Genomic DNA, 72,089 nt, shown 5'->3' with positions numbered 1-72,089 from the left:
AGGTAAGCAATCGCGCTACTGAATTCATTGCCCTCTAAGAGGTATTATTAGTTTTCAAAAAGGTGGAGAGCAAAAAGAAAAGAGAAAGTGAGAAAAAGCAGAATGTGTGAGAAGTGAATAAAGTATATACTTTTTGCTTATTTGTTCTCTATCTACCCGAGTATCATTCTGGGGAACTTACTAGCAAACTATATTTAAAGGATGTTAGAAAAAAATAATATATATAAATCTACCTTATAACAGGCGAATTGGCTCCTCAGTTTTAATTCGGAGATATGTGGTTGTCTGAGTTTCACAGGGAATTTGCTTGACTCTGGCTGTTGCTGTAGGAAATAATAGTGATAAGCGTATCTTTTTGTGATTGATATATCATTGCTTAACCACCAAATAGTCCGATATGTCTTGATCAAACATACCTCATATTCATCTGAGTCACTCTAAAACTGTACAATTCAGCCGCAACTACGTCACGTAGTCGGTTTTCGTTATCTTGTAATTTAGGAGACTTTTGCCTTCAAGATGCCATTTTTCTCGGGGAACCTGTGTTGAATCATAGGGACTGAGAGTAATTATCTCTAAGATTTATCACAGTAGGGAATTACGTGGATTATGCCTATTATCATGAAAACATTGTTGCTCTATTTATAGAATGAAACGTACTTAGTAAGGGCTATTCTCAGTCTTATCCTTGCAGATGTTCTTGGTTGTAAACCTCTTTTTCCTTTTTTGTCTTGACGGCTATAACTTTCTTCATCAAAATTCAACGTCTATGTCTTGGTGCCTTAACCAAACGCTAGTAGGAAAAACGAAATGAGGAGAAAGAAAAATCAGCTACTTTGATTTTTGTACTCCACCAAGCTAATGAATGCACATGACTTCCTCAACTGTAATGTGCTCACATTTCCCGTTTCTTTGGCTGCGGCCTCCGGTATAGGCTATAACTCATGCTAATGAGGTTCTCCCTCTATCGCACACGTAATCCTCGTAAGAATGGGGTGTGTTCAATCCCCCCTCCGTATGATAATAACTCCCAAGCCCAAAAGCATGGTTTGTCTTTCTTTTAAATGGTATCATGTCGTCTCATTACAGACCAAAAGACTTATATCTTTTATTGTCTAAACAGTTTTTTCACGGGTAAGACCAAACCTACATTCTTTAAGATACTGGTAAGACCCCCAATGCGGACGAATTCGTATATGGGTTTCTCACCTGTCGCTTGCTTGTATATAGTGTTCTCCGGTGGATCCTGGCGTAGTTCTGCTCCGTATGAATCCAAAGCAAGAGTGTTGCCTTTTATATACTCACTGCCTAAAACTAATTGCAAGGTGATTGATTAATGCCAGACACCTGTTGCTCGCTATCGGCGAACTATACGTAAAATCACGATGTCTATCATCTACCTAGGGTATTGTTGACAACAATTCCTCCATCTTGGAATGGTTTACGGTGAATGGTACCTTGTTGCGGGTCAACTCGCTTTCATATAATCGATAGTCATGTGCCGCTGTAGAACCTATAATGCGGAAATATTCACTAAAATGTCTAGCAATAATGTCAGTTCTTATTATTCACTGCGGCCCCTACGAAAAACGTTATGTTGTTTGTATTGAAAAACGTGGGCGCCATGTTGGAATGGGTCAATACTGTGATCTATATTTCATCTAAAAATGACTATTTATATCGCGAACCTAGATCAACACGATAAGGGACGTAGATGCCAGAATTATGTAACTAGTCATGTAATAGTAGAATGTAATAGTTACTTATATCGTTCCAGGATATTACTCGTATTATAAATCCTGTTGACCGCTGTATGTCAATACTAGGATTGGTTTCTGTTCGTTGCGGTCCCTTGTCCAGAATGTGGAAATTGTGGTTTGTAGATGGGCCCAAATTAATAAAAATAATATATGTGGGCCTCATATCGGGTATATAGAGTATTTGTGGAATTATTTATTAGGTCATGTAAGTGAAATCAAATGCAAAACAATGGCGCCATTGTTTAGTGGAGGACTAGTCTCAATACCCCCACTTGAGGTAAACCATGGTCTAATGTGGCATTTAAATCTGACACTACAGAATTTGTTTTAACTGACGTGTTCTGAGTGTATACTACGGTTGTCAGCTGTAGATGTAGATAGTCTACCAAAACTTGTGTTGGTAGATCATGTGAGGTGACTACTACTTATTGTACCACCCCACTATTCGTCTCACGCAGTCCTTTCTGATTTTTTCTGCCTTAGAATAGAACGTGGAACAATATTTCTGATCGTGTGGCAGCTTATTGAATATAGAGGCAACAAAAAGTACATGGCATAGTCATCTTAAATAAAACCCGTAAAAATCCTTTAGGTAGTGTGCCACACTATTTCCTCGTTCAAACCATTTGCGACTGTATCTAGGGTGTAAATCCAATAGTTCTCACGTGTTTTCCTCACTTTTTGTGTCTCCTTGCCCGGGATGTTTTTTATCTTTTCCAAGATCAACCATCTTAGTTCACTTTCATTATGGCTCAGATCTATACAGTGTTGAACCATAGGGCTAAGTAGTTTTTTGGTTTTTATAGCGGATCTGTGCTCACTGTAGCGAGTTCTGAACTCACGTCCTGTTTCCCCTACATAGCCAAGGGCACAGGGACACAAAATAAGGTACACGAGGTTGTGACTTCTACAATTAGTGAAGTCACGCAGTTTGCCTGCCTTACCTTGATAGTTCCATGTCTCAGTAACTAACGCACTCTCACATGCAACGCATGAACCACACTTATGGTTGCCTAGGATCGGTGGTCCTACTAGCGTGGGTTGTAAATTGGCTTCTCTCTGTTTTGGCCTAGTATGAACCAGACTATCCTTGATGTTGCAGTTCCTGCGGTACGCAAGGATGGGCTTTTGGATGTTTTCTTGATTCTCATCTGCATTGAGAATATGCCAGTTTTTGTTCAGGACCTTTTTTAGTTTGAAGTTGAGAGTTGAATGATTTACAACGCAGACTAATTTGTCCTTGTTAGTACGTGGACTGCCTGCTAGCAGGGCATCTCGATCGTAATACCGTGCCCTCTTATAGGCGGATCTAATCAGACGTCTAGGGTAATCACGTGCAATCAGTCTCTTTTTCAAATCCTCCCCATGTTTATCATAATCTTTAATGTTGGAGCAGTTCCGTCGAATACGCAGAAACTCCCCAAAGGGGATAGAGTCTTTTTGGCTATTCGGATGGTAGCTGGTATGGGCCAGAATGGTGTTTTTAGAAGTTGGTTTTCTATAAAAATTGACAGAGATCTTGCCATCATCCGCTTGGATTAGTATGTCCAGAAACTCCACTGAAACTTTACTTCTATGGCTGGTAAATTTCAAATTTTTATCACTGGCATTTAACCATTCTATGAACGTGGTTAGAGTCTCATCTTCTCCTTGCCAGATGAAAAAAATATCGTCAATGAATCTGTGCCATCTTAAAACATTCTCATAAAATGGAGCAATTTCATTGAAGATATGTTTCAATTCGTACTCACCCATATATATATTAGCCACACTTGGGGCACAAGAGGCCCCCATGCTGGTCCCCTTAATCTGATGGTAGAGGTCCCCTCTAAAGTCAAAATAATTGTTTTTCAGCACTATTTCTAGACATTCCAATATGAAGTCATTTGGTCTTTCTCCCTGTGTTCTTTCTAGGAGAGTTTTGACTGCTTCCACAGCTTCTTGTTGTGGTATATTGGTATATAGCGCTTCGATGTCGAGCGTGACTAAGATCTCTTTATTGGGGTCAAAAGGTGCATGTTCAAGTTTATTGATGATGTCCCGTGTGTCCTTAATATAGGATTTGTACTGAGTTGTAAGTGGGCACAGAAATGTGTCCACATATTTTGATAGTGGTTCCGTTATGGAGTTGATGGAGGAGACTATTGGACGTAGTGGTGGGTCTAACACGTTTTTATGTGTTTTTGGCACACCATACAGTGCTGGAGTAATTGCATTAGTTTTATTGAGAAACAAATACTCCTTTTCACATATGGTGTCATCTGCATAGGCTTTGCTCATAGTACGGTCTACACGGTCTTTCAACTTTGTCAGAGCTCCTACTTTAATGGGCCTATAATGCTCAGCCACATTCAGCATTTGGTAGACTTTTTCCTCGTACTTACAGGTATCCATAAGAACAATCCCCCCGCCTTTATCACAAGGTTTAATCGTGAGTTCTGGCGCATTTTGTAAATTTAATAAGGCAGTTCTTTCTACAGTTGTAAGGTTGGGTTTACTCTGGTGGTTGTATTTCATAATCTTGTTAATGTCTTTTAGGACCAATTTTTCAAAAATAGCAACCTCAGGGCCCACCATTTCTAAAGTGGGTGTAAATGTAGATTTTAGTTTACAACCTGATACATTAGTGTCAGTATCCGTATCTTCCTTACCTAGAAAGAATTTTTTTAGGCGGACTTTCCTAAAAAAGGAAAAGATATCCTGCATAAGTTTGAACTTATTACAGTGTGTATTTGGTACGAAGGATAGTCCTCTACTCAGAATGGCTTCTTCCTCTGGTTTCAATATATGAGTGGAAATATTAAAGATGGGTATGGTGTCTGTTTTAGCTACAGTACTCAGTTCTTCCAATATTGTTGGTTGCGCGTCCTCATGTACATTTGAGGAGGTTGAGGGTCCATTTGTTGATAACCTCTCCTGTCTGACTTCGTGAATCTGTTCCTGTTGCGACCTCGGCCTCTCCCTAAAAAAGAAGGGGGAGCTTGATAGTAGGATTGGTGGTCTCCACCTCTACCTCTATATGGTCGTTGACCTTGATATGGGTCTTCATAATTGTTGGGCACATCTCCTTCAGATTCTGATGAATTAGTGTCTGAAAAAGTGACCACTTTTCTTTTGTTACTATTGGCATAGGGGTATGGCTCATTTTCATTTTGCCACTCCTGATAGTAATTGCTTCTGAGGTATGGATATACTTTTTCCTGAGTAAACCATTTTATATCCTTCCTCAGTTTGTCTGTTTTTTTCTTTATAATGTATTCTTCAAAGTCATGTAATTCACCTTTCAGACTATCCAATTTTTCCTTTGCCTCTTCCACAGCTGTGTTACTTTTTAATTTGTCTTCTAGTTCTAATATTTGTACATTGAGAGCTGCGACTAGTTCTTTAGCTGTTTCGATGATTAAGATCATCCAATCTCTTGAACACCTGTTACTGATGTGAGACCATCTTTCCAGAAATTTTCGTAATTCCACAAATAGCGTAGGGACATTCCGGACCCGCAGACCCGATGGGATGACTCCTGCCCTTAAATACTCAAGCATAAATGTGGCGTGGGATTCCATTCTCTTACATTTCTTCCTTAGGTTTAACAGTGTGTGCCATTCGTTATTGGCCACATTAACTGATGTGGTACTCTGATTACCGGTGCCAGTATTGCCAATAAGTGCTATGACATCCGCATCTGTAAAGCCAAACGTTTGTAAGGCCTCCATTGTCACAGTATACGTAATTCGCTAAGAAGTACTGCACTGATCCTTACCTCCACTAATGTAAAATCAATTGTACGTTTACTAACATGCAGTTATGAAGAAAAGGAACAAAAATTGTTGTAAATCAATATTTAAGACAATAAATATATCCATAAAGAGGGAGGAAGAGTGCTTTTGGAGAATTACGTGAGTGGCTATAATTCAGAAGGAAAGGACACCCATGGTGTGTGAATAGGATTAGATGTGTGAAAGTTAGAGAGCATCCAATTACTGAGCGCTTTTGCTTACCTTACCAGATGGGTGAGACTTTCGGAATGAAAACCTGTGATTAAAGAACCACAATTAGTCATGTAGAAAAAGGTAACCCCCTAATAAGTTAATTTGAGGTCAGGGAACAGGGGGAAAAAAACAAAATATCAACTGTGCTGGACAGTATCCCTCTCGACCTATCTTACTTTGCTTAAAGTGGGTACAAATGGGAATGGATATCACGACTATATTTCCATTTTTATAACTTTTTTATTCACAGTTATTTTTTCATCATGATTAATACTTTCTTCACATTATTTTCTCATACAATACAATTCATCTCTATTTTAGTAAATGGTTTTTTCTTTTTATACAAAAATATAAACTTTTTTTTGATTATCAAACCATGTGAGTTGCAACGATAATTCACAACAATTCGGAAGTAAAAATACCCCCACACTAATCACACCTCTCAGATATCTCCATACATATCGCAGTCCCTATGATTCAACACAGGTTCCCCGAGAAAAATGGCATCTTGAAGGCAAAAGTCTCCTAAATTACAAGATAACGAAAACCGACTACGTGACGTAGTTGCGGCTGAATTGTACAGTTTTAGAGTGACTCAGATGAATATGAGGTATGTTTGATCAAGACATATCGGACTATTTGGTGGTTAAGCAATGATATATCAATCACAAAAAGATACGCTTATCACTATTATTTCCTACAGCAACAGCCAGAGTCAAGCAAATTCCCTGTGAAACTCAGACAACCACATATCTCCGAATTAAAACTGAGGAGCCAATTCGCCTGTTATAAGGTAGATTTATATATATTATTTTTTTCTAACATCCTTTAAATATAGTTTGCTAGTAAGTTCCCCAGAATGATACTCGGGTAGATAGAGAACAAATAAGCAAAAAGTATATACTTTATTCACTTCTCACACATTCTGCTTTTTCTCACTTTCTCTTTTCTTTTTGCTCTCCACCTTTTTGAAAACTAATAATACCTCTTAGAGGGCAATGAATTCAGTAGCGCGATTGCTTACCTGACAGTGCTAAAGGGTTTTTTAATGAATGATGTGTGGGAGATAAATTGTAAATTCTCCTGTGGGATCGATATATGGTATTGGACATAAAACAAAATTATGCCAAGTAATGTTATCTTATTGATTTTTCAGACAATTCAGGCCCCCACCATTACCCGTGACTAATTTATGTAGCAACAGGTCCTGAAGAAGGTGGCATCTGAAGAATGTTAGGCCACCGAAACGTGCGTCGACCGGATAGTATGAGACACCCCAATGTTTAGTAATCTGTTAGAAGACTCAACGGCTTGCCCTGTCTTGGACGAGCCCCACTATTGTTGTTCTTCTCCTTTGGGGTGCTGTATGCAAGGTATTGTATGAATGCGATATGTATGGAGATATCTGAGAGGTGTGATTAGTGTGGGGGTATTTTTACTTCCGAATTGTTGTGAATTATCGTTGCAACTCACATGGTTTGATAATCAAAAAAAAGTTTATATTTTTGTATAAAAAGAAAAAACCATTTACTAAAATAGAGATGAATTGTATTGTATGAGAAAATAATGTGAAGAAAGTATTAATCATGATGAAAAAATAACTGTGAATAAAAAAGTTATAAAAATGGAAATATAGTCGTGATATCCATTCCCATTTGTACCCACTTTAAGCAAAGTAAGATAGGTCGAGAGGGATACTGTCCAGCACAGTTGATATTTTGAAGAAGGTTCTTCCACCTGTTCTGGCTTTGCGGATGCGTGGGGTTTCAGCGAGGGTGAGGTCGGCAGATTGGAGGATTCCCTTAGGTACATGGAAGGAGATTCTCTCGTTGAGGTATTGGGGTCCGATGTTGTGGAGGCATTTGTAGGTGTGTGTGAATATCTTGAAAGTGACTCTCTTCTCTACGGGGAGCTAGTGGAGGTGGTGCAGGTGTTGGGTGATGTATTCCTGTCGAGCAATGCCTAGGACGAGTCTAGCTGCGGTGTTCTCTATGGTTTGTAGTCTGTGGATGAGAGTCTTGTTGATCCCGGCATACAGGGCGTTTACGTAGTTCAGTCTGCTGGTTATGAGTGCATGGGTGATAGTCTTCCTTGATTCAGTCCACTTGAAGGTCTTTCGAAGGATGCAGAGGGTGTTGAAGCAGCTGGAGGTGACGGCGTTGACCTGTCGGGTCATGGAGAGGGAGGAGTCGAGTATGATGCAGAGGTTTTGGGCATGGTCCATGGGTGTGGTAGGGATGCCGAGGGCAGTGGGCCACCAGGTGTTGTCCGATGTGGAAGGGGAGGGTCTGACACCGCTAGACACAACTTTCGAGAAGGCATGGAAGCCGTCGCCAAATGGATGAAAAACAGCTGCCTACAAGTAAACACCAACAAAACGGAAGTACTCATCATGGGCTCAAACCCCAACGCTTGGAATGACACCTGGTGTCCCCCTGCCCTCAGAAGCCCACCCACCCCCACAGACCATGCACACAACCTGGTAATCATCCTGGACTCAGAGCTCCAAATTGACCGCCAGATCAACTCCGTCTTGTCCTCCTGCTTCCACAACTTCTGCCTCATACGTATGACCATCAAATAGATCCCCCTTGAACACAGAAAGACCGTCACTCACGCCCTGGACACCAGCAGACTCGACTACGGCAACGCACTCTAAGCCGGTATAAACAAAAACCTCACCCGCAAGCTACAGTACATCCAAAACGCCGCCGCAAGACTGGTCCTCAACCTGCCAAGACGCTGCCACATCTCCCAGCACCTGCACACACTCCACTGGCTCCCCATCGAAGCTAGAGTCACCTTCGAGATGCTCACCCACGCTCACAAGGCCCTCCATGACACCGGACCAGCATACCTGAACAGCTGATTCAAATTCCAAGCACCCCAAAGGATCCTACGATAAGCCCAGCTCTCCTACACCGCAGTACCCTGCACAAGAAAGAGCAGATCGGGAGGCCACTCCTTCTCCTTCCTCGTGGCCAGAGCCTGGAATGACGTTCCGCTCCACCTCAGACAGACAACATCGCTCCCCATCTTCGCAAGAAACCTCAAAACCTGGCTCTTTGACCGACCCTCTCCTTGATGGACTGGAACCTGCGACCCCCCCCCCAGCGTCTTGAGACCCTTATGGGTGAGTAGTCACGCTTAACAAACCCTTGATTGATTAATTGATTGATCGAGGAGGAGGACTTCTGTCTTTTCCGAGTTGAGCTTCAGGCAGCTGTTACTCATCCATGATGCAACGTCCTTCATCGCTTCCTCAAAATTGAGTCTGGTGGTGACGGGGTCCTTAGTGAGGGAGAGGATTAGCTGGGTGTCGTCGGCATAGGATACTATGCTGAGTCCATGGTGTCTGACGATGGCTGCAAGGGGGGGCCATGTAGAAGTTGAAGAGTGTGGGGCTGCGTGACGATCCTTGGGGTACTCTGCAGTTGACTTCTGTGGGTTCGGAGAGGAAGGGTGGCAGTCTGATTCTTTGGGTTCTGCCAGTGAGGAAGGAGCTGATCCATTTAAGGGCAGTTCCCTGTATGCCTGCGTCGTGGAGTCTGGCTGTGAGTATGCGGTGGGAGACGGTGTTGAACGCTGCAGAGAGGTCCAGTAGGATCAGGGCCACAGTCTGTCCTTGGTCAAGGAGGGTGCGGATGTCACCTGTGGCGGCGCGTAGGGCAGTCTCACTGCTGTGGTTGCGTCAAAATCCAGATTGGGAGGGGTTGAGGATGGAGTTTTTTTCGATGAATGTTAGCTGGGTATTGACGATCTTCTCTCTGACTTTGGCCGTGAAAGGAAGGAGGGAGATGGGTCGACAGTTCTTGAGGTCTGTGGGGTCTGCTGGTGGTTTCTTGAGCAGGGGTCTGACTTCCGCACATTTCCAGTCATCGGGGAAGTTGAAAGTGGTGTTGATGGTGTGTCGTAGTTCGGGAGCGATGGTGGTGGTGGCTCTGTGGTAGATGTGTGGTGAGCAGGGGTCCCTGGGGGCTCCTGACTGGATGCCTTTCATGTTTAGGTGGTGTCTTTGGTGGTGGCTGGGGTCCAGGAGGAGAAGGTAGGCCTGTTGGTATTGCTGGTGAGGGCAGTGGTTTCGATGTCAGGTGTTTGGTCTCTGAAGTGGTCATAGAGGCCCTTGATTTTCAGATGGAAGAAGGACTCGAGTTTTTCGCAGAGGTCCTGGGAGGGGGTAATGTCCATGGTTTCGCTTGGGGGTTTGGTGAATTCCTGGATGACGTTGAAAAGTTCCTTTGAGTTGCTGGAGTTGGTGATGATCTTGTTCCAGATGAAGGTCCTTTTGGTGGATCTAATGCGTTGGTGGTATTCTGTCATGGCCGTCTTGTAGGTGGTGTGATCTTCTGTGGTTTTGCTGTATCTGCAGTTCTTCTTGAGACTTCTGCAGGTGCGTCTGTGTTCTTGGAGGTCGGTGGTGAACCAGGTGGCCTTTCTGGGGCGCTGTCTGTTGGAGTTGCGTAGGGGTGAGAGTTCGTCTGCACAGTTGGAGATCCATGTGTGGAGTTCTTTGGCTGCAAGGTTGGTGTTGGTCGATGAGGTGGGGGCGTCGAGGTTGAGGGTGGAGTTGAGCTGCTCCTCGGTGACTTTGCTCCAGTTCTGTCGTGGGGGGCGTGTTGCAGATTTTTGCCCAGTGGGTTTGTCGACGTTGAAGTGTACACAGTAGTGGTCCATCCATGGGGGTTGCGTGGTGTGGCTGAAGTGTATGTTGTTACCTCCTGCGAAGATCGGGTCAAGGGTGTGTCCTGCCTTGTGGTTGGGCGTGGTGACGAGCTGTTTCAGGCCGATGATGGTGAGATTGTCCAGGAGGGTTGTGAAGTTGGGGTCGGTGGGGTTGTCGAGGTGGAAGTTCAGGTCTCTGATGAGTATGTAGTCCATGGAGGCAATGGCATGGGGTGCGATGAGGTCGTTGATGGTCGCTGTGTGTTTTGACACATTGATTACTGTGTTCACTTAAATTGTTTATCTCTGATTGTTTTCTGAAACTGAGTCCTCCCAAAGTTGAGTTTGTAATGTGTCTATTATGCTATGTTTGATTGGTAATTTTTTTTATTTTGATCTGTTCCTTCACGCATTGGTTGTGGAGGTCCCAGTTGCAGGGGGTTGCAAACCACGAGCCAAGTGTATTTTTGCTAAAAAAAACTTTTATGTAATGGGGAATATGTAGATCATATGCGGAAATGGATTGCTGAATTTTAAAATATTAATAGGGGATCTGCTAAAGAAACGGTGCTCTAGGACACTCTAAAGGCTGGCACCAGGGGAGAAACTTTAAGCTACATACTTTTATAAGGAAAAGAAAAAGCGTAGTGAGATTCGGGTTCTACTTAGAGATCTTTCACTATGTGAGGTACATCAAATCCATGTGATTTCACGTAGATTGAACAATAAGGACATTCAGAAGAAGATAGCACTTGTAAGATTTAAAGTTACGCAGTTTTTAGTAATGAAACCACAGCCACATTTTATAATTATCAGAGGGAGTGCTATGAATACGGTGAGAATGTGGGATGCTTGCTTGCAATCTGGAGGAGGGAAAAGGAAATGGTGACAAGGATAGAGACAAACGAGGACAATTATGAATTTAAACATGGCTTGCCAGGGCAAATAGTAAAGGTTTTTCAAGATTTCTATGATAAGTTGTATATAGAGGAAGATGGTGTTGCACAGGGTAGTCATAATGATGTGTTACGATAATTGATGGGGCTGGGCTGACCCCAGAGGACTGGGCTGTTTTGGACCAACCAATATCATCGGAGGAAACAGCAATAGCAATTAGATCATTAGCATCAGGGAAGGCAAAGGGGCCAGATAACATCACCCTTGAATTGTATAAAGCATTATATAATGAGGTGGCACAAGATAAGCTATTTATTTTCTTACGGGCACAAGGTGGGAGATCCCATCTTCATGGGGATCAACAAATAGCAAATCCAGGGTTCTATAGACCAATAACTTTGATTAACTACGATGCCAAAATTTACTATACATTTTGGCAAATAGTTTAGGTAATATTATCACTAAGTTAGTATCCCCCAGACAACACAGGTTTATTCCCGGTCATGGAACTGTTGATCACATAAAGAAAGTGATCACCGTGTTTGAAGTTGCTGAAGTAACTCAGAAAAAATTGGCTTGATTCTACTTGATGCCGAAAAGGTATTCGACCGAGTTTCATGGGCAGTCCTGGGGAAATATGGATTTATTTAAGCTATTAAATCACTGTATCATGTCTCCAGGGCCTGACGATGGATCATGAGGTTAGAACTGGAGTAAATCCAGCTATCCATGGGGACAAGACTAGGCTGCCCATGTTCACCATTACTGTTTGCCCTACATATAGATCCTTTTATTATAATGCTGGAAAGGAATCGGCTGATATGTCCAATGCCAGGAGGGCAAGCTGATTCTAAAGTGTTAGCAGATGCAGATGACGTAGCAGTTGTTTCAGTGAATCCTCAGCAGGCTTTGGGTCAGATTGAGAAACCAGCAAAGGTATTTGGGGCTGTCTAAAACTGTAAGGTGAATCAGGGGAAAACTCAAGTGGTGGGTACTAAGGATGTGGGTCTTTTTGACCCTTGAGTGGTGGAAGGGGCAAATTATTTGGGGATATGCATTTGTTCAGATGTTGGGAATATAGTGATCTAAACATGGCTCCTTTGGCATCTAACATAGAATAGGATCTTAGGAGAATGGACCATCTCCATTTGTCATTGGTTGGGAGCGGCAATGTCCTAAAAATGTCAACTTTACCTAAATTATTTTATCTGTTTGGGGCCCTCCCATTGGAGATGAATCGTTGTTGGCTGGGTAAAATCGAAAGTCTGTGTTATGGTTTTATGTGGGGATTTAAAAAAGCAATAAGAGCCTCTAAATTTATGACCATTTCAAGAAATGATGGAGGTTGGGCTGTACCCAATATAACTTTATATTATTGTGCATGTATGTTGCAAAACATGGGGATTTTAATCACGGGTAGAATGCAGATGCTCCAACCTCCTGAAGCTGCATCAATCTATGAGCTCACAGTGTGGGAGGAGGCCAAGGGATATTCATTGAAAAATATTGAACCAGGCTACAACAAGAAAACAAAATGTACGATCTTGCAAGGAGCATTTCTGCTGAGGCGTAAACTGAAAAAGAAGGCTGGCATTACCAAATATAATTTTTACACACCATATGGGGGTCACTGGCTCTACCATCTATATTTCATGATCTAAGTGCTAGATGGTGGCTGCGGAATGATATATCTCAGCTGTGGGATCTATTTGACTGTGAGCATGTAGGATCATTTGGTGATCTTCAGGAGAAATATCTCCAGATTCGGAAATTTGTTACCAAATGGCCTTAGAACTAATTGCCGGTCTGTTGCATACCTTTGATAGTGACAATTGAGTAGAGGGCCAAGATTGAGGCCCTATATGAACTTTTGGTTAATGAATCCCAAAAAAACTAAGTGGGAAACCAGGTTAGGAGTGGAGGGTCTAATATTGCAAGAATCACTTGTATAAATTAAAGCATAGCTGACAGCAGGACTGAAGAGCCAACCCTTTAAAACTATATTCGATCTCTATTACACCCCAGCAATATTATATAAATGGGGAAGGAGAGAGAATGACTGTTGCCACCGCTGTGAAGCTGTGCAAGCAGATATATTACATATGTACTTTTCATGCTCAGCTTTATGTCCCTTTTTTGGAGAGATTGGCCTGTTTTTAGAACATGTTGGGGGTCAGATTAAGATCAGTCCTTTACTGGCAGTATTAAGGGTGGTAAAGGATTTGGGGGACACCAGGCTAGCCAAAAAAGAAGGGTATATGGTTTTCATTGCCATGGCAGTAGCACAAATGTGTAGAGCCACAGACTGGCTGAATCCAGAACCCCCCACATTTTCGGAGTGGAGATCTAGATTTCTGGCAATTTACAATATGGATATTAAACAGTATGAGTGTAAAGGGTGAAAGTAGCAAAAATGGGGAGACCGGGTCTGACACTCAGTTAAAAGCTGGATAGGGAATATGTTATAAATCAGTAAAAAGGGGTTGTGTGCAGCTTTTGGCCCCTGTGTTTGTCATTTAAAAAAAAATCAGAAAATAAAAAAATAAAAAAACTGGTAAAATAGGCAATGAATAGCTTTATTGTTATCTCAACTCCTAAGTGATTTGAGGAAATATGAGGTACTTGTAATATATTATAAGTGGTATCAATTTATATTCTTTGATAAGAGGCACTGTATAGTTATTATACCATTTCCTAGTCTCTATCCAGTTTTGAATAATAAGTCTGCAATAATTTATGGTATTTACACAGTTGCTGTCTATTAGAACTAATATGTAAAGTACAGTATGTTACCTAGTGAATAATGGCATGGCTATTTATACCTTTTCCTATGTAGTACTGAAGTATATAACGGTATAGATAATGTATTTTATTTTTATAGTATGAGAAGCCTACTAATATTGATTGTGAAATGGACTTTGCTCCTTCCTTGGTTTTAAATGCATAAATAAATTAAAAAAATAAACAGGTTTCTTCACCATGTCATCTTTAGTTGTGACATTGGGATGGGATGATTCTGGGAAAGTGACATTGAAATGGGATGATTCTGGGAAAGACAGACACAGACTTGGGTGTACTAATCTTGTACCAAGGCTACTTGGACTGTGATTGAATGGAAGACTTGGAGATTACATTGGACTTGTTCTCTATCGTATTTTGGCACTAAGGCAATATGTGTGTCATCATTAGCTCAAACCACATGTGTTAGTGGAGCTAAACCATGCTAATCTCCCTTCACATTGGCAAAATTTCATTGTGTGTAAAGTGCATGTAGCTGTTGATGTGTCTCATCAATGTACAACATACTTCTTGTGGCACACCACTAAAACTTGGTTGTGACATTCCACCAGTTACTGGAACAGTGGATTGAAATGATCCTGTGTCTACAAAATGTAGTACTATGATGTTTTTGTCTATTGGTGGTATTGATTTGGGATCTGGTGCCAGCTGATTACATGAGTCAATGATACATTTTCTATTCACTCTGATTGTTTTAGATATATCCCCTTCTTCCATGTTGGCATGGTCTGAAACTAGACATGTGATAACTGGCCCTGAATATTAGTGACATGCATGGATTGTTATGGTAGCGAAAATGTTGATAGACAATTATTGGGCAAATACTATACACATAGATTTACTGGTATATATTGTTGGGAGTCATGGTTGGGAACATATGAAAAACATTTTCTACTTGCAAATTATCTATTTTTGCACATTCATTTGAGTTTTGGCATTGCAAAGTTATGATAGAAGAAAACAAATGCATTGATAGAATTGAGATTTACAACACCAGTCTATGAGTTTTTGAGTTGAGAATTAGTTGAGCTAAATGTGAAGAAATTAAACAGGGTGTAAATGAAAAAGCAAACCAAAGAGTGAAGAAGTCAGTCATGGTGAAGGACGCCATAGTTGGAGAGCCAAAATTGTTTGAAATCTAATGTCCATAATACGACTGGCATCAGAAAGGCAAATGTGTCCAGCCATCCTCACTTCCTGGTAATATGTATGGACGTCCCCTCCTGCGGGCGAGGGGGTCCACAGTTGCAGGGTCTGGGGTGGCTGCAGTTGGTTCTTCCTATGGCAGGGCCGCCCTTCCTGTGGCAGATGGAGATGGGTCAGATGTAGGACCACAGGAAAGGGTAGATGGTGCTGGTGACGCCCTCCACATTTGGGTGTAAATGTCCTGCAGCACCCCAGTCAGGCTGTCCATATTGGAGTTGTGAGCCTCCATCTGATAATTGAGCTCCCTCTTCAACTACTTCATCTCCCTGCGCTCGGTGAGTACCTGGCCCATCATATCTTGGGACTGATGATAGGCTCCCAAGACTTGGTTGATGGTGGCCTGGGTGAGAGTTACCCCAGTGGCCTCATTATGCTGGTCTACAAAATCCCTCCCACAACACGTACCCCCACTACCCTGTGCCCTTGGCCCAGTGTGCCTCATCTGACTGGGTCCTGGGGTTGCAGGCGCTGGTGGTACTATGGTCTTAACATTATCCAGGACTGGGGGGGCACACAAGCAGTGTTACAGTGATAGACACACAGGAATTGGAGGCTTCGGTTAACATGGGTGTTACAGCTGGAGTGGGAGGTGTCAGTGTGTGCCCAGTGAGACTCATTGAAGTGGTCTGCTCAGGCTAACCAGATGGACCAGGATCCTAATGTCATTCAGATTACCAGGAGTGTTGTCCTCACTGAAGGCTTGAACCTGGGCTGGAGGTCTCTTCAGTGGCAGATTCTTGGCCATATGCTCTGGAAGTTGGACCTATTGAGAAATAGAGAACATTTTTATTAGTAAATGTGTGTATTTTATATCAAAATCCTTTGAGACAAGCAATGTAGATACATAGAAGGGAAAAGGTAGAGATTATTATCAGTATAGCTATCAGTAGTATTGAACATATTACCCTAACATTTTACAATTTCAAACAGTAAAACATCAAATGAGATGTCCTGAAATTTTCATGATGTGATTAGGAAGTATAGCTCACATCTCCCAACCATTAAAACCAACACAGCAGAGAGGTGACATGTGTAATTGACAATTCCAAGGCCTAGTTGTCTTAAAAATAGACATTTACTCTTTTTGGATGGATGTTTGGCATTCCTCATCGTGTGAAGAGTGCAGAGTCAATTTTTGCAAGTACCGCTTATATTCATCATAGTCATTTTCATACTTTAACATTTTTGGGTCAACACAGTTTGATTACTGAAACTCATTACATAATTCAATTGGTTGGGAAGAACACGACAACATTCAGAAAACACCACAAACCATTTTCAGAGGAGAGCATTCAATAGGGATTGATCACTACAGGAAACTTTACCATATGTAGAAATCTGTTAGAGAAGAGAGAATGAGCAATATGACTTAGATTTTTAGGAGTATAGTATGCCATCCACCGTGACAAGAAGGACATCTTTTTAAAATTGGCAGCTCTTAATCCCTTGCTCCCTAACAGGGATATAGACTGCCACTCTTGGCTTGACAAAGTGCAATTTGTTTCCCGTGTTACTCTTTCTAAAAATGTCTCCACAAAGGAAGATTGATTGATTTTACTCAGTTGAGAGTACCGGCTGCCCACCCCTTTTAGTTTGGCTCGAAATAAGGCGATCACCTTCTTGGTTGGGGTGCCACTTGATGAAAGATTATATCTGTTTATAAAATTCACAATCTGTAGATACTCGAAAAAGCCAAGCTTGTTACGTTCACTGTATCTATTTTGAACCTCTTGCCAGGTAATTATTTTATTATTCATAAAAAAGTGTCCTAGTTCTTCTAAGCCACAGTCCCTCCTGTTTTCAAGATGACTAGAATGGATTTGAAGACCCAAACTTTTACATTCCGCTAACTTTAAATAGCGGAATCCGGAAGAGCCGCCTTGTTTAAAGAAGAATTGCAATCTAGAAGTGTAGTCCTGCAAAGTCTTGTATCTAGTCCTCTTTGGCAATTTCGATATTTTCAAAAATATCGGGATTTGCAAGCCAGATTCTTGTATCATTTTATCTAAAAAAGATTATCTAAAAATCCATTTGGTTCCAGTAAACACGCTGTAAGATCTAAAATTGCTACCTCATAATAAGTTCGAATTTTCGGTAGTGCTAACCCGCCCTGATTAATTTCTAGCTGTAATATTGCTAGCTTGACCATTGAAACCTTTTTACTCCAAACAAATTCCCTAAACATAGATTCTAAAATACTTGATATAATTTTTAAAGACACATTTATAGAAAACACACTAGTAGGGGAAGTATGGACATTTTTATTAGGGCTACGCAGCCTATTAATGTTAAGGGTAAGAAAGACCATTTATCGAGCAATACTTTGATTTTATTCCACATTGCTTGATAATTTAGATTAAAAGCTGATCAAATTGGTTGGAAACAAATACCCCCAGATAATATATTGGTTATGCTTTTAAAGCTTGGGGTTTGAGATTTAAGAGAAGAAAATCGCAATCAATGTTTAAAATCAAAATCTCGGTTTTCTTTTGATTTATTTTATAGCCCCTGATCAATTCAAATTGATTAAATTCTATTAATACCCGATCCAGATTCAGACATTCAGGACTTAAATATAAAGCAATGTCATCAGCGAACAATTTTAATTTCGCCATGCCCGGTATTGGCGCTCTAATTTCCAAGTTGCCGCAAACTTTTTGTGGCCGGGGGCTCGATAAAGAAGGTAAACAGCAAGGGGGACATCGGACACCCTTGTCTAGTTCCACAATTGATATTTACTGTCCCTACTTGATTAGCATTTATCACCACCTGAGCCTGGGCACCCTGATAGATGTTTCTCAACATATCAATAACCTGAACAGGTATACCAAATTTGCCCAAAACGAAAAAAAAGTGTGTCCCAATTAACCAGGTCGAACGCTTTTTCAGCGTCCACCATAATAAGTGTAGAAATATTATTTTTATTAAACAAGTCAAGGGCCTGAATTAAAAACCCGGTATTGGAGGACATCGATCTTCCATCTATAAACCCAAACTTTGTCCCTATAAATCAACTCCTGCGCTAGAGGAGTGAAGCGTTGGGCTCAGATTTTCATTAACATTTTATAATCTGCATTAAGAAGACTAATTGGACTGTAAGAATTAACATCCTTGGGATTTTTGCCCTTCTTCACAAAACTTACTATTATAGACTCCTTACACCTTGAGCGGACAGGACACCCCAACTTTATATTATTAAACAGCTTTATCAAGAAGGGGGTCAATTCCTGGGAAAATGCCTTATAAAATTCGGAAGCCCATCGTTCCCAAAGGCTTTCGCCCCAGCAATTGAATTCAGAGCTATTACAGTTTCTGGCTCTGATATATCAAGTTGGATATGCTCTACAAGCAGATCAGAAAAGTTTGGAGCCTTTACCCTTTCAAAGTATTCCTGGATCGGGTTCCTGTCCAACCATATATTCAGTAGCATAAAGGTGTTGATAGTGCTCCTTGAAGACTTGGGCTATACTATTCTTATCTGTTACCATGGTTTTGGTCTTGGGATCAGTTACCTCAGTGATTAAGGCTGCTGCTTGTCTGGTCTTAGTTAACCCGGCCAATAATTTACCCACCATTTGACTATTCTCGTATACTCGTTGATACGTCCTTGAGCTATTTATCTCTTCAATTAAAAAGAATTTCCTAAGTGCAGTGTTGGCCATCTCATACTGACCCCCAGCTTCCCCCTCTCCCCGTAGAGAGATATTCCTCTGGCTCAAGGCACTGTTAACAGCCTGCTGAAGTTCCATAATGTTTGCACTGCGTTTTTTACCTGAGCAGCAGAGAAAGCAATCATTTGCCCATGCCTAGCTGCCTTGAACCCACTACAAACTGAAAAGATTTCTGCCGTTCCTTTGTTAATCCTAAAATAGTCCATTATCCAATCTCTCAGATCAGCTACCCATTGAGGATTTTGAATGAGGAGACGATCCATCTGCCACTTCGATCTCGTCCTCCTTCCCACCTCAATTTCCAGCTCTAATCTTATAAAAGAGTGATCCGAGAATGAGTTGGCGCCTATTTCAGCATCTATATGATTCAATGATCGAGATATGAGGAAGAAATCGATACGAGAAGCCGTTTGGAATTGACGGAAATGACATGTATATTTACAATTTGTCTGGTTGGTCAGAACATATTCCTGTTTTGTAGCATCTAGAGCTTTTTTAGTTTTTGGCTTCAATTGCTTCATATTTTTATTTGAAGTATCTTTCCTCAAGTCTTGAATAAAATGTAAATCCCCTCCTAAAATAACCTGCCCGGGGGACACCCTAAGTAGCTCGCTAACCTTTAATAGAGCCGAGGGATCGTCTACTACTGGACCATAGTAGTTTACTAAATTTAGTGTCTTCCCATTTAGGTTAGGCACGACCCATATCCATCTTCCGTGAGGCTCTCTCCGGACTTGAACAAATTCCCAAGGCAACCCTCTACAAAAGTAAATAGCTACACCCCTTTTGGCCAGCCCCACAGATGCATCAAAAATATCCGGAAGAGGAGAATAGAGGCTTTCGTTGCCAGGTAGAAGGAGAAGGGGCGTGGTTACATATATTCTTCATGTGTCCAAAACTCGTGGCATTCTGGGTCGAAGTGTTTTCCTCAATTAGTCACGCAATTCAGAAGAGGCTAGATACGGAAGCTTAGGTAGCCCTCGTTGGCATTACAAGAGTGGGAAAGACCTGACAAAAACAGAGGGGACCTTCATAGTGATTTGCTCCCTTGTTGCTCGCTCTTTAGCCCTCCAGAATTGAAGATCAAAAAATGTACCTGCCTACTTAAAATGGTTAAACAAAATGAAAAGAACTATGTAGTTTGAAGAAGCGTACGCTAGGAGGGTTGGTGCTACAAGAAAATTTACTTCTGTTTTGAAATTTTTAACGAACCTCGAAACCATGGTGGGAATAGAAATTTTATAGATTTTTGCACTTTAGCACTTTGGAATTTCAGCACTTTACTATGTAGGAATTGCACTTCTAGAAATAGTAAGGATTTCTGATTAAATAAGCTCCTCTTAGAAAATCTGAGGAAGCTACAAGATTACAGTCAGAACTTTTTCTCTCCTATGTTAATGTGTGATGGGGATATGCCGGTAAAAGACAGCTTATTAAGGGCCCACCCGGCTACCAAAGTAACCAATCACTGTAGCATAGTAGCACTAATGTTAGGGGGGGGGGCTATTTGTATATTTGCAAATGGTTGCGATATGGACACAAGCATAGCCCAAAACAATTAAGGACCCAGCTGGAGTATGGTTGTAATATGCTTTTGGTTATCCTCTTGTATTTAATTAATAATGGTTTTAGGTTAAATACATCAGGTTTGGACTAGTTGATTACGGTTTTTCTAGGTACTGTAACATCTTACACATTTTAGCACTTTATTAAGGAAGCTTTGCACATTTATGATCAGTTTAGGATGTTGTTAGATTATATGTTTTCTTTTTTTCATTATTTTGTATTTCATATTTAATGCATGTCATTTTTTTAATGTATAACAAACTAGTTTTCTAACGCAAACTGTTAGCTAAATTCCCTGTTGACAGCTGCTTTGCTATGTTTACTTTGCTCTGCTCAATAAAAAATATTTTTTTTTAAAAGAGAGAATGAGCAATATGACAGTTCAATAATAGTTTGAAAAAACATAAACAGAGCATCATGGAAGTTGGAGTCATTTCAAAGACAACTTCCCAACACTGGCAAAATGGTTAGTGGAGCAAAACTCGAAATTCTGCGGTTGAAATGGGACAGACACTTACAATATGACACAGATATGGGTAACCGGTTATTTGGTGTTATAACACTTACAGGCATCATAATGTCATGTGACATGTTATAGAGATTGACACCTGTAATCTTAGATGCAACCCAATACATTCACACAAGCAATCCAAATGATCTGATACTGATAGTTTGAGGTTTCTATGTTATGAAAATATGTGCAGAATACATTAGCAACAGCTGAGTTGAGAACAAACAAGACATTGAGGTTTAGTGAGACTTTGTAAAGTGTAACTTACCATACTCCACTCCACCACTTATTCCTATTAAGCCTTCGGGATGTTGGATCTGCAAGACCCTCTCTTTCTAGGGCATGAGCTGGAAGGGTGGCCTGGGAGAACCACCACCAGTACTCTGGGCCTTCATGTGACGCTTGGAGGCACTGAACGCATCTTCCCCGGCAGGTCATTCCACATCTTCCTAATTTCATCCTACGTATCCATGTTGTTAGCTACAGCATTCCCTCTGTCAACTATATCTGGCCCACATTTGCCTTTTCTGTGCTAGGGGTGTATTTTGAAACTTGGGCTCCAAACAATTGTGTCTCTACTCTTATGATTTCACCCACCATGACTGACAATTCTCCCTCAGTAAAACGTGAATTTTTCTGGCCTGGTATTGTGTTAAGTAAAATGATTAAATATAAGAAATTAACCACACGGTAATAAATGAAAGAAGATAAAGGGGCAAGAAACAGGAAAAAGGAACACAACTAATCTCACTTAACTCTGAAGAGCTCTGCTAGCAAATGTCCTGGTGCAGTGGAATTGAAAAGAATCATAATCTGAAATGGAGTGTGTTTTATAGTGTGGTATGCAGGTGTTTATCTATTTGGCCAATGGACATTGGGTCTGTTCAACTAGCATCCATCCCATGGCCACAGTGATGGCAACACTTTGACGATGTGGACGGTGAGTCAGGCCACATTCATCGAAATCCAGGTGAACTGGAGCAGTGTAGGGATTTACCAGAGGTGGAGGGGGAGGTCGTTCCAGATCTTGGCTGTGAGGTAGGAGAATAACTTTCTACCTGTCCTGGTCTTGTAGAAGTGTGGCATGGTGGCCAGAGTGAGGTCGGCTAATGAGAGGTTTCTCTTGGGTGCGTGGAAGGAGAGGTGGTTGTTTAGGTATGCTGGTCTGATGTTGTGGAGGGCCTTGTATGTGTGTGTGTGGCGCTTGAAGGTTATTCCTCTTTCGATGGGGAGCCAGTGGAGTTCGCTGGAGTTTTGGGTGATATGACTGCAGCAGGGATGTCTAAGATCAGTCTGGCTGGGGCGTTCTGGACAGTCTGGAGCTTGTGAAGTAGTTTTTTGTTGATTCCGGCGTGGAGGATGTTGCCGTAAGCCAATCTGCTAGTGATGAGTACATGAGTGACCATTTTTCTGGATTCAGAGGGGATCTATCTGAACGTTTTCCGAAGTATGCAGAGGGTGTTGAAGCAGGCTGGGGATACGGCATTGATCTGGCGGGTCATAGTGAGTGAAGAGTCCAGTATGATGTTGAGGTTTCTTGCATTGTCTGTCGGCTGGGGGGGTTCCAAGGGCGGGGGGGCACCAGGTGTCGCCCGATGAGCTGGGTGTTGTTGGCGTAGGAGACGATTTTGAGCCTGCGGTTTCTGAAGTTGGTTGCAAGGGGAGCCATGTAGATGTTGAAGAGGGTGGGGCCGAGGGAGGATCCCTGGGGTACTCCACAGCTGATCTTTGTTGGTTCTGAGAGGTAGGGTGGGAGTCTGACTCGCTGAGTTCTGCCTGTGAGAAATTAGTGTATCCAGTTGAGGTCCTTTCCTTGGATGCTGGCGTCGTGAAGTTTGGTGGCTAATGTGTGGTGGGATACGGTGTCGAAGGCAGCTGAGAGGTCCAGGAGGATGGGGGCTGATATCGTCGGTGGTGGCGGGTAGGGCGGTCTCAGTGCTGTGGTTGCTGTGGAATCTGGATTAGGAAATGTCCAGGACATTGCTGGCTTCAATGATGTTTGCTAGCTGGGAGTTGACTGCCTTTTCGATGTCTTTGGATGCAAATGGAGTCAGTGAGATGGGCCTGAAATTCTTGAGGTCCATCGGATCTGCAGAGGATTTCTTCAGGAGGAGGTTGATTTTGACGTGTTTCCAGTCATCGGGGAATGTGGCGGACTCGTGGTAGCAGTTGCTGGTCCAGAGTAGTTCTGGTGCAATGGCCATGGCAGCTCTGTGGAAGATATGGTGGGGACAGTGGTCTGAGGGTGCTCCGGAGTAGATGCTCTTTATGGTCTTTAAGATGTCTTCTGTCGTGAGTGGGGTCCAAGTGAGTAGGGTGGCATTGTTGGGGGGAGCTGAAGCGATACAGAGGTCCTGGTTGTCAAAGTTGTCGTAGAGCGTCTTAATCTCGAGGAGGGAAAAGGTGCTGAGTCTGTTGCAGAAGTCTTGAAAAGGAGAAACGTCTGTAGTTTCACTGCCGGATTTGGCAAATTCCTGGTTGATGGAGAAAAGTTATTTGGAGTTGTGGGCGTTGGTTAGGATTCTGTCTTGAAGTGCTTCTTTGTGGATTTGATGTGTTGGGGGTATGCTGTGGTGGCTAATCTGTAGGTGGTACGTGTTTCTGGAATTTTGCTGTTGCTCCATGTATTTTTGAGTCGTCTGCAGGATTCTTGTAGTGCAAGGGTTGACCAGCTTGCTTTCTTGATGTGTCACCCTGTGGCTATCTTGAGGGGAGTGAGTGTGTCTGTGCAGTTAGTGATCCAGCATTGAAGGTTATGTGCCACAGTGCTCGAGTCTGATGTAGTTGGAGGTGGGGTGCTGGGGAGGGCGGCGGTGAGTTCTTCTTCAGTGACAGTTGATTATTTAGTGTTCTACTGACTCTCAAATCATACTGTAATTTTGTTAAGTCCCGTAAAGAACCCCAATTAAGTTTCCTACTTTAAGAACTGGGATTTGGGATTTGATTCACTCCTTTCCTACTTTCATCTTACTGGAGAGATGTTTACACTATGACAGTTTTATTTAAGTTCTTTGGTTTACTCTGTTTAACCTTTGACTTAAGTAAAAAGATCAATCATGTTACAACAGCTCTAACATTATGAATAACAATCACAATGAATCTTGAGTAACTGCAAATTAAGATCAAAATATCATTCTACAGTTGAGAGCTGAAGGGATTTGAACAGGTCTTTCAGGTTTTGGAAGTTTAGCTTGTTAGGGTAAAGTTAGTCTTAAAATCAAAATGTCACAACTAGTTGCAAACAGTTTCTTTCCAGGAAAACAAAAGATCCTGCTTTAAATCCCCTTACAGCAAACCGGGTTTTCTCCTTTGATCTAGTAAGGGATTTAAGAATAGTTTGTTCTTTGTTCAGCTTCAGAAAGTACTTTCCCTCGTGAACTTTAAACTACTCATTCTAGTTACAGGAGCAGACAAAGACAAACTCTTGCGTAGAGAACACCTCCCTTAGAAAATTCACTCAAACTGCAACACTTGCACGTTACCTCACTCAGCTGCTTGAATCCACCATATAACTCTTGGACCTGACCACCAAGATGCTATCTCACTGGAGAAACCTGAGACTCAGCATGTGTTTGGGGGTGGTTCTTATTTATATCAGGCCACAACCAAGATGGCAGACACCATGGAATTCTGGGCAATGTAGTCCTGAGTAGAAGCAATACTCTTGACATAATCTCTAAAGTTGTAGATTGTTTCTCGGCTCATTAAACTCTCCCAAGTTCTCTTAGAATGACTACCCTGGTACCAAAGCACTGGATTACCGAATCGGGTAGTCAGCCAGCAAACATAGTTTAAGTAATGAAGCTACATGATTCCAGTCACAGAGACAACATGGATAGTTCAAGCTGTAAAGTGGCATGGTTCCAGTTACAGAGGCAGATACCTGACATTCCTTACCCTTACCAGGGATGGCAACAGAAGCATTTTAGCTGCCATGTCTGACCCCTCCCCCAATGATCTGATGAAGTCAGTGCATGCACGGCGCACTGTCACCCAGAGGTACTGGGGATGCACTGGATGACATTTGCTTCCTGGGCGTCAGTGAGCCAAGACCTGTTGGTAAGTCCTCTCACCTGGGTGGGGGATGATCAGGCAGAAATATTTTCTCCTTTCCCCTGATGTCTATCTTTAGTTTATTCCTGCTGTGAGATTGTGGGCAGGACCGTAATCTCACAGCAGGAATACACAGCACTAGGCACCAGGGGCATTTTTGTTGTTGGGGGAGCTACCCCTTGGGCAATGGTCACTCCCTATATTTGGCCATATATGTCCTTTTTTTTCTGCCGCCCCCATTTATTTATTTTTTAGACTCATCTGCCCCACTGGGGCAAGGGGGCAGAAGCCCACTTGACATCAGGGAATATTCGTTATTTCTATACAATATGGGAATGGCCCATTGGGCAAGGGTACCTCTTATTTGGGGTAATCCATTCTTTTTGCTTTTCCACCCCTGAGGGCACATCGGCCATCTTTAGGCTGACCTACCCAACCAGGGAGAGCGGGAACCCACTAGGCACCAGGGAATATTTTATCTTTGTATACTATTGGGCAGAGACCCCCTTAGGGAAGGGTTGCTGCCCTTCAGAAGCATGTGTTTTGGTCCCCCTCTTCCGAGGCAGATATGCAATTTTTAGACTAATCTGCATGGCCAGAAACTCGCTAGACACCAGGGAATATTTTGTTTTTTTGTGCTGTAAGGAAGAAGCCCCTTGGGAAGGGTCGCCTCCCTTTGAGAAATATCTTTGACTTTTCCCCGCTCTGAGGACAGATACGCAATTTTTAGTCCAATCTGCCTCTCTTGTGGAGTGGAAACCAACTAGACACCAGGCGTTATTGTTTATATATTGGAGGGGAGTGACCCATGGGCAATGGTCCACTCCCATCTGGTGGTGCAAATAGTTTTTCCTTTGTTTTGCACAACTATTGGGAGAAGATCAGAGTGTTTTGATTCTGCTCTATCCCCTGGAGCAGACTTCAGTGTTATGTAATAGTGACTGTTTTATTTCTTATCATTTGTATTTTCAAATTACTTTTTTTTTCCTTTTTATTGTACTGCAAATCATTTGATTTTCTTGGTGGTTAATCTTTGCAGTTTAGTAGATGTGTAGTTTATGCAGTTGCGGGTGTTTGGTAAGCAAACATTTTTTTGTAATGTGTACTTCAAATGTGTATCATCGCCCTGCTTCAATTTTTTTAACTGTTATGATAATTTTAGCATCTCTATCTTTTGTTTCTTTGTTTTTCAAAATAACATATGGATTTGTGCAAGTTTTATAATGTGTTGTGTTATGTGTCATTTTTGTTTTAGATTTTTCCTTTCTAGTGAGATATCTTTGGTGCCTGCTGTGTCTGTGCAGAGTAGGTGCAGTTGCACCTCAGTTTAGGTATCTGTGGCAAGTGAGAGCTATATTTTTGGAGTATATAGTTCATTGTGTGATATGTATTGATAGTTTTTTTTCCCGATCATTAGACGTCAATGGTTATGTGTATTGTTTGATATAGCCACAGTTTGTTGAGTTCTAATTTGACACAGAGTTTATTGTTATCTTGTCTGTTGTGTTAGTTTCATTAGTAAACTTTATGGCTGCCTGCAGACTGACCGGTCAGTAGGTTGTTGGTCTGCTTTTAGAATCTGCCTCTAAATATCGGTCTGAGACAGACTCTGCATCTAAGGCAGAGGACCAGGTGCAAGATCCTGGCAGTGAATTTTCTGTCTGAGAGGAATCGTCCGATGATGTTGTGGAAGTGCACAACCCTGGGTTGTCCCATACATGGTGTAGGCTGTTTTGCCTGCCTTTAGTGGTGTTGCATGGTGTAGAACCAATACAGAGAACATTTTGCCTTTAAATTCCTTCCAACTGTTTATTGATGATGTGTTTTGGACCATATTGTTGAGCAGATTAATTTGTATGCAGAACAGTTTTTGAGGGATAACAATGCCAACATTAAGATTCATTTTAAAGCTACCCAATGGACTCTCAAAAATCTCCATGAGATTAAGCAACTATGAAATTTAACGTTTTTGATGGGATCGCTAAGAAAGCAATCACTATCTTTATATTGGTCTTCTATTCCCTTGATGGCAACAGCTATATTTCCAGCAACGATGAGTGGAGATTAGTATTTACTTCTTCTGCAAATGCTGCGTTTAATGAATAATGTTATGGCATTGTCTGAAGATCACCGTGATTTTGACCATCTCTTGGAGATTAAGCCTGTCCTTGACCATTTAGTATATTGCTTCTCAGAGATCTATGTTCCAGGGAAAGATGTAACTGTGAAGGAGTCTCTGGTCCTGTTCAAGGGCTGTATGGTTTATAAACAGTACATACACAACAAGAGAGCATGTTATGGTATTAAGCCATGTGTTTTAATTTGTACCATATGCAACTCAAGTATTGTGATCAACCATGAGAGTAAAAGGGAACTGACTGTGGTCTGTATTGCTATATATTATCTGTTTAGATACCTGATTGGCAGTAGTTTGATGTGTTTAGTTACACATGTTGTGTATGCAGTCGCAGTTTGTTTTTCATCTTGTACCAATAACTTGTTTTTATCTTTTTGAAAATAATGTGCTGTTTTTAGTTAGTTGTTTAAAGTTTTCCTGCCTGAGCTTTATTTATGGAATCTGTTTATTGTGGGAATATTTTAGAAAGGAAATTGGTGTGGAGCTTCATGGTGATGTCTGAGTGGCATTTGGCTAGAGGCATGCGGACTGCCATCTTGCTGGCAGTGTGTGGACTGGCATCTGGCTAGTGGTATATGTGAACTGTCATCTGGCTGGCTGTGTGTGGACTGGCATTAGACTTTCAGTATGTGTGAAATTGACAGTTGACTGATGGTGTGTGTATTACCAGCTGCCTGGCAGTGTGTGTACGTGGGTAGTGACTAACTGCTGGTCATTACACACTCCCTGCCAGCCAAACAGCAGTCCATACACACCACCAGCTAAATATCTTTCTACACACTATGCCAGCTGCCAGGTACTGTGACTGAGGTGTCAGTCCTGTAGGCATATAAAATAGACGGTCCCTTTAAAGGCTCTGTTTGCTGATGTGAGCGGTGTAATGTGTGGGCCCATGGTTGCCGATGGGAATGGTTTTGTGTGTGTGACACATTAAAGATGCTTTAATGGCCTCCAAAGCGGTAAAAATAAAGTCAATGGAAAACCTCACAGGGGAACTCTCATTGACCTTAGTTTGATCCTTTCCTGTCACTGGCACTAGGTCCAGCAACACTAGTGGGTAACACTGGGTAGTAGGAATGTTGTGGATTCCAGAAGTTACATCACAGAAATGCAAGAAAAATGTGCAATTTTAGACAAAATTTGAGGTTTGCAGGACATTGTGGGTAAGAAAATTCCACTGGGTATCTAGTTTTCAGGCATGTCTGAGTTTGGTTGGTTTCCCTGGATGGCAGCCGAGCTGGGGCCCAATACCCGCAGCTACCCCCATTGCCAAATCAGGTCATTTTGGTGACAGGAAATGTTAATGTCTCCACATTGTGTTTAGGGCGATTTCCTGTCGTGGATGCTAGGCCCACCCACAAAAGTGAAGTTCAATTTTTATTGGGAGACATGGGGGAATGCTGGATGGCTGAAACTTTGTGGCTCCCAGCAGATTCCTACATTTTCCATCGCACAAATGTGTGGAAATTTGTTTTTAGGCAAAGTTTGATGTTTACAAGTGCTTCAGGATAAGAATACTTGGTGAGAGCCATGTAAGCCACTCCACCCAGTATTTTCTCAGATGTCTAGTTTAACAAATGTGCAGATTTGCCAGGTTTCCATTGGAACTGGCTAAGCTAGGGCCTAGCATCCACAGCTTTCCAGAATGCAAACAAGGGTTCGATTTTAGTGGGAAAATGTGATGTATCCATGTTGCATATTGGGCCTTTCCTGTCATGGGCACTAGTACTACCCTCACAAGTGAGATACCATTTTTATTGGGAGACTTAGGGGAATGTTGGGTGGTAGGAAATGTGTGGCTCCTCACAGATTTCACCAATTTTCCTCACAGAAATGTGAGGGAAATGTGTGTTTTTAGCCAATGTTTGAGGTTTGCAAGTTCTTCTGGGTAATAAAAGCTTGTGAGAGCCATGCAAGTTATACCACCATGGAATTCCCCTGGTATCTAGTTTTCAGAAATGTTTGGGTTTTCTAGATGTTCCTAGGTGCCAGCTGAGCTAAGGCCCAAAATCCAAAGCTACGCACATTGCAAAAAAGGTTGGTTTTCAGTGGAAAAATGTCACTGAGTTTGTTGACTTTAGGACCTTTTCCTTTCGCAGGCACTAGGCCGACCCACAAAAGTGAGGTGCAATTTCTATTAGGAGACACACAGAATAGTAGAACATTTGTTATTACCAATGGCATTTCTCTGTATTTGTGCCTTCCAAATGTAAGCCCCTGTATAAGAAAGAAGATGTTTTGAAAAATTTCCTCAGAATCACATGCTAGTATGGGCATCCACAAATTGAGAGGTGTTCAAATAACCACTGCTCCTAAACTCAGTATCTGGTGTACATGTCAGAAATGCATAGGTTTCCACATACCCATTTTCCACTCTTTATATTTTACCATATGATGAGCTGCATAATCAGTACACAATTGAAAACCATTCCAAGGTACAGTTCATTTGTTGCCTTCTGGGCACCTCGAGTTCTTAAAGAAACCTACAAATCACATATATCCTCGGGCCTAGAAGGCACTAGCTGACGTAACAGTATATTAATTTTGTAAATCGTCCATGGTGATAAGAATTACAGATGTAAACATTGTCCCAAACAGGTGTTCTTTCCTATCCATTTTCAATGTTTTCTTTTTATTTCAACAGTTTATTTGATAAAACCTTGAGCAATCTACACAAATAACCCCTTGCTGAATTCAGAATTTCTCTACTTTTCAGAAACCTAAAGCTCTCCAGAATCACCCATGGGTTTCCCACCAGTTTTCACCATAAACTGGAAGCAGGTTGAAGGCACAAAAATTAGGAAAAATGGGCTATCACTTTAAAAAAGGTCCAAACTGTGGTAAAAAAAAATAGTTTATTTTTATTCAGCTCTGCCTGTTCCTGGTAGCTGGGATGATTGTGACATTAGTACAGCAACCCTTTTGTTAATGTCATTTTAGGGGGTAAAACACACTTTTTTGTGGAGGACTTGTTTTCTATTTTTCCCCAGAAATCCAAAATGTAGCTATATTTTAGCTATTTTTCGGTACCCTCCATGGAAATTCACAAACCATGGGTAACTTTAGAATTCCCAGGATTTTGGCAAAAAAGGACGCAAATTTATTGTTAATACATTATGTGGAAAAAATAATAATGGAGTCCTAAGCACAAACTACCCCAAATAAAAAAGGGGGATAGCATTCTAGGGGTGCAAGGCTTAGCAGAGAAAGGGATAAGCTGTTTTTCAGGCACACCATATACAGTTTTCTCCTATATTATCTTATGCAATAATAAAAAGTAAATACTTAACTGGGATTTGTACCAATGTATTCTTCTGAATAAGTGTTGCTTTGGGAATATATTCATTAATTCATTTGAAAGAGTGTAGAATTGTTTTAAATGACTCTGAATAAACCATTGTTGTTTTTCTTGTATAAGTATTCCCAGTTTCCTAGGAATAGTGGTTTGAAGCATGATACATTACAAGTGCCTGGAGAAAGAAGCTGGGCGGCATCTTCTCAGGAGGAGGGACAAAAGGCCAGTCAAGATCAAAGCACATCTAACAAACTGTGGGAGCCAGTCATTGGACTACTTTTACTCCAGGAACAGGAGGTCACCCCACCCCACACCAGTAATTCAGAATGTATCATCATCTGAACAGCTTCATTCAAGTCCCAGCAGAACAGTCATCAACTGTCACTAAAGTGGGTTTGAGCATAGTTTGTCCCTCAACGGCCCTCACCTCATTGCTTCTGGCAATCTGTGCATTTGTTGGTTGCCCCAGAGATCTTGCCTCAAGTTCCCCACCTCATATGGATATTAGGTTGGGTAGTTGAGGAGGTTGCCCTGATTCCAGAACTGTTGTGATTGTTGCTCTTGATCATCTGGCGGTTCAGAGGGTCCAAAGTCTTGTCGCAGTAGATGCATTGAAACTCTAGCAACATTCTTCCACCAGTAACTTAAACTAAACCCCTGCAAGTAAACCATAACAATAGGTTTCCCTTTGAAGAGTGGAAACACTTACACTTTGAAATGTATCTTTGCCAAACTGGTGTGAACTTCACAAACATGTTCCATGGGATAACATTGAAAATCCAGCCCCGCACATCAAATATTTTACTGTGCCTTGCGTATAAATTCTATAATAGGGTTTGGGGCTGTATCTCTGACAGGGAACATGCAAGACACTTAGGGCCTTATTACAAGTAGGGTTGTCCTCAGGACCGCTGTACTCATGGTGGCGGTCCAACTGCCGTATTAGGAGTGTGGTGGAGGATCCCGCTGCTGTAACAGTCTGACAATGGCCTAAATATGCTGGTGATGCCAATGCCAGCACCGCTGTACATATTCCAACCTCCATGTCCATTGCACTTTTCATGGCGGGGACCCCACCATGAAAATAGTGGCAGACATGCAGGTAAGGGGGCCCTAACAGCCGATTCTGGGCCTGGGGGTACATGTGGGGGGGCACAAGTTGTGCCCCCCTGGATTTGCACCCTTGTTCCTGCACGGTGTGGCATGCACAACATGGTGCATGCCACAAGGTGCTGGAAAATGCTGCAGGCACTCTCGCGGTGGCAGTATGCTGGTTAGGCTCTCCTATGAGCCTAAAACAGCCACGGCCATGAAACCATCGCAGCGCCTCCCATCTGCCCTGTATTACACCCAGAATCCGGCAGGCGGACTCACTGCGGCCATGGCTGTCTTCTTGGGAACGTCATGGTAGCGGTCCCATTGAAAGACCGCCAATGTCGTAATAAGGCCCTTAGAATTATTTTTGCCTATCTACATTTATGTGTAGTTTACTATTTTTAAGTGTAATAAAGTAACCATATTCACTTGTATACCTTTGTTAACTCTGTTCTGAGTGGCTAAACCCACTATGGTGCACCTCCCGCTATTTCCAAGCCTCTACACTGCAGGACAACTACAATACAGTCATTACATCATAAGGTACATCAGGAATAACTACGTTATAGGTTTATGTAAATTACATTTTTTATTACTTTTTATGCCATATGCAAAACAAGAAGTGGCAGGGGGAAAACTGTGCAAACCTGTACGTTATAGTCTCCCAAATTATATGTTTACAGTGGTGCTCCAAGAACCTAAAGAGGCTACTTAACCCTTCCATGTCTTAGGACAATACTCCCACAAAGCATAATCAACAATAGTCCTGAGCACCAAATTAGCATCCAGAAAATTGAAAGTCCACGCAACGTAGTAACTGTTGATTTCTTTTATTTTCAATCTTCATATGATGCAGCGAAAATGCAACCTGAACTCGCAGCCAAAACATATTTCGTCTCATGGAAATTCTACCAATGACTTCATCAGGGCTACAAAATAAGTAATGGTCATCCTATTTTCCAGTTTTAAAAAGCTTTCTTGAACATTCCTAACCCACCACCATAGTCATTGTTAGTGTCTGTGAAAAAAACTTATTCATACCACTTCACATTTATCCACAAGCCAATAGTGTGACCCAAGCAGTAGATAGTGCCTAAAGCAAGAAAAAAATAAAAGATATTTAACACTATAATCCTTCCGGATAACAGAAGAATTGTGTGAATGCTCAATACTCTGTCCTCTACTTGAGTCGTGGCCCAGAGATGAGCGCAAAATTATGACAACTAAAGAATAATAAGGGGATGGAAAAGAGGGATGGAAAAATAAACGAGAAAAGTAAAGTATCAGTAACCAACCTAAATTGTGCATGTTTAGGTATATCGGGTTAACTAATGTTTAATGATCTTCTCCTATTTAAATTTATATTCAAACAGCACCAATAACAACCCTCATGTCACGTAAACACTTACCTCAACAAAGATATTCCAGGTAAGTCATCCAATATATAGTATTTTGTTCTCAGTTCCTAGGTACATAAAACATTATAAAACATCATAAGTACCAGTTTGTACATCATGGCTTGAGTGTTGAAGTTAAAGAGAACACAAAGCTGAACCTCTTACCAGATCGTATTTAGAGGCCACCATACATAATTCTCGAAAACGACCAGCTCAAAATATCCAAAACGGTTCTATAATGTGAATTCAGTATATACCATTAGTCTCTACCCTTTCATCATCTCATCTTAAATCATAAAAGGCTATACCAATACATCCATATGCAGTACCCTTAACCTTGCCTTCTCGAGCACATGATCTACACCCCACAATCCATTAGGGGTGTGTAATAATCACGAGTCTTTCTTATTGATCAAAATCACATATGAAATATAAATCCATGTGGCACATTAATTGAATTTACCCCTCGTCAAAATAAACCGGAAAGTGGGCTTATACGCAAGCCTAAAGCATTTACACATAATCTTGTTTGGTAACTGAGGCACACATGAATATCTTCAAAAATTATCCATGAACGGTCTCCTTACCTCAATTTAATCAGGACAAGCAACGGAGAGTGTTCCGTCCTCGCAATTCCGGCATGCTACATCTGTGCCATCTTGAAATGGCTATTATTTATACAATCGTAAAATTATCCTTATTGAAGACGGACTATCCAACATAAATATCCCAGATGGCGCCATCTTAACCTGGAGTGTTTGCCACATACTTACTGCTTGTTTTATATTTCTACATGCACAAATGTATCTTCGAAATGACTCAGTAAATGGCCTCTCATCTCTACATAAACGTATGACGCATCGGAGAGTGCTCCGCTTTCATGATCCCAGCATGCCCCATCAGCTCCATCTTTAAATGGTTAATTAACAGTCATTGTATTGTCCCCTTGTACTGTTGAATGAGAAATTAGCTCCCGTATGTGCCTAAAACTTAGACACACAATCATGTTTAACATCGATTTAATGCACACGTAAAAATCCCCAAAAATCGATCCCAGCGTGTTTCATCAGTACCATCTTTCAATAATGTTAGCCATGAAAAATAATCGTGTCATAACAAACTATATGGCTCCATGCTCCATGTGTAAGTGCCATCTAAGTGTAATAAATCCTATATCTCTTGTCAGTGTTATATAGTCATACACATACTGTGTGTGCTAATATTCAGTCATAATCCTATTGCGCACTGTTACAACGTATTATTCTCTTCCCTGCAACTATTTTCGTGTGATGAAAATATTAAATGATGAACTTCCATAACCATTATGCCCAATCATAATACAAATTGTGCCAACATAAATTCTAGCCAAATATTATAGAACCTAGACTACAAATAGGCAATACATGATCTCCATATTGTGCTCCAAGATTAAAGCAGTGTATATGATACTGCACACAGATCATTGTAAAATAAGGTTCACCATATAGCAGTGGATGAGCCCAATATGTCCTCAGATTGTCCAAAGTTAAGCTATATTCAAAAATTTGAAATTTCCAATTAATCACTACACACACCATGTTCTAAATTCCCCATTTCCTAAAATGTAAACCTATTTCCTATTCTGTGGAGAGGAAAACGAGGGGAAAAGGAAAGTAATAGTGCATATAGAAGGTAATAAAGTAAAGTAGATTTTAGTCACTTTAAAAATTTACCAGTTCCATGTGTATGTAAATCAGGTGCCAAGGAAATATTGAAGTTCATGGTTGAAATTCAGACCCAATTCAACTGCATGCAACCTCATAATCCATCGTGCATCACATTGTCGTAACCTCAATTCACGGTTTCCTCCCCTTACATCATTTTGTATTGATTCAATCCCATAAAACCTAAAGCTCAGGTGCTCATACTGGGCCTCTCATTCTTTTGCATGTGCTGCAAGAAGGCATCTATCGCCACATTGTTTTAATGCTCTGAAATGTTCCGAAATGCGATCCTTGAGTGGCCTGATAGTAGTTCTCACATATATTTTGTTACATTTGCAGATCAGAACATATACAACAAATTTAGTGGTATAATCAATATGCATGTGCATAACAGATTTCCGTGAGTTATTATAGGAAAACTCAACAATATCATTAATAGCCACCAATCTATACATATGACAATGCCCACACTTATATGAGCCTTTTACCCTTTTATGTGGCCATGTCTTGCATATCTGTTGTTTAGGATAACTAGGACTGATAATATTACAAAATGTATTACCCTAACAGTAAGTAACCCCACGGGAATCAGTTAGAAAGGGTTGTAATATCCGATCCGCCGTAAGTAAAGACAAATGTTTCCTTAGTGTATTATACTCTTTATGTGAATAGGGGTAATAATTATTAATCATCCTCACTGGTACTTTTCTGTTTCTAATGGCTCCCTTAGTAACCGTGAGTGGTATTAACACCTTTTAATGCACAGGACTTCCTACTTGTCTTAGAAATTACATCTTTATCATACCCTCGTGCTAGGAGTCTCTCTTCTATATCATTAATATTTTGTAAGAATTCCATATTATTGCTGCAATTACTCCTTGCTCCTAACATCCTACCATATGGTATTGAATTGACTTGACATTTGAGATATGAGCTGCTGGCATGAAACAAGGAATTGCAGGCTGTAGCCTTTCTATGCCTCTTACTTTCAATCTTGTCTCCACATTTATAAAGTTCAACATCTAAGAACACAATCCTTTCTTGACTGTGTTCTAACGTAAAGGTCATATTATACACATTGCCATTTAAAAAGGTGAAAAACTCCATTAATTCTACTTGACTGCCCGCCCAAATCATCAGGCAGTTGTCATTGTAACGACCCCAGTAATGTATGTGTCCAATCCATTTAGCACAAAAAGGGCCCCAGATATGCCCCGCCTCAAACCTACCCATAAATAGGTTGGCAAAAGACGATGCAAACCTGGAGCCCGTTGCAGTCCCGCACTTCTGTTTGTACCACCGGCAACTGAATAGAAATACATTATTTTCAAGTATTAGTTGAGACATCACAATAAGCATCTCTGAGTGATCTATGAACTTTATCATTCTCTTATAGAGAAAATATCTCAAAGCTGTAATACCATGTTGATGTAATATATTGTTATATCGTGATACGACATCCATGGTAACAAGAACCCATGTTACATCATTAAAGATATTCAATAGGTGATTAGTATCCCTGATGTGTGATGGGAGAGTAAACACAAAAGGACGTAGAAAGATATCAACAGACTCAGACCGTCTGTCTGTCAGGCCCCCAAACCCAAAATGATTGGTCTGCCCAGTGAAGAAAGCAAGCTTTTATGTATTTTCGGCAATGTGAAAACACAAGGGAATCTTGGCTGGCCTACCAATAAGTAAAAATACTCTTCTTCATCAAGTAATCCCGATCTTTGACAATGTTTCGAATTACTGTTAATTAAGTTTGAGATGTCCGTGATAGGGTTATAGTCCAGTTTCAGATAACATGTGACATCATTAAGTTGTCCATAAATTTCTTCATCATATTCAGTTTTGTCCATAACCGCTATATTACCTCCCCTGTCTGCTTCTCTGAATATCAGATTGTGATCTGATCTCAATTCTTTCAGTGCTTCATGTTCTTGTAAAGAAAGGTTGCTGTGATAGTACCCAGTCTTATTCTGGGCCATCTTATTGTTTCAACCGTCTATTTCATTCATGACTATTTGGTAAAAAAGTGCTACGCAAACAAATGATGGACGGAATGCTGAATAAATCATACATTCACCCCCAGTCAAGCTCATCATGCCACCCCAGTTTAGACCCAGCCATATGCAAATCAGTCATGACCCTGTGCCTCAAGGGAATAGTCCAGACCGAACTGCCAAGCCAGGTCCTCCCTGGACCGGACACAAGCATCCTGGGACCGGTTTCTGGGTATTACCCTTCATCAGCCAGGCAAGCTTTAATCTAGTGGCACAGTGAGCAAGGGACCCACGTCTGGGCATACCCATCCCATTTAGGGTGAAAAGTGCTATGCAAACACATGATGGATGGAATGCGGTCCCAGGATGCTTGTTTCTGGTCCAGGTAGGACCTGACCTGGCAGTTCGGGCTGGACTGTTCCAACAAGGAACAGGGTCAAGACTGATTTGCATATGACTGGGTCTAAACTCGGGTGGTGTGGTGAGCAAAAGAATGATGGGTTTAACCCAGATCCTTGTGACTAGGGGTGAATGCTTGCATTGTTCAGCCTTCCATCCATCAATTGCTTCTTTTGCATATGTCACCCTAAGTGGGAAGGGTATGCCCAGACGTGGGTCCCGTGCTCTCTACACCACTGGATTCAAGCTAGCCTGGCTGATGAAGGGTGATGCCCTTAAACCGGTCCCAGGATGCTTGTTTCCGGTCCAGGGAGGACCTGGCTTGGAAGTTCGGGCTGGACTGTTCCAACAAGGAACAGGGTCAAGACTGATTTGCTTATGGCTGGGTCTAAACTGGGGTGATGTGGTGAGCAAAAGAATGATGGATTTAACCCAGATCCTTATGACTGGGGGTGAATGCTTGCATTGTCCAGCCTTCCATCCATCAATTGTTTCTTTTGCATATGTCACCCTAAGTGGGAAGGGTATGCCCAGACGTGGGTGCCGTGCTCAATACACCACTGGATTCAAGCTAGCCTGGCTGATGAATGGTGATGCCCTGAAACCAGTCCCAGGATGCTTGTTTCCGGTCCAGGGAGCACCTGGCCTGGCAGTTCAGGGTGGACTGTTCCAACAAGGAACAGGGACAAGACTGATTTGCATATGGCTGGGTCTAAATTGGGGTGGTGTGGTGAGCAAAAGAATCATGGGTTTAACCCAGATCCTTGTGACTGGGGGTGAATGCTTGCATTGTCCAGCCTTCCATCCATCAATTGTTTCTTTTGCATATTTTTTGTAAAAAAAGTCAACATTATTACCGCTCAACAGTTAGGGAATCCATTCGGGTCTCCGTTTGAGGCCACTGTTCTGACTTAGATCAGTGCATAATTTCACATCTTGCAATACATTGTGAATAGTTACTGGATCATTCTCGCACTCCGTGATGGAAAGCGACATAGTCATGTCATGAATATCCTGTATTGACATATTCCCAAACACAGTCTCTTGAGCATGCACTTTATTTGTTTTAGGATAAGTTGCCAATAAGTGCTCCGATACGCACAGTAAAATCTCACGACCTTGAAGCAGACTGACTACACCTCAGTTCACTGGCTCTCCATGCTGCGATTTTACTTCATCTCTCCACAATTGCAACTGTGCGTATCGGAGCCCCTTTTGGCACGACGTGTACTGGTGTGACGATTCCGGTTATAAGACCCTCTCAACTCTGTCATACGCATCTTAGGAGTCGAGTTTTATTGGTTGGCATAAGAATTGGCATGATTTCAATATACTTCTTACTGCAAAAACTGCCCTGAGGAAGCCCTATTCAGGGTGAAACGCGTAGGCTGCGCATCCTTGTGTTTGAAAATATTAAAAGAAGTATCGTGTACACCGGAGACTCCTGGAGGATTCATTCTTTCCTTGTGCTACAAATGCAGATTGTGTTGCCTCTCTGTGCTGTGTTTTTTTGTATTCTTACTGTTAGGTCCATTGGCAGCGGACCTTGGAGGTGGGGAACAATACCAATAGCAGCTTGTTGTATATACACGTAGTGAGTAATCAGGTAGTGTGGCTTTAATTATCCCTTGCTGCCGTTTTCTTTGTTTCTAGAACATAATATCACACTTTAAAGAGTGCTACCTGTTCTACAAGAAAGAGGTATGAATCTTTATAATGATAATAGGGACCCAGGAGGATCGTGGCGCGAGCCGTTGTCCCCCTGGGGTTTTTCGCATGGTGGAACAGTCCACACAGCGCGTGAGGGCTCTAGTAGGTTAGTGGGCAGGGTTTCAGGTAGGTCTTTAGCGGTGACGGTTGGCGGGGAACGGTAGTCGCTGAGGCGATTAGGAAGGCGGTTGTTTTCATTGACCAGCCTTTTCATTTCCCCACATTTTCTGTCAAGTTGTTCATGTTGGAGGATGGCAGAGGCAGCAGCGGTGAAGGAGGCGCTCCGCGTCATTTATGAGGCGGGCCGGGACGATCTCCTGATACCCAGCGTGTTGACGGTGTTAGCAGCGGCTGGGAGGCACCCGAAGCGTGTTGCAGCCCAGGGCATTTCTGAAGCTGTGGCAGCCTGTTTACTATTACGGAGCCGGTCGCAGGTGGCAGAAGGTCGTGCTGAGGTGGTGCCCCTGCTGCTTCAGAACAGAGGACGTGCGGTGCGTAGGAGCAGTGATGGCAGGCTTCAGGCGGCAAGATGTCAGTCACTTCCTGACAGGAAATCAGGTCAGTTGGGGGCGGTAACTGCGCATCGTGTGGGCCATTCTAGGAGGCGAGTGCAGGGAAGGTTGGTGCCGTCTCCAGGAGCTGTACTTCATTTATTTCTCAGGCGAACAGTGGGAGGGGGAGGGGGAGGGGTTACGCCAATTTGGTGGATGAGGCTTTTGATTTACCGGCTTCCCCTTTGGCATTTAAGAGAGCACATCTCAGTGGCAAGGTGCTCAAACAGAATACACACTTTAAAGGCATCTCTTCCATTAATATAGCGCCTCCTGTTTCTCTTGAGGGACGCTCTGCTGTTTTGGTTGATTACTCCAGCGACAGTGGTGAGGACAGTGATGGGGTACAAATTTTGTCATCTGGAATTAACAGTGTCACGAAGGATAACAGTACTCAGGTGCTGGACCCTGTTGGGGAGGGAGCTGCTTCTGAGGTGATTTTGTCTCCGGTTCCTAGGGGCCCGCCTGGAAAAAACACAAGCTTATATTTACAAGACAATGCGACCACCCCTCCTTTTGATTTAACAGAGCCAGCTGGGGGCGATGATGTGCAAGAGTTGTTGGATGATGTTGATTTAATGTCTCACAGCTTATATCCTTCTTCACGTTTAGATCTTTCTGGCTTTGAAGCTATATTTCCGGAATCGCGCCCTCCTCCTTGTTTCTCACAGATTTCTTTTGACTCTGCATTAGGGCCACATCATGGGCAATGGGTTTGGGTGGATCATGCCACGCCTTCTTCATCTGCAGCTGCGGGATTTTGGTAAGTCGGTAATGTCTTCTGGCACGAGCGGCTGGAAGTCTTCATCATCCAACGTTCCTCAGATGGCGGCTGGTGTTTCCCAGTTTGTGAAGACGAAGCAGGCTGCCACTTTTGGTAAGGGCGTTAATACACAGAGCGGATCAAATGTGGAATTTGCTGTTACGGCCGAGCGCTCTGAGCATCGGCCTGTGACTAGTTGGGATTTCTATGATGGCGTGGTGGGAGATGGGGAAATGCCGAGTGGTAGCAATGCTGATTTGTTTATACCTGAGGAACATGTTTGTCATGGGTTGGTGGTTGAAAACACAAAGTAGGGGATTCTGGTTGATAATTTGAATAAAGATTCTAGATTTATGGGTCAAGAACATGCTTTGTCAGGGAAGGGGTCGGGGTCAAACTATGTTCGTAGTATTTTACAGAAGTCAAGAGCGGACAATACAGCGGAGCAGGAACGGCTTCACGGTCATCAGCGTCGAGATGATCCAAAGGAGTTCCAGAAGTGTGCTGCTCAATTGACATCAGTAGGCCTCAGTGGTGGTCTTCGTGGCCACAACCTTTGGCGGACAAGCACAGTGTGCGTTCAGCGGGTGTTGGCGATGCATCAGTGAATGAAGTTTCGGGTTTAGGGGCAGGGGGGTGGTAGCGAAGCCAACGGAACAGGTGCAAGTATGTACAGGTGCATTGGATTCAAATAAGGTTGCAAGTTCTGATAAGCAGGTTTTGGATGGGGCAAAATCCCCTTTGGGGCAAGATTCAGGTGTCATTAATCCCATACATAAGAAACGTCCTTATATGGGTTTGGCTATGCCTTTGGGGACACATCTGGCTGAGAAAACAAAGAGGAGAATTTGGGACCACGAGTTTGTTGACGTTTTCAAACTTCTTCATTGGGACATTCCAGTGAAGGAAGGGTCTAAAGAGGAGGAATGGGAACTTTCTAGGCGTCCCAGAGTTCCTAAAAATATCAAAAATTGGACGGCTGCATTTTCAACCTATGCAAGCGTCTATTGTGAAAGACATCAAGACAAGGCTGTGGCCATGTTTAAATACATTGATATTATTCGCAAAGCTCTATTATATTTTAGTGGTTTCACATGGCTCAGCTATGATGAGGAGTTCAGGGCTAGAGTCAGTATTTTTCACGACAAACCTTGGGGGGAGATTGACCAGGAACTGTGGCTCCAGTGGATGTCCTCGACTCAACTGCCCGCGACGACTCATACTGCAAGCGGGCTTCCAATTACTTATCGGCCCTTTCTGTCTCGCCCCGCCCAATTTGGGGTGGGTGGATTGGGTAGAGGACAACTGCCAGTTACGGGATCATGCTGGAATTTTAATCGAGGTTCATGCATCAGGCAATTCTGCAGGTTCAAACACGAATGTTCTCAGTGTGGTGGGAAGCATGCCATCATCCAGTGCTTTGCCAATCAGAGGTTTGGGGATCAAGGGAAATCACCAAGAGGTAGGGGAACATTTCCACAGTTTATTCCAAAGGGCTCATACGCCAATTAAGCTATTGGTCATGACACCATGGTTGGAAGGGTACCCTGATACGGAATCTGCTTCAAAACTTTATTGGGGTTTTAAGGAGGGTTTCAGGATAGGTTACCAGGGTCCCCGTTACAATAGATGGTCTGACAATTTAAAATCGGCTAAGGAGTTACCGCAGTTGGTTCAGAAGAAGCTCAATGTTGAGTTGCAAGCCGGCAGGATAGCAGGTCCATTAAAGCACTGTCCTTTGAAGACATTGATGGTATCCCCGTTGGGCTTGGTTCCCAAAAAATTGGCAGGTGAATTTCGATTAATCTATCATTTATCGTGGCCGGAAGGCCAATCTATTAATGATTTAATTTCCACTTCAGACTCTAATGTATCATATACGTCTGTTGATGATGCTTTAAGGATGGTACGCATGGTTGGGTATGGTGCTGAACTTGCAAAATGTGATATCCAGTCAGCTTTTCGCTTACTGCCTATTCATCCGTCGGATTTCGAGCTGCTAGGCATGTTTTTTAATGACTCCTTTTACATTGACAGAGTCCTTCCAATGGGTTGTTCAGTGTCATGTGCACAGTTTGAGATGTTCAGTACTTTTCTGCAGTGGTTTTTTTCTGAAAGAAGTGGCCACAAACAAGTTTGTCACTACTTAGACGATTTCCTGCCAAGGCAGTCAGATCAGTACCACAGAGTTTTAAACATTTTTCAGGACTTGGCTGAGGAGTTTGGCGTTCCGCTGGCTCCAGAGAAAACTGAGGGTCCATGTACCAAACTTACATTTTTAGGTATAGAAATTGACACAGAACTTATGATGGCTCGGTTGCCTGCAGCTAAGGTAAGTGAAATCAGATCCTTTTTGTTGGAGATTATCGACAAGGAAAAAATTCAGCTCAGACAGGTTCAGCGCTTGTTGGGCTACTTAAATTTTGCTTGTCGGGTGTTTCGTGCTGGCAGGACTTTTTGTAGACGTCTGGGGATGGCGATGTCAAGGGCATTCCTTCCTCATCACAGGATCAGACTCACTAAAGCTATTAAGGAAGATTTATTAATTTGGCTGCAATTTTGATGGATTTTAATGGAGTCTCTCTATTTTTTGTGGGCGATGATACCATTCGGCAGTTTAAGATTTTTTCAGACGCATCTGGGGCACACGGCTTTGGTGATTTTTGGGAGGGGCGTTGGTGTGAGGAGAAATGGCCTCCCCATTGGCTCAGGCAAGGTCGAAGCATAGCTTTTCTTGAATTGTTTCCTATCATTGTGGCTTTGTTGGTTTGGGGGGATGAGTTTAAGGACAGGAGTGTTCTTTTCCATATTGATAATATGGCAGTTGTTGAGCTACATAACAAGCAAAAGGCAAAGGATGTGCGAGTATTACACCTGTTGCGGTTTTTTATGCTGTTGAGCTTGAGATTAACTATTGTGTTGAGAGCAAGACACATTCCGGGCATTAATAATTCAATTGCGGATGCGTTGTCTCGATTCAATTGGCAGAAATTCCGCAATCGGGCACCGGGAGCGGACAGCTGCATAACTACAATCCCGCACGACATCTGGGCGCTGGGGGAATGAGAATCGTTGATCTGGTGGAAAAATCTATAGCCCCTTCTACCAGACGCTGTTATTGTCAGGCCTGGTCGGAATTTTTAAGTAATGTTAAGTTACATAATTTTCATCTTTCTACAGTGGGTAACAAATATGTTATTTTGCATTTGATCAGTTTGGGCCTGTCTCATACAACTATTTCAGGAAAATTGACTGGCATTTCTTTTTTTAGTCAGTTGTGGTGGGGACAGGAGTTGGTGGGGGATGTTTTGTTAGGTCGTATGTTGAAGGGCCGCGGGAGGGAGCGTTCTTTTTCTTCGCCTATACGCGAGCCAATTACTTTCCCCCTTTTGCAACAAGTTTTAATACAGTTACCAGTTTGCTGCTATGACTTGTGGGAGGTTCCTCGTTTTAGACTTTGCATGATTTGGTTTTTTTTGGTGCTTTTAGAGTTTCTGAGTTGTTGGGTCTGCGGGATCAGAGGGGTATTCAGACAGAAGATGTTCAGGTTCAAGGAGGGAAACTTGGGATTCTTTTGAGGAAGTCTAAAACCGACCAGCTGGGTAAAGGCACATGGGTCCACTTAAATGGTAGTGGAGTTCAAGACTGTTGTCCTTTAAGGGAATGGGAGTTGTTGTTCATTTCCGTGGGTTTACAACATGGAGATATATTCACTCATAGTAATGGGAACAAAATTTCTAGTGCACATTTATTGGCAGTTTTACGTAAAGCTTTGATTTTGTAGGGGAAAAAACCCTCTCTTTTTGGGACTCACACTTTTGGTATAGGGGCAGCTACTGAAGAGTCTAGGTTGGGTTGGGGCTGGAGTGACATTAAAAGGATTGGTAGATGGAAATCAGATTGCTGCACACGTTATGTGAGGAAATAATGAGACAGTCTTACTTAAATATGGTCTATTTCTGTTTTTTCCTGCCTAGGTGGTGTTAAATGTTCAGTATCATCAAAAAGGCGGACATGGATAGTGGGTCATTCTTTGTTAAATGGTCAGCCAGCTTCGCCCAACAGCAAATTTACGGCAGAGCACTTTGTTTGCCTAGCAAGGGACATGAAGTTTTTTGGGACGGGAAAGGTGGTATAAGATGGGAGGGGTTTTTTCCCATGCTCTCTGAGCTGTCTTCTGCAAGAGGTTTCCCAGATTTATTAATTATTCATTTGGGTGAAAATGATCTTGTACCATTGTCTTGTTTATCCCTTTTGAAGAAAATGAAATTGGATTTGGCGGTGATCAAAAATAATTGGGTAGGTACAACTGTGGTTTGGACTGAGTTTATTTACAGGCACCATTGGAGGGGAGCTCTCAATCACACGGCGATGGAGAGCGCTCGCAGGAAACTCAATCGGGAAATGAAAATGTTTTTGTGCTGCAATGGGTATATAAGTTTTTGGCTCACAATAATATCACAGGTGCGGAATATCATCTATTCAGGGAAGATGTGCCAGGCATACTATTTAATGGAGTTGAAGGATTTGTTGGCTGATTTTTGGTGTAAAGATCTTTGGTGTTCAGTTAACACAAGTTAACTCTTTCTTATAGCGAAAAAAAATTCTTTGAGGGGGGGTGCCGGAAAACTCTTTGGTTTTCCTGAGTGGCGTTTTTTCTTGGGGGTTTGGATAGTCTGGAGCGGGCTTATCCTTCCCTCTGGGGTGGGGGAGGGGGGTTGGAAAGGTTGATTGGGATTGTGCAGTTCATGGGGTATTTTGATGAAAAGTCTTGTGGGAGATATTTTGGTTGTCTATCAAAAGTTTCAAACCGTAATGACAATGTGGTATTTATTTCAACAATGTTTATCTTATGAAAAATTCTACTTTCTGTTGCCTGGCCTAATAAAGTGACCTTTTCTGCTAAATGAAAAGTTTGGTGTGTGGTTTGTTCTTATTGCGCGAGTGTAGATTTTTACAAAGGGAAGTTGAGTATCTTGGACATCCTATTTCTTGTAAAGGTATACATTCCAGAGAAGGTCTTCGGAAGGCCATCAAAGAAGTTCCTCTACCCACACCGATGTAACAATTGACATAATTTTTATGGATTTGCTAATACTATACAAAATTTGCTTCCAATTTCTCTTCACATACTGTGTCCATGCAGACATTATTTTTTTTAAAAAGTGTATTTGGGTCGAGAAATTGACGCAACATTTTAATAGATTCTAGCTACCTCAGCACTCACTCTTTTTTTTAGAAGATGAAGATTGCATTGTTACTGTAGATGCCAGTGGGATTGGGATAGGTGCTGTTCAACAGTGCGTTTTTGGATTATTCTTCAAATTGCTTGTGATATATGGAAAAAGCAATCCTTTAGAAGTGCACCTTTTAATAGTTATAATCATGGGAAGTTAAAAATGTTTCATTATTTTTTCAAGGACCTATTAGTTTATACTTTCTTCAATACCTTAGTACTTTTGTACAAGATGAGCAACTTTTTCTAGCAGTAAGCCATAAATTAGATGAATATTAGTATCATTTATCTTTCTGTGAACCGTGCATGTTTGAGAAAAAGGATTGGAGCATTTTTTGAATGTCTAATCCATCTTCCAAAGAGTACTGCCACTAAAGGTTATCAAGATTCTTTTCGTTGAAAAAGCTGTACTCTTTTTATGAAGGTATTGGTTTTCGTAAAGGAAAAAGTTGTCATTAGAAACTGTTAGCTTTAGGAATTCCTAGACATTACTATTGCCATCATTTTGGGACAAGGAATGGTGTCCTTTTGCTGATTTTATTTTTCTGTGAATACTTCTGCTTAGATTTCAGAATGAGGGTAGTTGGCCAGCCAATTGTGTACGGATTTTCCTTTTTTCTTATTTTAACATTGTTCCTGAGGACACACTAAAACTGCTAGCAATTATTTTAAGATTTTCTACTGTCTATCTTATTTCACTTTCCTCCGCAGAAGCAGAATGGCTGTTCTAACTTTCTTTTAATTCTATCCCAATTGATTATTACTCTTTTCTTACACTTTCTATTATAATAATTTGCTCACTTCCAGTGAGCCTTTCAGGATTAATTTCTTTCTTTTCCGTATAAATCTTCCATATAAAATAATTGTCTTTTTCCCTTCTCGATGAAACATAGGTACCAACAGGTAAGCTTTCGCAGGTTTCTGTGGTTCTAGGAAATGGCATGAAATGTTTTCATGTTACTTGCCTAAAATTTATTTTTGTGCTTTTATTTCATTTGATATATCATCTTATCGTTTCCTACTGGGGTAAAAAAAAATTGTTGGTTTAGATGCTTTTAGTTCAATTGTGCGCTGGTTTTGTGATAAATGTAAACAGTCAATTTGTTTTTTTTTAAATATTTTTTGTGTCCTGTAGTAAAAGAAATATTTTGAAATAATACTCTCTAACGTAATCATTTTGTATCCTTTTTTTCTCCCAAAAAATGTAGGGTAAACTTTTTGTGGCTCCAGGTTTAGTAAATTTTACATAGAGTGCACTAATAGTTGTCAGTAGTCTTGTTCTGTGTCTCTATCGTCAACAGGGTAACATTCTCTCTCCTGCATGGTTTCCTCGGGAGTGATCTCTGCGAGATTTGCGTTTTTTTACATAGGTTTAATGCTGTAAAACCATAATTGAGGTTTAAAAAGTGGCAGGATTACTCTTTAAAAAACTAATATAATTCTGACAGAAATTTGTGGTAAATTTTCCAATTTATAATTAAAAAGCAGAACTCATCTTCAGTCAGAGATTCTGTAGTTTTAAAAACGGCTTTGGTCTCTTTTATCAATTATTATTCAATCACAAATTTCCGACACCAGAAAAAAGAAACAGCATTAAAGTAGATATTTTTTCGATATTTTTGATGAAATAAGTACAATTTAAAAAATGTGCAATGGTAAAAAAAAAAAGTGATGAATGGACTTGCAATATAGTTATCATTCCAACAGAAGTAACCTAAAAACAACGAAGTTGTATACTGTATTCAGACTTTGAAGTAAGCAACTGCAATGTGACTTGTGGTGTACTGAGATACAACTCCTATATCATCAACTTCAGTAAACCTTTGTCACCTCAAGTCCCATCCCTTGAAAGTGGAAAGCACTAAAAGAGATTATGTGGGCATTCAATCCCCTTGACATCAGAGCTCAGAATAAAAGGTTCTTCCAGAGGATAACAGGCATGAGAAAAAAACTGCATCTCAACAAATGTATAATCTCCACAAGTGTTATACCAATGCATAAACCATATACAATATCTTGCTAATGTAGTCTAATAGTTAAATGTTGTGTGTTTAATGGACAGGTTAAATTTTCAATCTCACTGCCATTTTATGCATTGTGTATTGTAGCAAATTGAACATATGTAACATCATGGAAACTGCGAAGAAAGTGTCAAAATGCATATCCAAGTTTAATTTGCTTTCCTTTTCTGCTGGGCATTTGGCGGCCTCGCTCAGTTGCCACTTTGCCTTCTTGCATTGTTAGTTTATTGTTGCTTTCACAAGACGTGGTACAGTTGTGGCTGAGTGAACCACTTATTCCTGTTATTGAGGCCTATTTTGACATCCATTGCATTCTATAAAGAGGCAGTCAAGACTAGCAGCGATCATTTAACCTGGGGGACTATAGAGGTGTGAATGAACACAGAGCAAATCCAATGGACAGCAGCAGCACCACAATATGCATGTGCAGTACGACCTGACAACCTTGATGCATATGGGCCAAATAATGTTTTTGCAATCTCAGGAATTTGAAAGCCACAGGTTTTGTGTGGTAATGCAGAGCGCTCATGGGCATAGCTAGCAAATTTCATTTCAAACCTTTATTTCGGTTAATTCCAACCATAAAAGATACAAATAAAAGTGACAATAAAATACATAGCTAGCAAATGTGCAGCAGGTGCAGTGGCACTGGAGCAGGGCCGCCTTCATCCAGTTATGGCTGCCTTTATCTGTCTTCGTAGTTATCTAGGGTTCCATTTTCTCTCTCTGCATTAGGAATTGTAGCAACCTTGTTACTCCATTTTCCATTTGTACACTTTATTTCGATCAAAAGATCATAAAAGTTGCATAAAATACATATAAAAAGCAAACTTGAGCATAATAAAAGGCATTAAAAAAATTGATTTAAAAATAGACCATGGAAAATATACATAGCAGCATACAATAGTTTTAGTACTTAAGACGCTTAATCCACATTGCATGTAAAAAACGTGAAACAGCAAACACTACAACAGTACTTGTGTCAGTGGCTAAGATGCGATAGGCTTCGGTACATCTTGTAAATCCTAAGTTCCTACATAGAGGAATGAGCCAATACTTCCTGGGGGCTCTATATGCAACGCAAAGAAACAGTACATGGATTATTGTCTCAGGCGACCTTCCGCAGGCTGGGCAAATGTTTTCTCTTTGTTTGGCCCAGTTCTTAGTAAAGTCCCTAAGAGGTAAGGTGCCCATCCTAAATTGGATATATAGTTTCCTTGCCAGAAATGGGTGCACTTCATTCAGGAATGATTCAAAGATATACTGGTCTTTATTTACCAAAAACTGCCTCGAAAGACTGCCAAGAGTTGTGTTTTGTTGTAATGTACTTAGCTTATGCTGCCTATATACCTGTACCAGTTTGGCACGAGAGAGCGTCAAACAGAATACCCCAGGGCTAGTCCAGAGTTCAGGCAAACCAATCCTATAGCACATCTCCTTAATATAGACAAGCCAGGGAAACTTCTTTGAAGTGCTAACTGCAATTATTGAACTTAGATCACGACAATAGGACCCTAGCTCATCTGTGAGCCAAAGTCTTCGCCAGTATGTTAAAGGACGTAGGCCAGCTTCTTCATCTATTGGTCGTATTGCCAGGTCAAGGCGTAGCGGTACTAGAGGGGTGCTTTGCCGTAGGCCCAATAAAAGTCTAATAAACTTGTTCTCTAATAGAGAAAGACCTTTCAGCTGAGAATGGCCCCACAACTCTGCCCCATATAGAGCTGCATTTCTTACTTGTACTTTGTAGATTTCTGCTGCGGGGCCAGGGGCCCTGTGTGTGGTATATTTAGCCATTCTTAATATCGCGCCAGATAGTTGGGCAAGCCGCATAGCTGCTTTGTCTAGTTGGGGAGCCCAGGAAAAGGACTCAGAAAGTGTGATCCCTAGGTAATCAAATAGTGAGACCCTTTCTAGAGTTGTTCCATTGAGTGTGGGATTAGGCCGGGTTGTGTTAGCTGGGTTAAAAACCATGTATTTAGTTTTCGAAATGTTTATTTCGAGCCCATGGTCAATGCAAAAAGCTAAAAAACTGTCTAAAACACGTTGAACGCCCATCGGGGATTTAGATAGAAGAAGGGTGTCATCTGCAAATAGCATGACTGGAACCTTTCTACCATTAAGTCTAGGGGAGTCACCACGGTCCGTTTTATTAATATGATTAACCAAAGCGTTAACATAAAGACAGAACAGGGTAGGGGCTAGCACGCATCCCTGCCTGACTCCTCTATTGACTGGAAAGCGCGCGGTTAATTGGCCTGCCTTACCATATCGGACCTGCGCATAGTTGCCAGTGTGCAGTCTAATGATCATAGCTAATAGGTCCAAGGGGACTCCCAGCTTGTGCAGTACCGCCCAGAGCTTATCCCTTGGGACCATATCAAAAGCTGCTTTCAGGTCGACAAATATCAGATAGAGGCTGCCACCCTCCATTGATACTGTCTTCCAGAATAATAATTGCAGCCGTAAGAGCTGGTCAACAGTTGACACCCTTTTCCTAAATCCTGCCTGTAAATCGCTCAAGATATTCATCTCTTCCATCCAGGAATGCAGACGATTAAGTAAAATTCTAGCAAACAGCTTTTGTGCTACATCTATTAGGCTGATTGGCCTGTAATTTGCAGGAAGCAACGGTGATCCTTTTTTAAAAATGGGGAATATTTCAGCTCCTAGCCATGTATCTGGGACGTTCATACCTTTCATGATGGCGTTAAATAAGGTCCATAGATAAGGGACCCAGATCAAGGGTTCTTCTTTATATAGGTCCCCGGGGATTTTATCTAGGCCAGGTGCTTTAGATGTAGAGAGGGTTTTGATAGCACCCTCAACTTCTTGGGCCGTTATTTCATTTAAAGAGTCAAATTGTGCTAACTGAAGAGGACCCTCCGTAAGAATCAGATCATCTCCAGTTGAGTACAATGACTTAAAATGGGCTTCCCAGGCAGATGCTGCGATATTCGGTAGGATTGGGGATCGTTCGTCCTTGTTGCCCGAATTGGCAATAATTTTCCAAAATCCCCTCATGTCCTTATTAGAAAGGGCAATTTTGAGGGCCTCCCATTTCTCAAACTCCCATGATTTTTTTGCATTTTTAATAGTCTTGTAATAAAACTTCCTGGAAGGCTTCAATACAGCCTTATTTTTTGTTTTTATTGCATTAATAAGAGCAGATTTTGCCTGCCTACATTCTTTAGTATACCAGGTATTAAAAAAGTGATTTTGCCTGGGCTTAGTTGATGGGGGATTAAAGAATATTTTAAGAGCCAAGGTAAGATGCAGGTACGTTGATTCTACCGCTTGTAAATCCCAGTCGCTTGGAAGTGGGGTAAATAACCTTTCCGTTTCTAGAAGCGCTGGGAGAATCAGCCCATAAAGTTCTAAAATTTTGTCCGGGGTGCGTTTTACTGCATCCCACCTAATTCTTCTTTTATTATTGACCAGAGAAAGATTCCGGTCGGGCATAGGGCCAATGGTAGAAGATGCTTGAGAGACAGGAATTGATATCTCAAGCAATAACGCATCGTGGTCGCTGTCAAATCTAGAAATGACGGTAAAGTCTACAATACTATTCCAAGAAGATACCTCCACCAGAATATAATCTATTAGGGAGGAATAATTGTCCCTTTTGAAGGTAGGTTTCCCTGGCTGGTCAGATTTTAAACGACCATTACAGGCCCTCAATGAATGCGTAAGGACAAATGCATTAATTTGCATAACTAATGGGGTCCAAGCCTTTACCTTCTGAATTTGGGGATCTGGTATTAGATTACAATTATCTTCCTCGTTTTCTAATATATATGGGAGGTCAACTAGCGGTTCGTATTGACAGTTAAAATCACCCGCAATTATTAGTCTATCATGATTAGGTAGGTCTGGTATGCTAGTAGATAATAAGTCAAAAATCGGAGAATCTTGGGATAGGCTAGATGGACGTGAGTAAACGTTAATAAGAATTAGTTTGAAATTGGGTTTGAATAAAAGAGCCAGACCTTGAAGATCTACTGAGAACAGATCTAGTTCAGAAATAGTGCAGTCTAAATGAGTTGCGACCCATATGGAGAGGCCCCCGTAAGGCCTACCCCTCTTCCCCTTGGTCGCTACTACGGTATGTGCCGAAAACCCGGAGAACTGTGTAGGCACAAGCGACCAGGTCTCCTGCAATAATACAACATCATATTCTGATATAAACTTAGACCACTCTGGGTTGTCTATCTTTGAATTTATACCAGCGATGTTCCATGATAGGATCCTGATTTCAAGATCTGAGGGGGAGGCTATGGTTGGTTGGCATTTGATACAAGGAGTCTCCACATTAGCTGGGTTACTGGCTTCTTCGCTTACGTCTGGTTCATTAAAACTAGGCAATACACAATAAGTAGACAAATGGGTTGGAGTATATAGGTTAAAACAAGGTTCAATAGCATTAGCATGTACTTTCATGTGTTTGTTTGGGATTTGTGAAAAAGGTAAAGAATTGTTCCCGAGTCAATCACATTCTTCCAGATTGGAAAGTGCTTCGAATCTATTGGTCAGTGATACTGTATTAACACAGGGTGAACTGACAATGGTGGGGGCACTAGACTGTACCGTAGAGCTTTTTACCCTGGTCAAGCTTGGAATTTTAAATTGACGTTTATTGTAAAAGTAATGATATGTTAGAGGCACTATTTCAAACGATCTCCTTTGAGGTGGGAAAAAGTTTCTAAGAAGTACAGGCAAAACATTAGTGCTCGAAAAGTGCACAATAACACAGTCCCCTTTTAGCTTCTTCTCCTGAGAGCCCACCCAGTCAACTCTTCTCGCCATGATGATCTTTCTTACAAGTGATTGACATACCCATTCAGGGGCACTAAGATTGGACGATATCCAGTGTGCACATTTGTCCATTAAATGGATAGTAGTCTCGCTTTGATTAGGTAATAACGGGGGTACCTGTGCCAGGACCAACGCCAAAGGAGCCGCTAGAGGAGATAAGTGGAATATTGGTTGTACTTGTTTTGTATTTATCGTAGTGAGTATAACTTTAGATGTTTCCGGCTGGGGTAGTGCACAGGGCCCTTCAGTTCTATTTTGGGGGGCATTGGGATGTTGTAAGCTCCTAGTGATTTCTGGTTGCACTACGGATAGGGCTGTTATGATCGGAGGTTGGGCGGCTTGAGACTCTGGCATGGGAGTATTTTCCGTTGAAGTTGGCTGAGGCCCATATAAGGGACCATCAAGGATAGCATTATTCTGAGCTGTTGCTGGAAAATTATCAAATCGTGACTCCAACTTAGAGATCCTTACTTCGATGCTTGCCAATTTGTCGATTATCGGGTCTATGATAGAGTCTAATTTCTTAAGTAAATCGTCCCAAATTGGGGTTTGGTCGATGACATAAGGGACAGGTAAATTTGATGTTGAAAGGGTTGCTTTAGGCTGATGAAGCTTTTTGGTAGTTTTTTTTTGCAGAACATTCTTTTTCGTTGCACAAGTCACTTTAAGGACCCTAGGGTTATGGACGGGCAACATATTCCTGGTTCTGGTCTCTCTTAGCTTGGGCGGTGATATTAAAGACTCAATGGAGATCGGTGGACTTGGATGAATGTCAGTTGTTGAATTACCGTCTCCAACGCTTGGGGTCGGATGTGGAATAGGATCTTCAATGCCAACTAAATCTCGTGGAATACCTGGGGAGGCTTGATTACTAATTTGGGAGTTTGAATGAGCGGGCGAACCCTGGCATCTCAGTGAGGGACATCCAGGTTCCAAGGACAATCTCCTTTCGGTCAACTCTATTTCATGTGCCAGCAGAGTCGTTGCCCTAACCAAGAATGAGTCTAGTGTAGCACCAGCAGGTGTTTTTGCTCTGGTGCTTTTTCCTTTCACCATTTTGATTACCAATTATACACAGTCACACTAATTACCTTCTATGGTAGTAGCTAATAGAGCGGTGGCCCAGCCCGGCCTCTTCCGGCCCCGGACGGCCACAGACGGTCCCGCCCTTGTCCCGGGCTTAGCCCGGCGCCGCCCGCGCGCGTCCCGCGACGCGGGGGTCACGGTGGTATTTAGTGCGCCTCCTGGCGCGAAAACAGCGTGGGCGGCTCCCCTGGCGCAAAGGGTTATGGGGGATGTAGTCCCGTCCCCACTCCGCGGCCGCAGATGGTGGAAGCGGCGGCGGGGGACGGAGCTTCCTGTTGCAGAAGGTGTCAGGCGTCAGATAGGAACAGCAGCGGTAAGCAGCAACAAACCCAGGCAAGTCCTCGGGAGAAAGCAGAGCTGTCACCATTGTAGAGGAAGGAACTGAGCGCAGTGAAGGTAACTTACAAAAACTAGGCATTCATTATGTTTGTGTAATACCAATCACCTCTTTCATTTAAATAAATAAATAACTATATATATATATATATATATATATATATATATATATATATATATATATATATATATACAGTAAACATAGTCAATATTAGTAAGTTTGGTGACTGTTTAAATAAACACAGTGAAGCCCTCTCTTTTAGTGGCAATGGTTGAGCGCCATTTCTTACCTGTTTGGAGTTTTTTATGGTCTATATCTAGGTGTCGATGGTTAAGTGATGCAGGTTTAGTTAACTTTTCCCAACATGATGGATATCAAGTGGCATATGCTTGTGCTTTGCATGAATTACTTTGCTTTGTTAATGTGTTCTGGCAGACAGTCGAGGCAGCCAATGTTCAGCCAAGGAGACTGTGGGTAGGATGCTCTGGTTCTACCGGGGCCCCTTCATTTTTATATCCCTACACCTGTCCTGCATGCATAGCATGCAATAGCAATTAAAGAAGTGATTATAAAAGGGTAAGGAAGCAAAATAAAATTCACGCTTTCAAGGGGCAATCGCCAACCAAATTAGATAGAACAGGAGGCCAAAACACAAGTCTAAGAAAATGTTTTTCCAAAACATACTAAGCTCTCTCAAGACCACCAACTCGCATGTCGAGACCAGAATGCGCCAAAACTTTTTTCTTTCATACTCCGACTTCAGAGCAGCGAGCGTCTCCCGCCTGCAGTTCCCCGGCCGCGGTCGTTCTTTTTTGGAGTCAAGGTCGAGGCGTAATTACGCATCCTCTGTGAGTTTGCAGATGTATTTAAACGACGCCCGCGCCCAGGTCCATCAGTAATGCAAATCATGGCGCTGCCGGGGGCGCGTGCAAATGACAGTCCTGAACCCGAGCCCGCAGTAAACCTCCGCTTAGGATTTCTCTCACGGACGGCGAGCTCGAATATTTCGACTCCTCAGCCCTCTCCGGCGCGGCCTGCAGCGGCTGAGAACAGCAGGGCCCTCGCATCATCCGCACTATATGTACACTTGGTCAGGCTGTGTAAACTTTGACATGTGGATGTCGATCTTTCTCATATTTGCAGATGGCTTTATCAGAGCGTGATTAGTTTCCAGAACAAATTTGAGCAAAAGAAAACATTACCTACAGTATGTAAGCCAACAGAGCCGCTAGTTTTCAGATTCGTCTATTTACATGGGCACTGGGTGTTTTTCTAAGGCTCTCTAAAAGTGATGGTAATTGAACAGTGCCAGTATGTTAGGGAAGCTGATGAGTTGTAAAGGTTTTACAAACAACCAGCCTGGATTTGGCCACACAGCCTTTTTTTCTAGTAGTGTTTGTTAATCTCGCCGGAGCAAGTGTACACCTAACGCAGAGTAAATACTCCAGAATTTGGAGGTGTCAATAGTGTAACTTTTACCCCCTCTGTTTGCAAAATCGCTCTCTGATATCATCAGCACGTTTGCTAAGTGCCTCATGGCCAAATATAATAAAAGCTCAAAGTAAGCCCTCGCAGAGAAAGGGAGAGCGGGGACGAAGTGCTGTGTTTTTTTTTCTTCTTCTGCCACCACCGTGTTTGTGAAAGGATCAGGGTGAAACAGAAAGGGGACGGTTCATAAACACTGCACTTTCAAGGCTGCCATTATATGTTCAGAGCTATCTAATTAAGTAAAGAGGGTGGGATGGCTGATGAGTCTGAGGTCTTGTTTGCCTTCCGATGCGAGTGCTTGGAGGACTCGATATGTAAACTAGACACACAGATAGGCCAGGCACATGACTCTCCTCTGTGCTGATAATGTACAAAATAAAACCCCACGACATTTCCAAATTTAATGGGGATTAAGAAGCCAGAAAAGTAGTTTACCTTTTACTTTTTAACATTGACATAATTTCAGTGTGATAAAAAAAATAACGTATTAGGGTGGTAGAGATAGTTGTGAAAGATCTTAAGGGAAGGATTAGGCAGCCTCCACCAACCCAACAACCACCAGAGGGCCTCCAAAAGGATGGGAAAATCAATAGCACAGTGAAAAGGGGGTGACAGTCCCACGTTTCATTAAAAAGGTACATAATAGCACAGATGTACACGGCCTGAGAGGAAAGACTGTTTCTGACGCTGGAAAATGGCGGCCACTTTATTTCAGAGCTAAGTCAGTGGAGGAAAATAATTGAAAAACATGGTAAATGATCGCCGACAGCTCCTCAGTTAACATAGCTAATGCATTATGTGTGTTCGCATGCACATTTTGCATACATATTCCTGAATGTCGGCCATTCTGCATTCGAGAATCTAGTTCCCGACGAGAAGGCCTGACTCTGGCTCGCGCCGGAGAGGCGAAGAACGCGTTCGGCATATGCATAGGGTGCGCGTGTATGCAAACCGCGCGCCGAGCATCTCGGGAGGCGCGCGGGGTTAATAAGTAGACCCCGCAGCCCGCGGTATCGACGGCCGCGGGAGATGAAACGGCGGTGACATTTTAAAGAGGAATTTGTGAACCACAAATATGAGCATGACTGACATAGCACGGCAGCGCACAAAATCAATACAAATAACCGAAACCTTAATACCTTGATCCCGCAGAAGAGGATTGCATTTTCCCCGAGTCCTCCAGGATCGCCTCGGCCCGGCATCCGGCTGGTTTTGTGCTATTGACGGTCTCCGAAGGAGGCACCGGGGCAATGACAATTAAGTTGCTCTTTATGAGCACGGCTCTTCTCCGGAATTGAAAGATTTGGGCGGTGGCGCAGGGCGGCTGGTTCTGGAAGATCCCGAGCCTCAAAAGATGCTGCGGAATTCTTTCCCCCGCCTTAGCTTGACGTTTCTGGAATTCGTTCACCATTTTCCTCTCCAGAATGGGAAAGTTTGATAGAAGAAAAGAAGTACATTGCTTCACTAGTCATCAACACCACATTACTAATAAAATCTATTACTTATCATAAACGTAAAAGAAAAATGGACAGGAGTTTGTTTTCACCTTGGAGAAAAAGCTTGTGAAAAAATATATATATTAAAAAAAAAAACATTTTGATCAATGTATTTTTTTAAAATTGTATGTTCCTTGTAAACGTTATCTTCTTGTTACTTGTGGCTAAAATGATCACAAATAATTATGTAATTGAGCTTTTCTCAGTATATTTAAATGCATCATCATTTGTGATACAATATACAAATTGATGCAAATATTCATCCAAAACAGCAAAAGTCCCCAATGCTGTCTGGTTTAAAGGTTTACTGCAGTTTGCGAGGACTGCATTTTGGTAAACGCAACGGGTTAGTTTGGCATGCAGTCTGAGACGACACTTCTGTAAATCCCTTTAGTTTAATTAGAATTTCACTCGGATTTCTTTTTTATTTTTTGTAATAATTTTTCGGGGAATGTTGTCGAGTTCCTTAAAAGTACCGTAATTCAGTATCATAATTCAGCCCTGGAATATAGACGAAACTCCAGGAAAGAGAACGGTAGGGAATTAGAGAATACGGAAAACATTGTACAGAAATAGCAAAGGAGTTTATGATAAACCTTCCTGCTCGGAGGAGCAACCCGTGTTGCGGAATACCGCGATGTGATATACTTACTGCACAAGTGGAACACCTCCGATAAAATTAATAACAATCGCATTGATAAAAACATTCTCAGTAACAGTTGTGTTGCTAGCAGTAGTAATAATATCAGAAGCACTACACATTTAGACATAAGTATATTTTTATAGTGACTATGTACCCATCAAATAATGTAGGGGCAGATTTACAAGCCCCCTGCGCCACTTTTGCGTCATTTTTAACATAGGAAAAGTGACGTAAGTGTGGCGCAATGGGCTTGTAAATAAGCCCCGTAGTGCGCAGTTACGTTATTTCAACAGAAACACATACACAAAACGTATCATTTACAGTGCGCCTATAGCGCCTCACTGTGAATTCAATACACAGTGCGGAGCTACAATCACACAGAAAAGCATCAGTGATGGTCTAGTTAAAGAAAAACAGTTGCAAAAGGAGATAAGATACATTTGAATAGTGAGATGTCTATTTATTTATGTAAATATGTTTTTGTTTAGCCCGAACTTTGCCAGATGGAGTCGGTGCTTTTTGCACAGAAACTGAGGAAACAAAGAAAACGTTTAGACACGGGATACATTACAAACATACATCAATATCACTTTAAGAGGAACAAAAAATAGACCTTTTGAAAACCGAATACATGCTACTGCACCATATTACATGTAGAGCAATTCTTATTATTTGCAGATAGCAGTTTTAGATTCGTCTCAAAAGTGTGGATATTGAGATGTGGTCAGTGGTGTTGCAACGGAGCCGCTGTATGGGGGATCTGAGGAGACCTGGTCTGTCCAGGTACCTGTCACTGCCCACGGTGGGCAAAGGGAATTGTTCCTTTTTGGGTTTACTTTTCCAACTCTCAGCCAAGTTTGGGGGCAAAACACAGAGAACTGAAAAAAAGGATATTGGGACGCGGGAGTGGCAGACTTCCACTGTACTTTGAGCTGATGATGCAAAACTGAAAACAGAAATAAATTCAATTAGACTTGACGGGGTCTATTTGCTAAGATGTAAAGTAGTGTTTGCCTCACAAGAGTGACACAAAACAACTCTAAATCTTTGTCACCTATTTACTTTCCAGAGTCAAACCTGTTCTACGCTGGAAAATCAATTGAAAGTAATGTATACGCTGCTTGGCATTACTTAGCGCCAAGGGGGCGTAGCATAGGTGGTGCATGGGCGTACCCATGCAACCACCCAAGGTTTCTGTCGCTAAGCCCTATTTACCTAAAAAAAAGTAGACCACGTTTAGCATCAGAAAATAGCGTCCATTTCAGATAGGTGCTACGAAGGAGAAATGCTTTTTTCTCCTTTGTTTTCCGACTTTGCATGTGTGCTCCACTGTACAGCAGACATACAATGGGGGAAAAGGTTTAGAGTCAGTCTAAGCATAGTGGGGCAGATTTACAAGCTCCTTGCGACACTTTTGCACCACCATTGCATCACTTTTTGTGATGCAGCGGCGGCGTAAACAATGCGCCACATTGCGGCCCATTTAGAACACGACGCATCTAGGGAGATGCGTCACGTTGTAATGCCCTGCGTCACATTATACCTGCATCAGGTATAATGTATGCAGGGTGGGCGTTCCCACGCAAAAAGCCATGTAGAACTGACACAGTGAAATTTACAACATTTCACTGCGTCACTCTATGCCTTCACTGCATCAAATCCCTATGCCTGCTCAGACCAGGCGTAAGGAATGACTCAGGGCTTTTTGAATAGGACTCACCCATCTGTTGTGGCGCATTGCTGGAATTGCGTCACCTTCATGAGCAACTCCAGCAACGCTTCACTTTTGTGCCAACATATGCGTCAGAATTTCTGAAGCATCTGTTAATCCTTACGCTGTGGAGCACTGTACTGTAAAAACAGTGCATCCATGGTGGCGCAAGGACATTTGGCGCGGTGGCGTAGCAAGGTCAGATGGTACCCGGTGCAGAACATTTCTTGTCACCACGCGTCGAGTTCAGCTGCGTTTTGTTGCGTGTGTTGACTGAACTAAAAAGTTTCAATACATACATATTTTTGCCATTTTGTCACCCCCCTCAGTGATGACACCCAGGGCAGCCCGCACCCACCGCAACCCCTTCCTACGCCGCTGATTTGGCGCTGGCGCAAGGAAACTGACGCATCTATGCAGATGTGTCAGTTCCTTATAAATGAGGCCCACTGATTTTTACTGGAAGGGTTTCCTTCCAGTACAAAACCTATGCTAGACTCACGAGACACACTTACACTATGGTTCAAATGTGTGTCTGTGGTGCATGGCCGCACATTTCTGCTCTGGTGGTAGGGAGAAGGGAGGGAGAGGGGTGGAGAGTGCCATATTTCTGTAAATATGGCGCACTCCTGCACTCTCTTTCTCACGCAGCGCCTGCGTTTGCGTCTGCTGCACTGCGCTGCACGACCAACTGGTAAGTCTGGCCTGAAATCTTTTAATGAGGGACCATTCTTCGTGACATCAAATCCAGCACTGCAAGGAGTCTTCGGTGGAAAGAACTATTTAATTCAGACAGGCGTACATTCCTTGAGCCCGAAAAGCTAACATTCTTGCTACAAAAGGTCTCCCCCCTGCCCCCACAGGACCCCTCTAGCAGCCTGTGAATATTGCAGGCTGTGCTGCCTTCTTTTCATCCCGGCTCATGCGCCTGTTTTCAGTGGTGACGACCGCAACCAAACACACCAAAGTGCAAAAAAACACAGAAAGCACTTTGCAAGGGAGGTCGTTGAAATGGAGCGTCCCCTGTGGCCCGTGCCGCGCCCTTTCCCCTCAGACCTGTGTCAGTGAAAAGTCGAGAGCGCCCTTCGCCGTCTGAGCTGCGCCTGGTAATGTGTGTACAGAGTTCCCGCTGCTTGTTTGTAGGTCCTTAGTCGGAGTGTGTCTGCTGTTGACTTTTTCAATCTAATATTGTTTGAATTTTCTATCACGAGTTTAAGCCACATTACTCGAGTGCTTTCTTCCCCCGCGGTGTTTGTACATTCATTACCTTTTTAAAAAATGTCCTGGGGTGGTAAACATTCAGAACAGCGCCCGCAGTCTGCGCCCCACCCCCCGCGCACCCCCCGCGCACCCACAGCCAACAGGTTCAATGTATTCACCGTCTGACGTAGGAATCAATATGTCTTCCTTCAGCACACCGAGTCAACAAGGCGCCTGTCATTTCACAATGAGCGCGTTGCGCAACCGGCCCTGACACTCGCTGTTGCCCCGTGATGTGCCTGTCTACTAGAATCCTTTCGGGGTGGAGTGTGGGAGGGTCAGGCAGCAGTACAGCGAGTTGTTAGATATTGAAATGCCTGGTGAGATCAAAATAAAAGTTATTGGAATGGAAATTGCAATTTTTCATTAGGCGCGTTGCGATTTTGTTTGGAGTAAACGCTGAATTTGCTTGAGTAGTTTTGTATTGTTGTTTCTGAAGCTGTGATAGAAATAACAGAAAATATTTTCGCCAAATAGAAACATTTTCTTACACGTTTTTATTCCAAGTTACAAATACTCACATTGTTGATCCTACCAAAAAATAATTATAAATACTTTTTATAAAATAGTTCTTTGGTGGGGAGTCTAGTAGACCTATTAGTAACGGTTTAAGCTGAGCCTAGGTGCTGGTTTCTACTGGTTTCTATTGAGAATCTACTGAACTGTTCTGGAAAAACCCTGTTAATTGCAATTTCGTCTTGAAACTGTTAGTTGATGTTTAATTATATCTATTGAGTCCCTTTAGTACTTTTGCTTAGCTTGTATATTTACTATTTGCGAGGTATACAAAACAATTAACTATGTGACATTTATTTATTTTAATTTATTTAATGCGATTTTATATAGCGCGAACATTACCCGAAGGTGTCAGAGCGCTTTACAAAAGAACCAGTTGCGTTACATAAAAAAAAAATTGCAAATGTACAAGTGGAGCGAAAGGAGGTCTGTACAAGTAACTCAAGGAAGAGAGTACATGCGTTACATAAAAGATACAGACAGAACAACTCTAAAATCGCAAAAGAACAGTAGTCAGTATATACTCCTACTACAGATACTAGAGATTAGAGTTGCATATATACAAGTTGAAGATTAATAAGTAAATATGTCTACTACAGACTCTAGTGGTTAGAATTACATATATACAAGTTGCAAAACACTCAAGATTACATTTAAAAAGCGATTAGGGATGGACAATTATATGTTACAAATTTACAGGGCAGGGCATTTACAAGAGCATCAGCGAGAAACAAGTAAGAAAAGCAGATAGGGGCAGGAAAGAGAGAGAGAGAGAAAACGGAGATCGGACCATAAGTATAAACAATAGTCACAAACAGGGAACAGATCCCTGGAGAATGAGGACGATCGATAGGTCGCCCAGCAGGAGACCAGCGGGGACGGAGGGACAGACCAGTTCGCAAGATGGCGGACCAAGGATAAGAGCGACAACAGGAGACGGTCCCAATAAATGCATAAAACTTTACACATGGGGTTGTTGCCAGACTTGTGTCAAAGGAGTTGCCAAGGAAATAATATGCACAAGGGAAAAGTGTACAATTTAATTTCGTTTTTGAAGGGGATAAGAGGTGCAGACAAAAGAAGCATGTTAGAGAACATATTTTGGGCTGGAAAAAAAATAGTTTAAAGGTAATAGTACATTGTTTTTACTTTTCATGATTCTCAATATAAATACAGTATGCCTTGTGTAAAAGCGCACACATAGGGTTAGGAAAAAAGAAGAATGTGTTTTATTCATGAATAGTCAATTTTTTCTAATAGATGCCAACTTTATGAATAATCCAATCATGTTTAATGCACACTCATGCAAGAGTGCAATTTGCAAATGATGTACATTACGTCGGGTCAAACCCACCATGTTTGATGTACAGGTATAAAGCATGCCCGTTCCCATTTAAATGAACTTTATTGGCATGATACATTCATCTTCTTAATTTGAATGCTGTAATTGATATGAAATTGCTACATAAAAAAGATTTAATTTATAAACAACATCTGACGAATATTATTTAACCTTTCTTATCTTGATTGATGGCCTGTGTCATTACTTGACTCATACCCAGCTCCACTTCCATGGTCAGATGATTGGGATTCTCTTCTCTGTGAGCATGCCCCTAACAAAGATTGTATGTGACATTGTGTTCTTCTGTCTCTGTTCTTCTTGTGTATCCCAAGTTCGTCCTTCTTTAATGTTGCTAGTTGTACAGGCCAGTGTGGTCCATTTTCTATGTTGATGGTTTTATGTGCCATTTTGGTGCTTCTTCAATCTCACTGGTTATGTGTGCCAATATGGACCTTCTCCAATGTTGCTGGTTGTGTACGCTACTGTATTTTTAAATTTCATTCATTGTATCTGCCATTGAGCTCCTTCTTCAAAGTTACTTGTTGCATGTACCACTGTCTACATTCTTGTATGTTGTATGTTTTATGTGCCAGTGTGGGCCTTATTCTGTGCCAGTGATTGTTTGTACCATTGTTGCACTTCTTCAATGTCGCTGGTCGTATGTACCTCTGTAGTCTTCCCATGCTACTGGTTGAAAGTGCCATTGAGGTCTTTCTTTATGATAATATTAGACCTACTCTAGTTGTCAGACCCCTTTTGGGGGCGCACAGTGCATACAACTGTGGTGGTGTGCTGGGGTCCGTCCTACTCTGACTCTGCAAACGGGCCCAAATAAAACCCTTTCCACACTTGACAGTCAGGGTAGCCAGGGCGAGCAGTCACTGGCTTCTCAGGGAAGTAGCTTGGGGTGCAAGAACTCAGAACCCAACAATCAAGCAACAGACACAATACCTTATAACCCAGTCCAGTGCTTGTATTTGAGTGAAAGCAAATACTTTAATCACACAACAGAATAAAAAACGACACCATTCAATTATGGTAAGTGAATACAGAAATATATCCCTGTTGTGTTCATCAGAAGAGCTACACTCTCCCACTTCAGTATCTTCTCCCCACTTGAGTAACCCTAGGAGTTACAGTCCCCAGTTTCTGGTGGCAGAGGCAAAAATTAGGCATAGGTGCAAATTATATCACTTTGATTCCTCTGTGGCCTAGAAGCACAACTCGGTCACTCGTTCTTACTCCTGGTTTACTTTGAGCAGAAAGTCTCAAGTAATCACAATCAACTTCCTTAGAGCGTAATTCAGACTTCGAGTTCCAGTCCTGGGTGAAGCCTTGCGAAGCTTGCAATCCGGTTCTCACAACCCCTGCCTACTATCTTAGCATTGCAAAGGTGAGACACATATCTCAGCAATGCAGCTTCTTATTTTTCTGGCATTAGGGACAGTAACACTAGTTCATTATTGCAGTTGCTGAAAGCACACATGGCCACGCTTTGATTTGGTGTAGTCTTTGAGGTAATTTTCAGGTAAATAGGCAAACCTTCTGCTCCTGCATCAGAAAGTGCAGACATCAGGTATTGTCCCCTCACCTCTGGGAAATTAGCTGTCAGGTAGAAACACACCACCACTGGTTACACCAAAGCTGTTTGAGTACTCTATGGTGCACTTCCTTCCTTCGTCAAGGAACATGGGACTGGAACAAAATCGGATGGACTGGGTGCCAAGGTTATATACATTTTCCAGGCAGGATAGGGGGAACAGCTGTCTCAAAATTCAAACCAGTTTAGTTTCAAGCATCCTTCTCAGTCTGGTTTCCAGATACAGCCTTTGTGTAAAGTGAAGCTTCTAATTGCATTTAGTTTTGAGGACTATCTTCATGAAGGAACACCCATCACATGGTCAAAATGAAATGAGAGTTTTCGTCACTTGGCTGTCATCAGCTTTTCTAAAGCAGTAATCAAAGACAGAAAAAAGGGTAGCATGATTTTGAAATTCTCACCCTGAGAAATAGAAACTTCAGTTCAACCCTTCATAGTACCGCCTACCAGATGGCAGTGCTCAGGAACACCTAATCAGCAGCCTTTTACTAATAAAGACTTGATGAAATTTCCAAAAGTAGCCCTGTCTCCAACCTCCTCACTTCAGTGACTGGTTCTCTACTCTCCAACCGCAGAAATGCAGGTAATTCACTACAATTGTCTGGGGAAACTACCCCTCACCTTTAATCTTGTGACATTCTAAGACAGGGACATTCAAAATGGAGTCCACTGGTGTCAGACACACACAGAGCCCTAGTACCATACATTTATTATATGAATATTACACACTGACATGCACTTGGCATGCACATGAGTTGTCAGCAGCAGAAGGCTCTGAGTTAGATGCATCAGTGAAACTTTATACAAGAGGGGTCAGTAGACCACACTCTCACTGCCACCACTGATTCATGTGCTACACCCAGGACAGAGATACTAGTGCTCTGTCAACTATGAAGACACACTTGATGTGTCCCTCCAGGTCACAGGACAGGTTTTGGACCTCACTTTGTCAAGGCCTTTTCACGCTCACTAAATTAGCCTGATGCCAGGGCCAAAATATCAGTCCGGATAGCAGATTCACAGACAGTCAGGCACTCTGCAGGGTCACTCACCTATTCACAGATAGGGCAGATTCATGTGTGAAAATAATTACTGATTCATTTATTACATATTTTTTTGAATTATGCGACAATTACTTTGCAGTATAATTATAACACATTGTAGCTGCTCTTTTTTATTTTAACTTGGGTACCTAGTAACAGCCTGTGGTACTGCAGGCTTGTGCTGTTCACTCTTGGCATGCCTAGTAACAGTTGGGCTTGTGCTTCTTATTGTCTTAGTCCCAGCTTAACAGTAAAACAGAATCCGTTGTCACCATTCTTTTAAACATTTACAGTGGATTCAGAGAAGTAAACATCTCTCACTGCATGCAATTGTGTGTTTGATGTATCATTCGTTGTAAGTGCTTCCATTTGGAATGTATGGTGTGCACTGTTTTCAGCACGAGGAAGAGATTTTTTGGCGAATGCAGAAGCCATTTTGGAGAGAATGGCACCTCCAAAAGCAACACATTCTGTCTTTAAACGCTTCATATTCCGCCTTTAAACGCGAATGCTCACTTGAATGCCACTGTAATTCTTATTCTTATTCACATGTGCTGTGTGCTATTGCTGACCTTCTTCTGACTCGCTGTTGTTATGAACCATTGTGGTCCTTTTTCAGATTTGGTGGTTGTACGTGCCTCTGTAGTTCTTCTATTGCTATCATTTAAAAAAAAAATATATCTATATTGGTCTTTTCATATTTTTCCATTTTCTTATATTACATGGCAAAACAGAAATGTCAAGATCATTATTCCATCCGCAAATTACAATATCGCAACAGCACTCTTGTGTATCAACTACTCATGTTACAGCAGAGTGTTTTCCAATGTGTGATAACACACCAACTTATCATCAATAGACCGTCTCTTATAGCGTCTTTGTGATTACCTGCCCTCCGCACCTTCCCACAGTGTCCAATCGCCTATGAAGAAAAAATTGACAAAGAGAAGAGAAAATTCGCCAATACCACATGGTAGCATTGCTTGTATCATTGAAGTCATTTGTGTCTAACTGCCATAACATTAGCAGACGTTGGAGACAGTCTCATTTGGCCAGTTCAATACGCCGACGAGAGGGCTTTTCCAAAGAAAAAGGAATACGGATAAAAGTAAACGCACCAATAAAGTGTACATTATCAATATAACAACTTTTAACAACGTATTTAAAGGGCTGCCATCTAGAAGCAATTAAGATAACCATTGCATTACTGAGTGTGGAACTGTATAGTGTGTGAGTTACAACATGACAATACACTAGGGTGGAACTCGGACTCGTGTGGGTGTTGGGGTTAGTTTCATGAATTTAGGTGCCGGGGCAAGAGGGAGCAGGGGCTCTGCTACATCAGGCCCTCTCTACGAGGTGACATCTTATGGGGTGCGATTGTCTGCTGCCACCATCCTGACCCCCGCCTCCTGGAACCTTCAATCCTCTGTAGTTCTTCTATGCTGCTTGTTGCAGCCACCATTGTGTGCCTTCTTGAATGAAGTCTCTTTAAAAAAGCAACAAATGCTTGGTTTCTAAGATATGTACTGTTCATCTATTAAATATTTTAAAAATATCAGTTACTTGCATTACCATCTTAACAACTTGTAGCTGCACTTTTTAAATCTTGAGACACCCATTAACAACCTGTGGTACTTCAGTTTTGAGCTGCTGTTTCTTGGAACAGCTTGTTATAGTTTGGGGGTACTGTAGGCTTATGATTCTCACTATTTTGTGTCTGGCTAGGAGTCACAGCAGCATTGAGAGACTTTGTCACTATTCATATACAGATCTACATACTAAAAACTGCGGGTTTCAGAGAAATAAATAACTTTCGCCTGATGCTATTGGTGTCACAGGAAATGTTTCCATTGCAATGCATTCTTTGTAGCATGGCAAATAAGTATTTGCTAAACACAAAAGCCAGTTTGAAAAGATTTCCTCCTCTAAAAGCAACACATTCTGCATTACAGTCAAATTTGTACTCAAAGCATGATCTCACAACTAGTATATGTAAATGTGTGGAGTTGTGTTTTCTATGTCCCTGTCTCTATGTGCTCTATGTGTGTTAGGTTATGTTAAGGTTTTTTTGTATTGCACCAATGTCACTCCCGCTGGAATATCCTTGCACTGAAGGCTTTGCCTGTAAGACCATTGCATTAGAAGAGCCAGGTTTTGAGTATTTTTTGAGAGTCTAATTTCTGGCAAAACCAAATTGCAATCAGTAATTTATTCTAGTGCCAGGAAGCCAAGTTGGAAAAGGAGTGAACACCACTTCTAACTAAATAGATGCGGTGTGCAGGAATTAAGATGAGGGCAGAAGACCGATGGAGCCCTGCTAGCATATTAAAAGCGGATGTGGCTTTAGAGATAACAAGTGCAACCTATATATAATGCTCTATGAACATTACAAAGAAGGTTACATATTTTCTGCTTCTGAATGGGTAACCAATGAAGAGGTTTCAGAATAGGACTTGAAGTTGCTCTTGAAGGAAGGCATCAGACCAGTCTGACTGCTGCATTTTGGATGATTTGAAGAAGCAACAGAAGAGAGTCATTAATGCGTACATATATAGCAGTACAGTAGTCCAGTCGATTAGTCATTAAGGCCTGTTGATAAGTTGCGTGCAGGGTAAGGGGGATCCAACTAAATATTTTCAGGAGCAAACGTAGAATCCTGTAGCTGGATGCCGCAAACAGTACAGATCAGAGCTTTCATGCTAAACATGCTGTCTATCAGAATACCTAGGCTGCATGCCTATTTTTTGGGATGGATAAATTCCCAAGTTCAGACGGCCACCAACCATTCGTCCATGTGTCATTTGCCTTACCAAATAGAACATTCTCAGTCTTGCTTGTCCCCATTATGAGGCAAATCTATTTCATCCAGAGAGCCATGGAACTCAAACATTCAGAGAATCTGATTCCGGTGGGCTTTTCATTTTTGGCAATGGATATCACCAGCTGAATGTTGTGAGCATATAATAGTACCTAAAAGTCGCACATGGAAATGACTGCAGCTAGTGGGGCCAAGTATACATTAAAAACATTAAAGAGTGAAGTTAAGGGATGATCCTTGTGGGTCTCCACAAGGTGTAGATATCGTTTTGGATCTGAAAGGTGGGAGATAAATTGCTCTGGTTCTAGGAGGCGGAAAGAAATGAACCAACCACGCCAGATCTCTGGAGAACATTCTAATCTCATGTAGCCTCTTAATCAAGATTACACCGGAAACCATATTGAATGCTGCTGAGAGATGAAGCAGGATGCAGTCTGCAGGTCTTCCTTCATCCAAAAATATTCTAATTGTGTCTGTTTCTACCAGAATTATGATTTTGTTGCTGTGTTTTGCCCTAAATCCCAACAAAAACAAATCAAGTACGCCATTTTATTCCAGATAATGAGATAACTGTTTATTGATGATATTAAGTAACAAAACTGTAGAGGGTGAACCTATCTATTGGGATCCCGTACGTTATCATTGATCTGCTGCATGGTTCTTAGTATATCGCTAGAGAATGCTACACCTGCACCCAGGTGAGTTTGTGTGATCTTGGCATCTCAGGGATATTTTTGTAGGATCCTCACCCACAAATACCACCAGTGGCATGCTTCATCATCGAATCGACACCCACTGCACATAGTGTGAGTGGGTGGGCTCAATGCACTTAGTAAGCGAAGCACTTAAACTAAAAACGTGGGATAGTTGGTGAGTTAAAATTGCCTGCTGGATCCTGGCTTGTTTTTTACTCTGGAGGTCCTAAGGCAAGGTTAAAAACAGTGGGATGTCTCAGGGGTATGATGGTCCCGGACATCAAAAGGTCAACATGTTTCAGCCTATATAATGCCCTTTGGGTCAGTAGGCTTTCTTCTGAGCCAAGATATGTGTAGTATCCCTACGTAGTGTGGTTGCAGAATCCAACCATTCGTACTTATGCAGTCATGCAGTGTACATGAAACATGCACTCAGCCATACAGACCGTGATAGGACCTTTTCCTAGTTTCTGGTCTCTGTTTAGGAAGACAAAATATAATTTAGATTGTGATCCGTTTCATGTTTTGACACAGCAACCTTTTTAAGTGTGGCAAAGCATGCAGACAAGTGTACATATCCCATCCATATGCCAGGCAATGTTTTGTACATAAATATACAATTAATAGGCACATAGGACATACGTTAAAATATAATACATTAAAATAAATGACAGACAGTAAATAGCATACACACACAGAGGTGTCAACAGAGATCATTATGTATGGTAACCAACATGGCCTACATAATAGTTAGGCTCCATAAGGGTGTGTGTCCCACTCACTGACACAACATCTAGAGCAGAAAGACGGTCTGGCTACAATTGTCCTAATCAAGTAGTGCTCAGAAGGGAATACAGCATGAAATGACACACATATTTACAGTGAGAATTTTATTGTAGAAAAAACATATTATGTTGTTTATAAAATAAACTTCACCATGAGAAGGAGGTTAGTCCATGCTAGGTAGGTTAACTGGAGCCACCGAGGAGAGTCATGCCAGTGTTGAGAGATTCCTGAAATATGTATTATTTCATACTTTATTCACTTCTGAGCACTACTTGATTTAGAAGATCATAGCCAGGCCGTCTTTCTGCTTTAGATGTTGCATCAGTGAGCGGGACCACATTTCCCAGCCTCACTTGACACAGAGCCACATCACTGAGCGGGACCACAATTCCCAGCCTCACTTCACATAGAGCAAAGACGGCCTCGCCGGTTATTTGGATACCGAAGGGTAACGGAGGGATAGAAGAGGGAAAAAAGTGCTTTTTCCGGCGATTAGACCCATAACGGTTTAGTGGTGAATTAGTATAGTGAAATATGAAATTTGACAAGTGGACATGTTAGTCTGTTATTTTGATTGAAAAGGACAGTGGAGGGATAGAAAAGTGAAGGGTTTGGCCTTTTTTCTTCTTTTTTTGTTGGTCATAGCATTAATAGGAGGCTTGGGATGAGTGAAAAGGGATGTGGAGGGAAAGAGTCAGAGGGAAGAGTTTAGAAAGGCTTGTTTTGGGGGATCGGTATAGTAAAAGAGGTGTCAGATGGTGCAAGGAGGGGTAGAGTAGGGGAGAGTCTAGAAACGGCTATTTTGGGGACCATAGTAGTGGTATGGGTTTTGGGATGAATGAGAGAGTGGGTGTAGAGGATATATTGATTGAGGTATAGGGTGAGAAATAGGGTGGTGCATTGAAGAGAGTAGTAGAAAGAGGTTTGAGATGAGTCAGAGAGTTGAGGTAGAAGATATATTGAGAGAGGTATAGGGTGTGAAATAGGGTAGTGCATTAGATATGCTGAATTAGAAGAAAGTAAAAAATACATACATCTATAAGTACATGGAAAGTATATAGATGCATAGAGGGAGTAAGTATATGTAGATTAAAGAGATTGATAGAGATATAGGGTGAGAAGGAGGGGGCGGAGCTTGCCGGCAGCGATGGCGGACGCGTGAGCGCAGCGCTCTCCACCGTAGCCCTCGCATGATCCTGTCAAAGATCCTGCCCTGCGGAGCTACACAGTGGATTAGACGGGGGAGTGCTCCCTGCAGCTGACGGAGCGGTGTGTGGACCCCGGGAGCCGGCGGTTGAGCTGTGCGGCGCGAGGAAGGCGCGAGGCGGAGCTCTGGGCGGACTGGGCCGTCATCCCCAGACTGTCCTGGGACGCTACCCGCAGTGCGTGGCGCGGCGTGCGGTCTGGCTGTCGGCTTCTGGCCCGCCCTGCCGTGCTTGGTCGCAGCCTTGGTGTGGATCGGAGGGGCCGGGACGCGGCCCCCCCCCCTGGAGTGCGGTGCGGACCAGGGCGCCCCCACGGTGCAAGGTGGGGGCTTCGACGAGGAGATCCAGGTGATAGGCTGAGTTGGCCCGCGCGCTGCTGTGGCCGACGTCCTGGGCCTGAGACGATCTGGAGGCCCTGTCGGTGGCAGCCTAGCCAGGCAGAGGGTCATTCCGAGGTGGGAGTTGCCGCATTGGGCCTTTCTTGGGGCGCCTGAGAAGGAGTAGTGGCCCCTTGTGCCCCCTGTACCCTTGCGGAGCTGTGTTTGGCGTGCCCTCCTCCCTATTGCGGCCTGAATGGTGATCCTTGGAGTCTGGCGGCGACGGCGTAGTGACTGGGCCTGTGGTGATCTTCGGTGAGGTGGCCCTGGATCTCCGTGGAGGCGCGGCCTGCTGGTGCCCCCTGTGTTGGTGCCCCCTTCCCTGTCACTCGGGGGCAGTCGCATGACGGTGCGAGCCCGAGGCTGGACTTACCAGATGCGTGGATAGGCCCTTGGGTTCGGACCTGGGGTGCTTGCCGAGGCTGATGTGGGGGTAGGTCCCGGCCTGCCTCAGGTTGGGGCTGCTCTCGCTCCACAAGGCTGAGCGGCATATTGTACAGCCTCCTGCGACGCCGGGGCCGCGGGACGTGGTGGACGCCTAGAGTCCTTGGGCAAGGGCGACAAAACTCAGCCTAAGCTATCCTTTGACCCACGGAAGGCGAAGGGGTCTACGGTTGCGGTGCCGGAGGCGCCCGCCGACGGCGCGGCCTCGGAGAACTCAATGTGTGCGGACATCAAAGAAATGCTGGCGGCGATGGAAAAGGGCCTGCAGGGCAGTTTGACTGCCATTGACGCCAAGCTGGATGCTCTCACATACCGTATGGACCGCATGTCAGAGCCGGTGGACAAGAACGCGGAGCGCCTGGACATAGCGGAGAGGCGGGTCACACACGTGGAGGAGGCACAAACGGAGTGGGATGCAGACCGTAAGCACTTCAGCAGACTGCTCCAGGTCATCCAGGACAAGTCGGAGGATTTGGAGGCCCGCTCGCGGAGATCAAACATTCGTATAACTGGTGTGGCGGAGTCGACGCACACTGGACGGATGGAACCCTTTGTGGAAAAGCTCTTGCATTCCCTGCTTGGGGCGGAAGTGTTCTCTCCCATGTTCGTTGTGGAGGGCGCCCACCATTCGCTGGGGCCTCGCCCAAGGCCGGCGGTGCCTCCGAGACCGATAATAGCTAAGCTACTCAATTACAGGGACAGGGATGCAGCCCTGCGGGTGGCTAGAGAAAAAGGGAAGCTGCAATTTGAGGGGATGGACATCTCCCTCTACCCTGACTTCACGGCGAAAGTGCAGGAAGAGCGGAAGCACTTTGCCCCGTACAAACAACAACTTCGTGACCTCGGACTGGATTATGCAATGTTGTACCCGGCGAGGCTTCGGATCAACAGACAGGGCCGCTCGCATTTCTTCACGGACCCGAAGGAGCTGCAGAAATCCCTGAAGGAATGGTCTAGGGAACAGCGGAACAGTCCTCGGGGGCAAAACGACACTTTGGCT

The 72,089-nt window shown here is 42.5% G+C and overlaps 1 long non-coding RNA gene across 1 annotated transcript; it reads right to left on the bottom strand.

The window, feature by feature from the left end:
- Positions 1-14,968: 14,968 nt before the first annotated feature.
- On the bottom strand, positions 14,969-56,426 carry LOC146821441 (uncharacterized). The gene is made up of 4 exons (XR_014962716.1): positions 56,290-56,426; positions 33,204-33,271; positions 33,051-33,106; positions 14,969-16,076 (listed from the first exon to the last, which is right to left on the bottom strand). It is a non-coding gene; the product is annotated as an uncharacterized LOC146821441 (long non-coding RNA).
- Between the last annotated feature and the right edge of the window lie 15,663 nt (positions 56,427-72,089).

The sequence above is a fragment of the Triturus cristatus genome, chromosome 6, assembly GCF_964204655.1.
Source record: "Triturus cristatus chromosome 6, aTriCri1.1, whole genome shotgun sequence".
NCBI lineage: Eukaryota > Metazoa > Chordata > Amphibia > Caudata > Salamandridae > Triturus > Triturus cristatus.
The sequence above is the reverse complement of the archived record's forward strand: the minus strand, read 5'-3'. Positions and strand labels throughout refer to the sequence as shown.